The sequence below is a fragment of the Chiloscyllium plagiosum genome, unplaced genomic scaffold (assembly GCF_037043375.1).
Source record: "Chiloscyllium plagiosum isolate Xiang-an unplaced genomic scaffold, Cpla_swu_hap1 HiC_scaffold_53Y, whole genome shotgun sequence".
NCBI lineage: Eukaryota > Metazoa > Chordata > Chondrichthyes > Orectolobiformes > Hemiscylliidae > Chiloscyllium > Chiloscyllium plagiosum.
Window position 1 is genome coordinate 6215929 of NW_028270192.1, and position 69318 is coordinate 6285246.

Here is a 69318-nt window from a genome sequence, read left to right on the forward strand (position 1 = left end):
ACACCACAAAATATATGAGTATATGTGGGTCTTTGTCTGTGTGTGTGTGTGTGTGTGTGTGTGTGTGTGTGTGTGTGTGTGTGTGTGTATGTCTGAGTTGGAGGTTGTGAGTGTGAGAAAGTGTGTGCGTGTGTGTGTGTGTAGTGTAGTGCAGAGTGTCTTACGTCTGTGAGGGGCTGCATGTATGTGAGTGTGGGAGTGTGTGTGTCTGTAAGGGTGTGTGTGGGTGTCTGTGTGCGCATCTATGTGTACCTGTGTCCGTGCGTATGTGAGAGTGTGTGTGTAGGAGTATCTGTGTGTGTGTAGTGGAAGGGTGGTCACCGGTAATGTGACATGAACCCAAGGTCCCGGTTGAGGCCCTCTCTATGGGTAAATGGGGCAGAATGAGGGAGTGTTGCACTGTCAGATGGTCAGTACTGCGGGAGCGCTGAACTATCAGAGAGTCAGTGCTGAGGGAGTTCTGCATTGACAGAGGAGCAGTAATGAGGGAGTGCCGCATGGTCAGGAGTTGAGTACTGAGGGAGGGCCGCACTGACAGGAGTTTAGTTCTGAGGGAGGGCCGCACTGTCAGGAGTTTAGTTCTGAGGGAGGGCCGCACTGTCAGGTGAAAATCACACAACACCAGGTGAAAATCACACAACACCACTGTCAGGAGTTTAGTTCTGAGGGAGGGCCGCACTGTCAGGAGTTTTGTACTGAGGGAGGGCCCAACAGTCAGGAGTTTAGTTCTGAGGGAGGGCCTCACTGACAGGTGTTTAGTTCTGAGGAACGGCCATCATCCGCCGTCACTTCCGCCACCTCCAAACAGACCCCAGCACCAAGGATATATTTCCCTCCCCTCCCCTATCAGCTTTCCGTAGAGACCACTCCCTCCGCGATTCCCTTGTCAGATCCACACCCCCCACCGACCCAACCACCACTCCCGGCACCTTTCCTTGCAACCGCAGGAGGTGCAACACTTGCGCCCACACCTCCCCCCTCACTTCTCTCCAAGGCCTCAAAGGAAACTTCCATATCCGCCACAGATTCACCTGCACCTCCACCCACATCATCTACTGCATCCGCTGCAGCCGGTGTGGCCTCCTCTATATTGGGGAGACAGGCCGCCTACTTGCGGAGCGATTCAGAGAGCACCTCTGGGCCACCCGGACGAACCAACCCAACCAACCTGTGGCACAGCATTTCAACTCCCCCTCCCACTCCACCGAGGATATGCAGGTCATTGGACTCATCCACCGCCAAACCACAACAACCCGACGGTCGGAGGAGGAGCATCTTATCTTCCGACTGGGAACCCTCCAACCGCAGGGGATGAACTTGGACTTCACCAGTTTCTTCATCCTCCCTCCCCCCACCTTGTCTCAGCCGGATCCTTCCAGCCCGGCACCGCCTTCCTGACCTGCAGTCTTCTTCTTGACCTCTCCGCCTCCACCCTACTCCGACCTATCACCCTCACCTTGACCTCTTTCCACCTATCACATTTCCAACTCCCCTCCTCCAAGTCCCTCCTCCGTACCTTTTATCTTCTCCTGCTGAACACTCTCTGCTCATTCCTGAAGAAGGGCCTGTGCCCGAAACGTCGAATCTCCTGTTCCCTGGATGCTGCCTGACCTGCTGTGCTGTTCCAGCAATAAAGTTTCAACTCTGAGGAACGGCCGCCCTGTCAGGAGTTTATTTCTGAGGGAGGGCCGCACTGTCAGGACTTTAGTACTGAGGGAGGGCCGCAATGTCAGGTGTTTAGTTCTGAGCGAGGGACGCACTGTCACGGGTTTAGGAATGAGGGAGGGCGCATTGTCAGGAGTTTAGTACTGAGGCTGGACCGCACTGTCAGGTGTTTAGTACTGAGGGAGGGCCGCACTGTCCGGAGTTTAGTATTGAGGGAGGGCTGCCCTGTAAGGAGTTTAGTTCTGAGGGATGCCTGCACTGTCAGGAGTTTAGTACTAAGGGACGGCTGCACGATCAGGGGTTTAGTTCTGAGGGACGGCCGCACGATCAGGAGTTTAGTACTGAAGGAGGGCCGCAATTTCAGGAGGTTTGTACTGAGGGAGGGTGCAATGTCAGGATTTTAGTTCTGTGGGAGGGCCGCACTGTCAGGATTTTATATCTGATTGAGGGCCACACTATCAGCAGTTTATTACTGAGGAAGGGCCGCCCGGTCAGGAGATTAGTTCTGAGGGAGGGCCGCACTATCAGGAGTTTAGTTCTGAGGGAGGGCGGCACTGTCAGGAGTTTATTTCTGAGGGAGGGCCGCACTGTCAGGACTTTAGTACTGAGGGAGGGCCGCAATGTCAGGTGTTTAGTTCTGAGGGAGGGCCGCATTGTCAGGAGTTTAGTTCTGAGGGAGAGTTGCACTCTCAGGTGTTTAGTACTAAGATTAGATTAGATTACATTACAGTATGGAAACAGGCCCATACAGACTTTAGTACTGAGGGAGGGCGGCACTGTCAGGAGTTTAGTACTGAGGGAGCGCCACATTGTCAGGAGTTTAGTACTAAGGGCCGCCCTGTGAGAAGTTTAGTACTGAGGGAGGGTCTCACTGTCAGGAGTTAAGTACTGAGGGAGGGCGGCACGTTCGGGACTTTAGTAGTGAGGGAGGGCAGCACTGTCACGGGTTTAGGAATGAGGGAAGGCGCACTTTCAAGAGTTTAGTACTGAGGGTGGACCGCACTGTCAGGTGTTTAGTACTAAGATTAGATTAGATTACATTACAGTATGGAAACAGGCCCAACAAGTCCACACCGACCCGCCATAGCGCAACCCCCCATACCCCTACATTTACCCCTATACCTAACACTATGGGCAATTTAGCATGGCCAATTCACCTGACCTGCACATCTTTGGACTGTGGGAGGAAATCGGAGCACCCGGAGGAAACCCACGCAGACACGGGGAGAACGTGCAAACTCCACACAGTCAGTCGCCTGAGTCGGGAATTGAACCCGGGTCTCTGGCGCTGCGAGGCAGCAGTGCTAACCACTGTGCCACCGTGCCGCCCACTGCCACCGTGCCGCCCACATTACTGTGGGAGTGCCACACTGTCAGGAGTTTAGTTCTGAGGGAGGGCTACACTGTTAGGAGTTTAGTTCTGAGGGAGGGCTACACTGTTAGGAGTTTAGTTCTGAGGGAGGGCCGCACTGTCAAGTGTTTAGTTCTACGGGAGCGCCGCACTCTCAGGAGTTTAGTTCTGAGGGAGGGCCGCAATGTCAGGAGTTCAGTTCTGAGGGAGAGGCGCACTATCAGGTTTTCAGTATTGGGGGAGGGCCCCACTGTCAGGTGTTTAGTGCTGAGGGAGGGCCGCACTGTCAGGAGTTTAGTACTGAGCGAGAGCCGCACTGTCAGGAGTTTTGTACTGAGGGAGGGCCGCACTGTCAGGAGTTTTGTACTGAGGGAGGGCCAAACTGTCAGGAGTTTAGTACTGAGGGAGGGCCAAACTGTCAGGAGTTTAGTTCTGAGGGAGGGCCGCACTGACAGGTGTTTAGTTCTGAGGAACGGACGGCCAATCAGGAGTTTATTTCTGAGGGAGGGCCGCACTGTCAGGAGTTTAGTACTGAGGGAGGGCCAAACTGTCAGGAGTTTAGTTCTGAGGGAGGGCCGCACTGACAGGTGTTTAGTTCTGAGGAACGGACGGCCAATCAGGAGTTTATTTCTGAGGGAGGGCCGCACTGTCAGGACTTTAGTACTGAGGGAGGGCCGCAATGTCAGGTGTTTAGTTCTGAGAGAGGGCCGCATTGTCAGGAGTTTAGATCTGAGGAAGGGTTGCACTCTCAGGTTGTTAGTTTTGAGGGAGGGCGGTCAGGAGTTTAGTACTAAGTAAGGGCCGCCCTGTGAGAAGTTTAGTACTGAGGGAGGGTCGCACTGTCAGGAGTTAAGTACTGAGAGAGGACAGCACGATCGGGACTTTAGTAGTGAGGGAGGGCTGCACTGTCAGGAGATTGAAACTGAGGGACGGCCGCCCTGTCAGGAGTTTAGTTCTGAGGGTGGACCGCACTGTCAGGTGTTTAGTACTGTGGGAGCGCCGCACTGTCAGGAGTTTAGTTCTGAGGGAGGGCTGCACTTTCAGGAGTTTAGTACTGAGGGAGGGCCGCACTGTCAGGATTTTAGTTCTGAGGGAGGGCCGCACTGTCAGGAGTTTAGTTCTGAGAGAGGGCCGCACTGTCAGGAGTTTAGTTCTGAGGGAGGGCCGCAATGTCAGGAGTTCAGTTCTGAGGGAGAGCCGCACTGTCAGGTGATCAGTATTAGGGAAGGGCCCCACTGTCAGGTGTTTAGTGCTGAGGGAGGGCCGCACTGTCAGGTAATCAGTATTAGGGAAGGGCCCCACTGTCAGGTGTTTAGTGCTGAGGGAGGGCCGCACTGTCAGGAGTTTAGTACTCAGTGAGAGCCGCACTGTCAGGAGTTTAGTACTGAGGGAGGGCCGCACTGTCAGGAGTTTAGTTATGAGGGTGGGCCCCACTGTCAGGGGTTTAGTGCTGAGGGAGGGCCGCACTGTCAGGAGTTTAGTACTGAGCGAGAGCCGCACTGTCAGGAGTTTAGTACTGTGGGAGGGCCGCACTGTCAGGAGTTTAGTTCTGAGGGAGGGCCGCACAGTCAGGATTTTAGGTCTGAGGGAGGGCTATACTATCAGGAGTTTAATTCTGAAGGAGGGCCACATTGTCAGGAGTTTAGTACTGAGGGAGGGCCACACCGTCAGGTGGTCAGTTCTGAGGGAGGGCCACACTGTCAGAGGTTTGTACTGAGGTAGAGCCTCACTGTCAGGAGTTTAGTATTGAGCGAGGGCCACATTATAAGGAGTGTAGTACTGAGGGAGGGCCGCACTGTCAAGTGTTTCGTACTCAGGGAGGGCCGCACTGTCAGGAGTTTTGTTCTGAGGGAGGGCCAAACTGTCAAGTGTTTAATTCTGAGGGAGGGCCGCACTGTCAGGATTCAGTGCTGAGGGAGGGCTGCACTGAATTTAGATTAGATTAGATTAGATTAGATTACTTACAGTGTGGAAACAGGCCCTTTGGCCCAACAAGTCCACACCGACCCGCCGAAGCGCAACCCACCCATGCCCGTACATTTACCCCTTATTAACGTAACACTACGGGCAATTTAGCATGGCCAATTCACCTAACCCGCACATCTTTGTGACTGTGGGAGGAAACCGGAGCACCCAGAGGAAACCCACGCAAACTCCACACAATCAGTCGCCTGAGTCGAGAATTGAACCTGGGTCTCTGACGCTGTGAGACAGCAGTGCTAACCACTGTGCCACCGTGCCGCCCACAAATTTAGTTCTGAGAAAGGTCCAACTGTCAGGAGTTTAGTTCTGAGGGTGGGCCCCACTGTCAGGGGTTTAGTGCTGAGGGAGGGCTGCACTGTCAGGAGTTTAGTACTGAGCGAGAGCCGCACTGTCAGGAGTTTAGTTCTGAGGGAGGGCCGCAATGTCAGGAGTTCAGTTCTGAGGGAGAGCCGCACTGTCAGGTGATCAGTATTAGGGAAGGGCCCCACTGTCAGGTGTTTAGTGCTGAGGGAGGGCCGCACTGTCAGGTGATCAGTATTAGGGAAGGGCCCCACTGTCAGGTGTTTAGTGCTGAGGGAGGGCCGCACTGTCAGGAGTTTAGTACTGAGCGAGAGCCGCACTGTCAGGAGTTTAGTACTGAGGGAGGGCCGCACTGTCAGGAGTTTAGTTCTGAGGGAGGGCCGCACAGTCAAGATTTTAGGTCTGAGGGAGGGCTATACTATCAGGAGTTTAATTCTGAAGGAGGGCCACATTGTCAGGAGTTTAGTACTGAGGGAGGGCCACACCGTCAGGTGGTCAGTTCTGAGGGAGGGCCACACTGTCAGAGGTTTGTACTGAGGTAGAGCCTCACTGTCAGGAGTTTAGTATTGAGCGAGGGCCACATTATAAGGAGTGTAGTACTGAGGGAGGGCCGCACTGTCAAGTGTTTCGTACTCAGGGAGGGCCGCACTGTCAGGAGTTTTGTTCTGAGGGAGGGCCAAACTGTCAAGTGTTTAATTCTGAGGGAGGGCCACACTGTCAGGATTCAGTGCTGAGGGAGGGCTGCACTGAATTTAGATTAGATTAGATTAGATTAGATTACTTACAGTGTGGAAACAGGCCCTTTGGGCCAACAAGTCCACACCGACCCGCCGAAGCGCAACCCACCCATGCCCGTACATTTACCCCTTATTAACGTAACACTACGGGCAATTTAGCATGGCCAATTCACCTAACCCGCACATCTTTGTGACTGTGGGAGGAAACCGGAGCACCCAGAGGAAACCCACGCAGACACGGGGAGAATGTGCAAACTCCACACAATCAGTCGCCTGAGTCGAGAATTGAACCCGGGTCTCTGACGCTGTGAGGCAGCAGTGCTAACCACTGTGCCACCGTGCCGCCCACAAATTTAGTTCTGAGCAAGGTCCAACTGTCAGGAGTTTAGTTCTGAGGGAAGGCCACACTGTCAGGGGTTTAGTACTGAGGGTGGGCTGCACTGTCAGGCGTTTAATACTGTGGGAGGGCCATCCTGTCAGGAGTTTAATACTGAGGGAGGGCAGCCCTGTCAGGAGTTTAGTACTGAGGGAGTGCCGCACTGACAGGAGTTTAGTTCTGAGGGAGGGCCGCACTTTCAGGAGTTTAGTACTGAGGGAGGGTCACACTGTCAGGAGTTTAGTAATAAGGGAGGTCCACACTGTCAGGAATTTAGCACTGAGGGAGGGTCACATTGTCAGGAGTTTAGTAATAAGGGAGGGCCGCACTGTCAAGTGTTTCGTACTCAGGGAGGGCCGCACTGTCAGGAGTTTTGTTCTGAGGGAGGGCCAAACTGTCAGGATTCAGTGCTGAGGGAGGGCTGCACTGTGAGGAATTTAGTTCTGAGCAAGGTCCGCACTGTCAGGAGTTTAGTTCTGAGGGAAGGCCACACTGTCAGGGGTTTAGTACTGAGGGAGGGCTGCACTGTCAGGCGTCTAATACTGTGGGAGGGCCATCCTGTCAGGAGTTTAATACTGAGAGAGGGCAGCCCTGTCAGGAGTTTAGTACTGAGGGTAGGCCGCACTGACAGGAGTTTAGTTCTGAGGGAGGGCCGCACTTTCAGGAGTTTAGTACTGAGGGAGGGTCACACTGTCAGGTGTTTAGTAATAAGGGAGGGCCGCACTGTCAGGAGTTTAGTTCTGAGGGAGGGCTGCACTGTCAGGAGTTTAGTTCTGAGGGAGGGCCGCACTGTTAGGAGTTTGGTACTGAGGGAGGGCTGCACAGTCAGGAGTTTAGTTCTGAGGGAGGGCCGAAATGCAAGGTGTTCAGTACTGAGGGAGGGACGCACTGTCAGGACATTAGTTCTGAGGGAAGGCTGCCCTGTCAGAAGTGCAGATCTGAGGGAGGGCCGCACTGTCAGCAGTTTAGTACTGAGGGAGGGTAACACTTTTACGAGTTTAGATCTGAGGGAGGGCCGCATTGTCAGGAGTTTAGTAGTGAGGGAGGGCCGCACGGTCAGGAGTTTAGTACTGAGGGAGGGCCGCACTGTCCGGAGTTTAGTACTGAGGGAGGGCCGCCCTGTCAGGAATTTAGTTCTGAGGTTAGGCTGCACTTTCAGGAGTTTAGTACTAAGGGAGGGCTGCACTGTCAGGAGTTTAGGAATGAGGGAGGGCGCACTGTCAGGAGTTTAGTACTGAGGGAGCGCCGCACTGTCAGCAGTTTAGTTCTGAGGGAGGGCCGCACTGTCAGGAATTTAGTACTGAGGGAGGGCCGTACTGTCAGGAATTTAGTTCTGAGGGAGGGCCGCACTGTCAGGTGTTCAGTATTGGGGGAGGGCCGCACTGTCAGGAGTTTAGGACTGAGGGAGGGTCAGTACTGAGAACACGACACTGTCAATGGGTCAGTGCTGAGGGAGCACTGCACTGTCAAAGGGTCAGTATTGAGACAGTGTGACACTGTCAATGGGTGAGTATGATTTGGAGATGCCGGCATTGGACTAGGGTGAACAAAGTTAAAAATCACACAACACCAGGTGAAAGTACAACAGGTTTAATTGGAAGCACACTTGTTAGAATACAGTGATATTTTCACTTCTTTCGTGTGTAAATCACAAAATCCATTTTTTTACAAAGTTAAAAATCACACAACACCAGGTGAAAGTACAACAGGTTTAATTGGAAGCACACTAGCTTTCGGAACGATGCTCCTTCATCAGGTGATGGTGGAGGGTTCAATCGTAACACAGAATTTATAGCAAAAATTTGCAGTGTGATGTAACTGAAATTATACATTGAAGAATTGATTGTCTGTTAAGCCTTTCATCTGTTAGAATACAGTGATAGTTTCACTTCTTTCATGTGTAAATCACAAAACCCTATTTTTACAAGATGCATTCACGGGTTAGCTGTTAACAATGGCGATAGCTAGACGATATGGTGAAGGTGTTAGCCCCTGTGTTCTCTGTCTATGCCATGATGTTTAGATTGATTCTAATCTAAAATGTGAGAGAAGAGAGTGATACATAAATTCATGCAGTTTTTGAGCTCAGAGTTCTACATGACTGCATGCAGTTTTTGAGCAAATTACAATGTCACTCTGCAATACAAATTCACACCACAAAATATATGAGTATATGTGGGTCTTTGTCTGTGTGTGTGTGTGTGTGTGTGTGTGTGTGTGTGTGTGTGTGTGTGTATGTCTGAGTTGGAGGTTGTGAGTGTGAGAAAGTGTGTGCGTGTGTGTGTGTGTAGTGTAGTGCAGAGTGTCTTAAGTCTGTGAGGGGCTGCATGTATGTGAGTGTGGGAGTGTGTGTGTCTGTAAGGGTGTGTGTGGGTGTCTGTGTGCGCATCTATGTGTACCTGTGTCCGTGCGTATGTGAGAGTGTGTGTGTAGGAGTATCTGTGTGTGTGTAGTGGAAGGGTGGTCACCGGTAATGTGACATGAACCCAAGGTCCCGGTTGAGGCCCTCTCTATGGGTAAATGGGGCAGAATGAGGGAGTGTTGCACTGTCAGATGGTCAGTACTGCGGGAGCGCTGAACTATCAGAGAGTCAGTGCTGAGGGAGTTCTGCATTGACAGAGGAGCAGTAATGAGGGAGTGCCGCATGGTCAGGAGTTGAGTACTGAGGGAGGGCCGCACTGACAGGAGTTTAGTTCTGAGGGAGGGCCGCACTGTCAGGAGTTTAGTTCTGAGGGAGGGCCGCACTGTCAGGTGAAAATCACACAACACCAGGTGAAAATCACACAACACCACTGTCAGGAGTTTAGTTCTGAGGGAGGGCCGCACTGTCAGGAGTTTTGTACTGAGGGAGGGCCCAACAGTCAGGAGTTTAGTTCTGAGGGAGGGCCTCACTGACAGGTGTTTAGTTCTGAGGAACGGCCATCATCCGCCGTCACTTCCGCCACCTCCAAACAGACCCCAGCACCAAGGATATATTTCCCTACCCTCCCCTATCAGCTTTCCGTAGAGACCACTCCCTCCGCGATTCCCTTGTCAGATCCACACCCCCCACCGACCCAACCACCACTCCCGGCACCTTCCCTTGCAACCGCAGGAGGTGCAACACTTGCGCCCACACCTCCCCCCTCACTTCTCTCCAAGGCCTCAAAGGAAACTTCCATATCCGCCACAGATTCACCTGCACCTCCACCCACATCATCTACTGCATCCGCTGCAGCCGGTGTGGCCTCCTCTATATTGGGGAGACAGGCCGCCTACTTGCGGAGCGATTCAGAGAGCACCTCTGGGCCACCCGGACGAACCAACCCAACCAACCTGTGGCACAGCATTTCAACTCCCCCTCCCACTCCACCGAGGATATGCAGGTCATTGGACTCATCCACCGCCAAACCACAACAACCCGACGGTCGGAGGAGGAGCATCTTATCTTCCGACTGGGAACCCTCCAACCGCAGGGGATGAACTTGGACTTCACCAGTTTCTTCATCCTCCCTCCCCCCACCTTGTCTCAGCCGGATCCTTCCAGCCCGGCACCGCCTTCCTGACCTGCAGTCTTCTTCTTGACCTCTCCGCCTCCACCCTACTCCGACCTATCACCCTCACCTTGACCTCTTTCCACCTATCACATTTCCAACTCCCCTCCTCCAAGTCCCTCCTCCGTACCTTTTATCTTCTCCTGCTGAACACTCTCTGCTCATTCCTGAAGAAGGGCCTGTGCCCGAAACGTCGAATCTCCTGTTCCCTGGATGCTACCTGACCTGCTGTGCTGTTCCAGCAATAAAGTTTCAACTCTGAGGAACGGCCGCCCTGTCAGGAGTTTATTTCTGAGGGAGGCCGCACTGTCAGGACTTTAGTACTGAGGGAGGGCCGCAATGTCAGGTGTTTAGTTCTGAGCGAGGGACGCACTGTCACGGGTTTAGGAATGAGGGAGGGCGCATTGTCAGGAGTTTAGTACTGAGGGAGGGCCGCACTGTCCGGAGTTTAGTACTGAGGGAGGGCTGCCCTGTAAGGAGTTTAGTTCTGAGGGATGCCTGCACTGTCAGGAGTTTAGTACTAAGGGACGGCTGCACGATCAGGGGTTTAGTTCTGAGGGACGGCCGCACGATCAGGAGTTTAGTACTGAAGGAGGGCCGCAATTTCAGGAGGTTTGTACTGAGGGAGGGTGCAATGTCAGGATTTTAGTTCTGTGGGAGGGCCGCACTGTCAGGATTTTATATCTGATTGAGGGCCACACTATCAGCAGTTTATTACTGAGGAAGGGCCGCCCGGTCAGGAGATTAGTTCTGAGGGAGGGCCGCACTATCAGGAGTTTAGTTCTGAGGGAGGGCGGCACTGTCAGGAGTTTATTTCTGAGGGAGGGCCGCACTGTCAGGACTTTAGTACTGAGGGAGGGCCGCAATGTCAGGTGTTTAGTTCTGAGGGAGAGTTGCACTCTCAGGTGTTTAGTACTAAGATTAGATTAGATTACATTACAGTATGGAAACAGGCCCATACAGACTTTAGTACTGAGGGAGGGCGGCACTGTCAGGAGTTTAGTACTGAGGGAGCGCCACATTGTCAGGAGTTTAGTACTAAGGGCCGCCCTGTGAGAAGTTTAGTACTGAGGGAGGGTCTCACTGTCAGGAGTTAAGTACTGAGGGAGGGCGGCACGTTCGGGACTTTAGTAGTGAGGGAGGGCAGCACTGTCACGGGTTTAGGAATGAGGGAAGGCGCACTTTCAAGAGTTTAGTACTGAGGGTGGACCGCACTGTCAGGTGTTTAGTACTAAGATTAGATTAGATTACATTACAGTATGGAAACAGGCCCAACAAGTCCACACCGACCCGCCATAGCGCAACCCCCCATACCCCTACATTTACCCCTATACCTAACACTATGGGCAATTTAGCATGGCCAATTCACCTGACCTGCACATCTTTGGACTGTGGGAGGAAATCGGAGCACCCGGAGGAAACCCACGCAGACACGGGGAGAACGTGCAAACTCCACACAGTCAGTCGCCTGAGTCGGGAATTGAACCCGGGTCTCTGGCGCTGCGAGGCAGCAGTGCTAACCACTGTGCCACCGTGCCGCCCACTGCCACCGTGCCGCCCACATTACTGTGGGAGTGCCACACTGTCAGGAGTTTAGTTCTGAGGGAGGGCTACACTGTTAGGAGTTTAGTTCTGAGGGAGGGCTACACTGTTAGGAGTTTAGTTCTGAGGGAGGGCTGCACTGTCAAGTGTTTAGTTCTACGGGAGCGCCGCACTCTCAGGAGTTTAGTTCTGAGGGAGGGCCGCAATGTCAGGAGTTCAGTTCTGAGGGAGAGGCGCACTATCAGGTTTTCAGTATTGGGGGAGGGCCCCACTGTCAGGTGTTTAGTGCTGAGGGAGGGCCGCACTGTCAGGAGTTTAGTACTGAGCGAGAGCCGCACTGTCAGGAGTTTTGTACTGAGGGAGGGCCGCACTGTCAGGAGTTTTGTACTGAGGGAGGGCCAAACTGTCAGGAGTTTAGTTCTGAGGGAGGGCCGCACTGACAGGTGTTTAGTTCTGAGGAACGGACGGCCAATCAGGAGTTTATTTCTGAGGGAGGGCCGCACTGTCAGGACTTTAGTACTGAGGGAGGGCCGCAATGTCAGGTGTTTAGTTCTGAGAGAGGGCCGCATTGTCAGGAGTTTAGATCTGAGGAAGGGTTGCACTCTCAGGTTGTTAGTTTTGAGGGAGGGCGGTCAGGAGTTTAGTACTAAGTAAGGGCCGCCCTGTGAGAAGTTTAGTACTGAGGGAGGGTCGCACTGTCAGGAGTTAAGTACTGAGAGAGGACAGCACGATCGGGACTTTAGTAGTGAGGGAGGGCTGCACTGTCAGGAGATTGAAACTGAGGGACGGCCGCCCTGTCAGGAGTTTAGTTCTGAGGGTGGACCGCACTGTCAGGTGTTTAGTACTGTGGGAGCGCCGCACTGTCAGGAGTTTAGTTCTGAGGGAGGGCTGCACTTTCAGGAGTTTAGTACTGAGGGAGGGCCGCACTGTCAGGATTTTAGTTCTGAGGGAGGGCCGCACTGTCAGGAGTTTAGTTCTGAGGGAGGGCCGCACTGTCAGGAGTTTAGTTCTGAGGGAGGGCCGCAATGTCAGGAGTTCAGTTCTGAGGGAGAGCCGCACTGTCAGGTGATCAGTATTAGGGAAGGGCCCCACTGTCAGGTGTTTAGTGCTGAGGGAGGGCCGCACTGTCAGGTAATCAGTATTAGGGAAGGGCCCCACTGTCAGGTGTTTAGTGCTGAGGGAGGGCCGCACTGTCAGGAGTTTAGTACTCAGCGAGAGCCGCACTGTCAGGAGTTTAGTACTGAGGGAGGGCCGCACTGTCAGGAGTTTAGTTATGAGGGTGGGCCCCACTGTCAGGGGTTTAGTGCTGAGGGAGGGCCGCACTGTCAGGAGTTTAGTACTGAGCGAGAGCCGCACTGTCAGGAGTTTAGTACTGTGGGAGGGCCGCACTGTCAGGAGTTTAGTTCTGAGGGAGGGCCGCACAGTCAGGATTTTAGGTCTGAGGGAGGGCTATACTATCAGGAGTTTAATTCTGAAGGAGGGCCACATTGTCAGGAGTTTAGTACTGAGGGAGGGCCACACCGTCAGGTGGTCAGTTCTGAGGGAGGGCCACACTGTCAGAGGTTTGTACTGAGGTAGAGCCTCACTGTCAGGAGTTTAGTATTGAGCGAGGGCCACATTATAAGGAGTGTAGTACTGAGGGAGGGCCGCACTGTCAAGTGTTTCGTACTCAGGGAGGGCCGCACTGTCAGGAGTTTTGTTCTGAGGGAGGGCCAAACTGTCAAGTGTTTAATTCTGAGGGAGGGCCGCACTGTCAGGATTCAGTGCTGAGGGAGGGCTGCACTGAATTTAGATTAGATTAGATTAGATTAGATTACTTACAGTGTGGAAACAGGCCCTTTGGCCCAACAAGTCCACACCGACCCGCCGAAGCGCAACCCACCCATGCCCGTACATTTACCCCTTATTAACGTAACACTACGGGCAATTTAGCATGGCCAATTCACCTAACCCGCACATCTTTGTGACTGTGGGAGGAAACCGGAGCACCCAGAGGAAACCCACGCAGACACGGGGAGAATGTGCAAACTCCACACAATCAGTCGCCTGAGTCGAGAATTGAACCCGGGTCTCTGACGCTGTGAGACAGCAGTGCTAACCACTGTGCCACCGTGCCGCCCACAAATTTAGTTCTGAGAAAGGTCCAACTGTCAGGAGTTTAGTTCTGAGGGTGGGCCCCACTGTCAGGGGTTTAGTGCGGAGGGAGGGCCGCACTGTCAGGAGTTTAGTACTGAGCGAGAGCCGCACTGTCAGGAGTTTAGTTCTGAGGGAGGGCCGCAATGTCAGGAGTTCAGTTCTGAGGGAGAGCCGCACTGTCAGGTGATCAGTATTAGGGAAGGGCCCCACTGTCAGGTGTTTAGTGCTGAGGGAGGGCCGCACTGTCAGGAGTTTAGTTCTGAGGGTGGGCCCCACTGTCAGGGGTTTAGTGCTGAGGGAGGGCCGCACTGTCAGGAGTTTAGTGCTGAGCGAGAGCCGCACTGTCAGGAGTTTAGTACTGAGGGAGGGCCGCACTGTCAGGAGTTTAGTTCTGAGGGAGGGCCGCACAGTCAAGATTTTAGGTCTGAGGGAGGGCTATACTATCAGGAGTTTAATTCTGAAGGAGGGCCACATTGTCAGGAGTTTAGTACTGAGGGAGGGCCACACCGTCAGGTGGTCAGTTCTGAGGGAGGGCCACACTGTCAGAGGTTTGTACTGAGGTAGAGCCTCACTGTCAGGAGTTTAGTATTGAGCGAGGGCCACATTATAAGGAGTGTAGTACTGAGGGAGGGCCGCACTGTCAAGTGTTTCGTACTCAGGGAGGGCCGCACTGTCAGGAGTTTTGTTCTGAGGGAGGGCCAAACTGTCAAGTGTTTAATTCTGAGGGAGGGCCACACTGTCAGGATTCAGTGCTGAGGGAGGGCTGCACTGAATTTAGATTAGATTAGATTAGATTAGATTACTTACAGTGTGGAAACAGGCCCTTTGGCCCAACAAGTCCACACCGACCCGCCGAAGCGCAACCCACCCATGCCCGTACATTTACCCCTTATTAACGTAACACTACGGGCAATTTAGCATGGCCAATTCACCTAACCCGCACATCTTTGTGACTGTGGGAGGAAACCGGAGCACCCAGAGGAAACCCACGCAGACACGGGGAGAATGTGCAAACTCCACACAATCAGTCGCCTGAGTCGAGAATTGAACCCGGGTCTCTGACGCTGTGAGGCAGCAGTGCTAACCACTGTGCCACCGTGCCGCCCACAAATTTAGTTCTGAGCAAGGTCCAACTGTCAGGAGTTTAGTTCTGAGGGAAGGCCACACTGTCAGGGGTTTAGTACTGAGGGTGGGCTGCACTGTCAGGCGTTTAATACTGTGGGAGGGCCATCCTGTCAGGAGTTTAATACTGAGGGAGGGCAGCCCTGTCAGGAGTTTAGTACTGAGGGAGTGCCGCACTGACAGGAGTTTAGTTCTGAGGGAGGGCCGCACTTTCAGGAGTTTAGTACTGAGGGAGGGTCACACTGTCAGGTGTTTAGTAATAAGGGAGGGCCGCACTGTCAGGAGTTTAGTTCTGAGGGAGGGCTGCACTGTCAGGAGTTTAGTTCTGAGGGAGGGCTGCACTGTTAGGAGTTTGGTACTGAGGGAGGGCTGCACAGTCAGGACTTTAGTTCTGAGGGAGGGCCGAAATGTCAGGTGTTCAGTACTGAGGGAGGGCCGCACTGTCAGGACATTAGTTCTGAGGGAAGGCTGCCCTGTCAGAAGTGCAGATCTGAGGGAGGGCCGCACTGTCAGCAGTTTAGTACTGAGGGTGGGCAACACTTTTACGAGTTTAGATCTGAGGGAGGGCCGCATTGTCAGGAGTTTAGTAGTGAGGGAGGGCCGCACAGTCAGGAGTTTAGTACTGAGGGAGGGCCGCACTGTCCGGAGTTTAGTACTGAGGGAGGGCCGCCCTGTCAGGAATTTAGTTCTGAGGTTAGGCTGCACTTTCAGGAGTTTAGTACTAAGGGAGGGCTGCACTGTCAGGAGTTTAGGACTGAGGGAGGGTCAGTACTGAGAACACGACACTGTCAATGGGTCAGTGCTGAGGGAGCACTGCACTGTCAAAGGGTCAGTATTGAGACAGTGTGACACTGTCAATGGGTGAGTATGATTTGGAGATGCCGGCATTGGACTGGGGTGTACAAAGTTAAAAATCACACAACACCAGGTGAAAGTACAACAGGTTTAATTGGAAGCACACTTGTTAGAATACAGTGATAGTTTCACTTCTTTCGTGTGTAAATCACAAAATCCATTTTTTTACAAAGTTAAAAATCACACAACACCAGGTGAAAGTCTAACAGGTTTAATTGGAAGCACGCTAGCTTTCGGAACGATGCTCCTTCATCAGGTGATGGTGGAGGGTTCAATCGTAACACAGAATTTATAGCAAAATTTTGCAGTGTGATGTAACTGAAATTATACATTGAAGAATTGATTGTCTGTTAAGCCTTTCATCTGTTAGAATACAGTGATAGTTTCACTTCTTTCATATGTAAATCACAAAACCCTATTTTTACAAGATGCATTCACGGGTTAGCTGTTAACAATGGCGATAGCTAGACGATATGGTGAAGGTGTTAGCCCCTGTGTTCTCTGTCTATGCCATGATGTTTAGATTGATTCTAATCTAAAATGTGAGAGAACAGAGTGATACATAAATTCATGCAGTTTTTGAGCTCAGAGTTCTACATGACTGCATGCAGTTTTTGAGCAAATTACAATGTCACTCTGCAATACAAATTCACACCACAAAATATATGAGTATATGTGGGTCTTTGTCTGTGTGTGTGTGTGTGTGTGTGTGTGTGTGTGTGTGTGTATGTCTGAGTTGGAGGTTGTGAGTGTGAGAAAGTGTGTGCGTGTGTGTGTGTGTAGTGTAGTGCAGAGTGTCTTAAGTCTGTGAGGGGCTGCATGTATGTGAGTGTGGGAGTGTGTGTGTCTGTAAGGGTGTGTGTGGGTGTCTGTGTGCGCATCTATGTGTACCTGTGTCCGTGCGTATGTGAGAGTGTGTGTGTAGGAGTATCTGTGTGTGTGTAGTGGAAGGGTGGTCACCGGTAATGTGACATGAACCCAAGGTCCCGGTTGAGGCCCTCTCTATGGGTAAATGGGGCAGAATGAGGGAGTGTTGCACTGTCAGATGGTCAGTACTGCGGGAGCGCTGAACTATCAGAGAGTCAGTGCTGAGGGAGTTCTGCATTGACAGAGGAGCAGTAATGAGGGAGTGCCGCATGGTCAGGAGTTGAGTACTGAGGGAGGGCCGCACTGACAGGAGTTTAGTACTGAGAGAGGGCCGCACTGTCAGGAGTTTAGTTCTGAGGGGGGGCCGCACTGTCAGGAGTTTAGTTCTGAGGGAGGGCCGCACTGTCAGGAGTTTAGTTCTGAGGGAGGGCCGCACTGCCAGGTGTTTAGTTCTGAGGGAGGGCCGCACTGTCAGGAGTTTAGTTCTGAGGGCGGGCCGCACTGTTAGGTGTATGGTACTGAGGGAGTACCGCAATGTCAGGAGTTCAGAATTGAGGATGGGCCGCACTGTCAGGTGTTCAGTTCTGAGGGAGGGCCACACTGTCAGGTGTTTAGTGCTGAGGGAGGGCCGCACTGTCAGGAGTTTAGTTCTGCGGAAGGGCCGCAATGTCAGGAGTTCAGTTCTGAGGGAGTGCCGCACTGTCAGGTCTACAGTATTGAGGGAGGGCCGCACTGTTAGGTGTTTAGTGCTGAAAGAGGGCCGCACTGTCAGGTGTTCATTATTGAGGAAGGGCCGCACTGTCAGGTTTTAGTGCTGAGGGAGGGCCGCACTGTCAGGAGTTTAGAACTGAGGGAGGGCCGCACTGTCAGGAGTTTAGATCTGAGGGTGGGCCCCACTGTCAGGGGTTTAGTTCTGAGCGAGGGCCGCACTGGCAGGAGTTTAGTTCAGAGCAAGGTCCGCACTGCCAGGAGTTTAGTACTGAGGAGGGCCGCATTGTCAGGAGTTTAATACTGACGAAGGGCCGCACAATTAGGAGTTTAGTACTGAGGGAGGGCCGCACTGTCTGGAGTTTAGTACTGAGGGAGGGCCGCCCTGTAAGGAGTTTAGTTCTGAGGTTGGGCCGCACTGTCAGGAGTTTAGTACTGAGGGAGGGACGCACTGTCAGGAGTTTAGTTCTGACGGATGGCTGCACTGTTAGGAGTTTAGTACTGAGGGACGGCCGCACGATCAGGGGTTTAGTTCTGAGGGACGGCCGCACAATCAGGAGTTTAGTACTGAAGGAGGGCAGCAATTTCAGAGGTTTGTACTGAGGGAGGGTGCAATTTCAGGATTTTAGTTCTGAGGGAGGGCCGCACTGTCAGGATTTTATATCTGATGGAGGGCCGCACTATCAGCAGTTTATTACTGAGGGAGGGCCTCACTGTCAGGAGTTTAGTTCTGAGGGAGGGCCGCACTATCAGGAGTTTAATTCTGAGGGAGGGCCGCACTGTCAGGAGTTTTGTACTGAGGGAGGACCCAACAGTCAGGAGTTTAGTTCTGAGGGAGGGCCTCACTGACAGGTGTTTAGTTCTGAGGAACGGCCGCCCTGTCAGGAGTTTATTTCTGAGGGAGGGCCGCACTGTCAGGACTTTAGTACTGAGGGAGGGCCGCAATGTCAGGTGTTTAGTTCTGAGCGAGGGCCGCACTGTCACGGGTTTAGGAATGAGGGAGGGCGCATTGTCAGGAGTTTAGTACTGAGGCTGGACCGCACTGTCAGGTGTTTAGTACTGAGGGAGCGCCGCACTGTCAGGAGTTTAGTTCTGCAGCAGCGCCGCACTCTCAGGAGTTTAGTTCTGAGGGAGGGCCGCACTATCAGGAGTTTAGTTATGAGGGAGGGCCGCACTGTCAGGAAATTAGTACCGAGGGAAGGCCGCACTGTCAGGAGTTTAGGAATGAGGGAGGGCGCACTGTCAGGAGTTTAGTACTGAGCGAGGGCCGCACTGTCAGGTGTTCAGTATTGAGGGAGGGCTGCACTGTCAGGTGTTTAGTGCTGAGGGAGGGCCGCACTGTCAGGAGTTTAGGAATGAGGGAGGGCGCACTGTCAGGAGTTTAGTACTGAGGGAGGGCCGCACTGTCAGGTGTTTAGTACTGAGGGAGGGCCGCACTGTTAGGAGTTTAGTTATGAGGGAGGGCCGCACTGTCAGGAAATTAGTACCGAGGGAAGGCCGCACTGTCAGGAGTTTATACTGAGGGAGGGCCGCAATGTCAGGTGTTCAGTATTGAGGGAGGGCTGCACTGTCAGGTGTTTAGTGCTGAGGGAGGGCCGCACTGTCAGGAGTTTAGGAATGAGGGAGGGCGCACTGTCAGGAGTTTAGTACTGAGCGAGGGCCGCACTGTCAGGTGTTTAGTACTGAGGGAGGGCCGCACTGTTAGGAGTTTAGTTCTGAGGGAGTGCCGCACTGTCAGGAGTTTAGTACTGAGGGAGGGCCGCACTGTCAGGTGTTCAGTATTGAGGGAGGGCCGCACTGTCAGGAGTTTAGATCTGAGGGTGGGCCCCACTGTCAGGGGTTTAGTTCTGAGCGAGGGCCGCACTGGCAGGAGTTTAGTTCAGAGCAAGGTCCGCACTTTCAGGAGTTTAGTACTGAGGAGGGCCGCATTGTCAGGAGATTAATACTGACGGAGGGCCGCACAGTCAGGAGTTTAGTACTGAGGGAGGGCCGCACTGTCCGGAGTTTAGTAAGGTGGGAGGGCCGCCCTGTAAGGAGTTTAGTTCTGAGGTTGGGCCGCACTGTCAGGAGTTTAGTACTGAGGGAGGGCCGCACTGTCAGGAGTTTAGTTCTGAGGGATGGCTGCACTGTCAGGAGTTTAGTACTGAGGGACCGTCCACTGCACGATCAGGGGTTTAGTTCTGAGGGACGGCCGCACAATCAGGAGTTTAGTACTGAAGGAGGGCCGCAATTTCAGGTGGTTTGTACTGAGGGAGAGTGCAATGTCAGGATTTTAGTTCTGAGGGAGGGCCGCACTGTCAGGATTTTATATCTGATGGAGGGCCGCACTATCAGCAGTTTATTACTCAGGAAGGGCCGCCCGGTCAGGAGTTTAGTTCTGAGGGAGGGCCGCACTATCAGGAGTTTAGTTCTGAGGGAGGGCCATCCTGTCAGGAGTTTAATACTGAGGGTGGGCAGCCCTGTCAGGAGTTTAGTACTGAGGGAGGGCCGCACTGTCAAGTGTTTAGTTCTGAGGGAGGGCCGCACTGTCAGGATTCAGTGCTGACGGAGGGACGCACTGTCAGGAATTTAGGTCTGAGGGAGGGCTGCACTGTCAGGAGTTTAATACTGTGGGAGGTCAATCCTGTCAGGAGTTTAATACTGAGGGAGGGCCATCCTGTCAGGAGTTTAGTACTGAGGGAGGGCCGCACTGTCAAGTGTTTAGTTCTGAGCGAGGTCCGCGCTGTCAGGAGTTTAATACTGAGGGAGTGCCGCACTGTCAGGAGTTTAGTACTGAGGGAGGGTCACACTGTCAGGAGTTTAGTAATAAGTGAGGGCCGCACTGTCAGGAGTTTAGTTCTGAGGGAGGGCCGCACTGTCAGGAGTTTAGTTCTGAGGGAGGGCCGCACTCTCAGGAGTTTAGTCCTGAGGGAAGGCCGCACTGTTAGGAGTTTAGCACTGAGGGAGGGTCACACTGTCAGGAGTTTAGTAATAAGTGAGGGCCGCACTGTCAGGAGTTTAGTACTGAGGGAGGGCCGCACTGTCAGGAGTTTTGTTCTGAGGCAGGGCCGCATTGTCAGGGGTTTAGTACTGAGGGAGGGCTGCACTGTCAGGAGTTAATATTGTGGGAGGGCCATCCTGTCAGGAGTTTAATACTGAGGGAGGGCAGCCCTGTCAGGAGTTTAGTACTGAGGGTGGGCCGCACTGTCAAGTGTTTAGTTCTGAGGGAGGCCCGCACTGTCAGGATTCAGTGCTGAGGAAGGGCTGCACTGTCAGGAATTTAGGTCTGAGGGAGGGCTGCACTGTCAGGAGTTTAATACTGTGGGAGGGCCATCCTGTCAGGAGTTTAATACTGAGGGAGGGCAGCCCTGTCAGGAGTTTAGTACTGAGGGAGGGCCGCCCTGTCAGAAGTTAAGTACTGAGGGAGGTCCGCGCTGTCAGGAGTTTAGTACTGAGGGAGTACTGCACTGACAGGAGTTGAGTTCTGAGGGAGGGCTGCACTGTCAGGAGTTTAGTACTGAGGGAGGGTCACACTGTCAGGAGTTTAGTAATAAAGGAGGGCCACACTGTCAGGAGTTTAGCACTGAGGGAGGGTCACACTGTCAGGAGTTTAGTAATAAGTGAGGGCCGCACAGTCAGGAGTTTAGTTCTGAGGGAGAGCCGCACTGTCAGTAGTTTAGTGCTGAGGGAGGGCCGCACTGTCAGTTGTTTGCACTGAGGGAGGGCTGCACTGTCAATTATTTAGTACTGAGGGAGGGCCACATTGTCAGGTGATTAGTACTGTGGGAGGACCGCACTGTCAGTAGTTTAGTGTTGAGGGAAGGCCGCACTGTCAGGTGTTTGCACTGAGGGAGGGCCGCACGGTCAGGAGTTTAGTTCTGAGGGAGGGCCGCACCATCAGGAGTTTAGTTCTGAAGGAGGGCCGCACTGTCAGGAGTTTAGTTCTGAGGGAGGGCCATACTGTCAGGAATTTAGTTCTGAGGGAATGCCGCACTTTCAGGAGTTTAGTACTGAGGGAAGGCCGCACTGTCAGGAGTTTAGTTCTGAGGGAGGGCCGCACTGTCAGGAGTTTAGTACTGAGGGAGGGCCGCACTGTCAGGAGTTTAGTACTGAGGGAGGTGGCACTTTCAGGAGTTTAGTTCTGAGGGAGGGCTGCACTGTCAGGAGTTTAGTACTGAGGGAGGCCGCACTGTCAGGTGTTTAGTTCTGAGGGATGGCCGCACTGTCAGGAGTTTAGTACTGAGGGCCAGCCGCACTGTCTGGTGTTTAGTTCTGAGGGAGGGCCTCACTGTCTGGAGTTTAGTTCTGAGGGAGGGCCACACTGTCAGATGTTTAGTACTGAGGGTGGGCCACACTGTCTGAAGTTTAGTATTGAGGGAGGGCCGCACTGTCAGGACTCTATTTCACAGGGAGGGTCGCACCGTCAGGAGTTTAGTACTGAGGGAGGACCGCATTGTCAGGAGTTTAGTACTGAGGGAGGGCCGCACTGTCAGGAGTTTAGTTCTGAGGGGGGGCTGCACTGTCCAGAGTTTAGTTCTGAGGGAGGGCCGCACTTTCAGGATTTTAGATCTGAATAAGTGCCGCACTGTCAGGAGTTTAGTTCAGAGTGAGGGCTGCACGGTCAGGAGTTTAGTACTAAGGGAGGCCGCACTGTCAGGTGTTTAGTTCTGAGGGAGGGCCTCACTGTCTGGAGTTTAGTTCTGAGGGAGGGCCGCACGGTCAGGAGTTTAGTACTAAGGGAGGCCGCACTGTCAGGTGTTTAGTTCTGAGGGAGGGCCTCACTGTCTGGAGTTTAGTTCTGAGGGAGGGCCACACTGTCTGAAGTTTAGTATTGAGGGAGGGCCGCACTGTCAGGACTTTATTTCACAGGGAGGGTCGCACTGTCAGGAGTTTAGTACTGAGGAAGGGCCACACTGTCAGGTGTTTAGTACTGAAGAAGGGCCGCACTGACAAGTGTTTAGTACTGAGGGAGGGTCACACTGTCAGGAGTTTAGTTCTGAGGGAGGGCCGCATTGTCAAGTGTTTAGTTCTGAGGGAGGGTTGCACTGTCAGGATTCAGTGCTGTGGGAGGGTCGCACTGTCAGGAATTTAGTTCTGAGCAAGGTCCGCACTTTCAGGAGTTTAGTTCTGAGGGAAGGCTGCCGTGTCAGGAGTATAGTTCTGAGGGAAGGTCACACTGTCAGGGGTTTAGCACTGAGGGAGGGCCGCACATTCAGGCGTTTAATACTGTGGGAGGGCCGCACGGTCAGGCATTTAGTACTGAGGGAGGGCCGCATTGTCAGGAGTTTAATACTGAGGGAGGGCAGCCCTGTCAGGAGTTTAGTACTGAGGGAGGGCCGCCCTGTCAGGAGTTAAATACTGAGGGAGTTCCCCGCTGTCAGGAGTTTAGTAATGAGGGAGGGCCCACTGTCAGGATTTCAGTTCTGAGGGCCGGCCACACTGTCAGGAGTTTAGTTCTGAGGGAAGGCCGCAAGTCAGGTGTTTGTTCCTGAGGGAGGGCCGCACTGTCAGGAGTTTAGTAATGAGGGAAAGTCAAACTGTCAGGTGTTTAGTACTGAGGGAGGACCGCAGAGTCAGGAGTTTAGTTCCGAGGGAGGGCCACAATGTCAGTTGTTTAGTTTTGTTGGAGGGCCGAACTGTCAGGAGTTTAGTACTGAGGGAATGCCACACTGTCAGGAGTTTAGTACTGAGGCAAGGCCGCACTGTCAGGAGTTTAATTCTGAGGGAAGGCCGCACTGTCAGGAGTTTAGTTCTGAGGGAGGGCCGCACTGTCAGGAGTTTAGTTCTGAGGGAGGGCCAACCTGTCAGGAGATCAGTTCTGAGGGAGGGCCACACTTTCAGGAGTTTAGTACTGAGGGAGGGCCGCACTGTCAGGAGCTTAGTTTTGAGGGAGGGCCGCCCTGTCAGGAGTTCAGTACAGAGGGAGTGCCGCACTGTCAGGAGTTTAGTATTGCGGGCGGGCCGCACTGTCAGGAATTTATTACTGAGGGAGAGCCGCCCTGATAAGGGTGTAGTACTGAGGGATGTCCGCGCTGTCAGGAGTTTAGTACTGAGGGAAGGCCACACTGTCAGATGTTTAGTACTGAGGGTGGGCCACACTGTTAGAAGTTTAGTATTGAGGGAGGGCCGCACTGTCAGGACTTTATTTCACAGGGAGGGTCGCACCGTCAGGAGTTTAGTACTGAGGGAGGACCGCACTGTCAGGAGTTTTGTACTGAGGGAGGGCCTCACTTTCAGGAGTTTAGTTCTGAGGGGGGGCTGCACTGTCCGGAGTTTAGTTCTGAGGGAGGGTCGCACATTCAGGATTTTAGATCTGAATAAGGGCCGCACTGCCAGGTGTTTAGTTCTGAGGGAGGGCCGCACTGTCAGGAGTTTAGTTCAGAGTGAGGGCCGCACTGTCAGGAGTGTAGTAATGTGGGAGCGCCGCAATTTCAGGATTTTAGGTATGAGGGAGGGCCACACTGTCAAGAGTTTAGAAGTGAGGGAAGGCCACACCGTCAGAGTGAGGGCCGCACCGTAAGGAGTTTAGTTCTGAGGGAGGGCCGCACTGTCAGGAGTTTAGTTCTGAGGGTGGGCCGCACTTTCAGGAGTTTAGTACTGAGGGAGGGCCGCACTGTCAGGTGTTTAGTTCTGAGGGAGGGCCGCACTGTCAGGAGTTTAGTTCAGAGTGAGGGCCGCACTGTCAGGAGTGTAGTACTGTGGAAGCGCCGCAATTTCAGGATTTTAGGTATGAGGGAGGGCCACACTGTCAAGAGTTTTGAAGTGAGGGAAGGCCACACCGTCAGGAGTTTAGCACTGAGGGAATTTCACACTGTCAGGAGTTTAGTACTGAGGCAAGGCCGCACTGTCAGGGGTTTAGTACTGAGGGAATGCCGCACTTTCAGGAGATTAGTACTGAGGGAGGGCCGCATTGTCAGGAGTTTAGTTCTGAGTGAGGGCCGCACTGTCAGGAGTTTAGTACTGAGGGAGGGCCGCACTGTCAGGAGTTTAGTACTGAGGGAGGTGGCACTTTCAGGAGTTTAGTTCTAAGGGAGGGCCGCACTGTCAGGAGTTTAGTACTGAGGGAGGGCTGCACTGTCAGGTGTTTAGTTCTGAGGGAGGGCCTCACTTTCAGGAGTTTAGTTCTGAGGAAGGACCGCACTGTCAGGAGTTTAGTACAGAGGGAGGGCCGCCTTGTCAGGAGTTTAGTACTGAGGTAGTCCTGACCTGTCAGGAGTTTAGTACTGAGGGAGTGCCGCACTGTCAGGAGTTTAGTATTGAGGGAAGCCCGCACTGTCAGGAATTTATTACTGAGGGAGGGCCGCCCTGATAAGGGTGTAGTACTGAGGGATGTCCGCGCTGTCAGGAGTTTAGTACTGAGGGAAGGCCACACTGTCAGATGTTTAGTACTGAGGGTGGGCCACACTGTTAGAAGTTTAGTATTGAGGGAGGGCCGCGCTGTCAGGACTTTATTTCACAGGGAGGGTCGCACCGTCAGGAGTTTAGTACTGAGGGAGGACCGCACTGTCAGGAGTTTTGTACTGAGGGAGGGCCTCACTTTGAGGAGTTTAGTTCTGAGGGGGGGCTGCACTGTCCGGAGTTTAGTTCTGAGGGAGGGTCGCACATTCAGGATTTTAGATCTGAATAAGGGCCGCACTGCCAGGTGTTTAGTTCTGAGGGAGGGCCGCACTGTCAGGAGTTTAGTTCAGAGTGAGGGCCGCACTGTCAGGAGTGTAGTACTGTGGGAGCGCCGCAATTTCAGGATTTTAGGTATGAGGGAGGGCCACACTGTCAAGAGTTTAGAAGTGAGGGAAGGCCACACCGTCAGAGTGAGGGCCGCACCGTAAGGAGTTTAGTTCTGAGGGAGGGCCGCACTGTCAGGAGTTTAGTTCTGAGGGTGGGCCGCACTTTCAGGTGTTTAGTACTGAGGGAGGGCCGCACTGTCAGGAGTTTAGTTCTGAGGGAGGGCCGCACTGTCAGGAGTTTAGTTTAGAGTGAGGGCCGCACTGTCAGGAGTGTAGTACTGTGGAAGCGCCGCAATTTCTGGATTTTAGGTATGAGGGAGGGCCACACTGTCAAGAGTTTAGAAGTGAGGGAAGGCCACACCGTCAGGAGTTTAGCACTGAGGGAATTTCACACTGTCAGGAGTTTAGTACTGAGGCAAGGCCGCACTGTCAGGAGTTTAGTACTGAGGGAATACCGCACTTTCAGGAGTTTAGTACTGAGGGAGGGCCGCACTGTCAGGAGTTTAGTTTTGAGTGAGGGCCGCACTGTCAGGAGTTTAGTACTGAGGGAGGGCCGCACTTTCAGGAGTTTAGTTCAGAGTGAGGGCCGCACTGTCAGGAGTGTAGTACTATGGAAGCGCCGCAATTTCTGGATTTTAAGTATGAGGGAGGGCCACACTGTCAAGAGTTTAGAAGTGAGGGAAGGCCACACCGTCAGGAGTTTAGCACTGAGGGAATTTCACACTGTCAGGAGTTTAGTACTGAGGCAAGGCCGCACTGTCAGGAGTTTAGTACTGAGGGAGGACCGCAGAGTCAGGAGTTTAGTTCCGAGGGAGGGCCACAATGTCAGTTGTTTAGTTTTGTTGGAGGGCCAAACTGTCAGGAGTTTAGTACTGAGGGAATGCCACACTGTCAGGAGTTTAGTACTGAGGCAAGGCCGCACTGTCAGGAGTTTAGTTCTGAGGGAAGTCCGCACTGTCAGGAGTTTAGTTCTGAGGGAGGGCCAACCTGTCAGGAGATCAGTTCTGAGGGAGGGCCACACTTTCAGGAGCTTAGTTTTGAGGGAGGGCCGCCCTGTCAGGAGTTCAGTACAGAGGGAGGGCCGCACTGTCAGGAGTTTAGTACTGAGGTAGGGCTGACCTGTCAGGAGTTTAGTACTGAGGGAGTGCCGCACTGTCAGGAGTTTAGTATTGCGGGCGGGCCGCACTGTCAGGAATTTTTTTACTGAGGGAGAGCCGCCCTGATAAGGGTGTAGTACTGAGGGATGTCCGCGCTGTCAGGAGTTTAGTACTGAGGGAAGGCCACACTGTCAGATGTTTAGTACTGAGGGTGGGCCACACTGTTAGAAGTTTAGTATTGAGGGAGGGCCGCACTGTCAGGACTTTATTTCACAGGGAGGGTCGCACCGTCAGGAGTTTAGTACTGAGGGAGGACCGCACTGTCAGGAGTTTTGTACTGAGGGAGGGCCTCACTTTGAGGAGTTTAGTTCTGAGGGGGGGCTGCACTGTCCGGAGTTTAGTTCTGAGGGAGGGTCGCACATTCAGGATTTTAGATCTGAATAAGGGCCGCACTGCCAGGTGTTTAGTTCTGAGGGAGGGCCGCACTGTCAGGAGTTTAGTTCAGAGTGAGGGCCGCACTGTCAGGAGTGTAGTACTGTGGGAGCGCCGCAATTTCAGGATTTTAGGTATGAGGGAGGGCCACACTGTCAAGAGTTTAGAAGTGAGGGAAGGCCACACCGTCAGAGTGAGGGCCGCACCGTAAGGAGTTTAGTTCTGAGGGAGGGCCGCACTGTCAGGAGTTTAGTTCTGAGGGTGGGCCGCACTTTCAGGAGTTTAGTACTGAGGGAGGGCCGCACTGTCAGGAGTTTAGTTCTGAGGGAGGGCCGCACTGTCAGGAGTTTAGTTCAGAGTGAGGGCCGCACTGTCAGGAGTGTAGTACTGTGGAAGCGCCGCAATTTCAGGATTTTAGGTATGAGGGAGGGCCACACTGTCAAGAGTTTAGAAGTGAGGGAAGGCCACACCGTCAGGAGTTTAGCACTGAGGGAATTTCACACTGTCAGGAGTTTAGTACTGAGGCAAGGCCGCACTGTCAGGAGTTTAGTACTGAGGGAATGCCGCACTTTCAGGAGTGTAGTACTGAGGGAGGGCCGCACTGTCAGGAGTTTAGTTTTGAGTGAGGGCCGCACTGTCAGGAGTTTAGTACTGAGGGAGGGCCGCACTGTCAGGAGTTTAGTTCTGAGGGAATGCCGCACTTTCAGGAGTTTAGTACTGAGGGAGGGCCGCACTGTCAGGAGTTTAGTTCTGAGTGAGGGCCGCACTGTCAGGAGTTTAGTACTGAGGGAGGGCCGCACTGTCAGGAGTTTAGTACTGAGGGAGGTGGCACTTTCAGGAGTTTAGTTCTAAGGGAGGGCCGCACTGTCAGGAGTTTAGTACTGAGGGAGGGCCGCACTGTCAGGTGTTTAGTTCTGAGGGAGGGCCTCACTTTCAGGAGTTTAGTTCTGAGGAAGGACCGCACTGTCAGGAGTTTAGTACAGAGGGAGGGCCGCCTTGTCAGGAGTTTAGTACTGAGGTAGTCCTGACCTGTCAGGAGTTTAGTACTGAGGGAGTGCCGCACTGTCAGGAGTTTAGTATTGAGGGAAGCCCGCACTGTCAGGAATTTATTACTGAGGGAGGGCCGCCCTGATAAGGGTGTAGTACTGAGGGATGTCCGCACTGTCAGGAATTTAGTACTGAGGGAGGACCGCACTGTCAGGAGTTTTGTACTGAGGGAGGGCCGCACTGTCAGGCGTTTAGTTCTGAGGGAGGGCCGCACTTTCAGGATTTTAGATCTGAATAAGGGCCGCACTGCCAGGTGTTTAGTTCTGTGGGAGGGCCTCACTGACAGGAGTTTAGTTCAGAGTGAGGGCCGCACTGGCAGGAGTGTAGTACTGTGGGAGCGCCGCAATTTCAGGATTTTAGGTATGAGGGAGGGCCACACTGTCAAGAGTTTAGAAGTGAGGGAAGGCCACACCGTCAGAGTGAGGCCCGCACTGTCAGGAGTTTAGTTCTGAGGGAGGTCCGCACTGTCAGGAGTTTAGTTTTGAGGGAGGGCCGCACTTTCGGGAGTTTAGTACTGAGGGAGGGCCGCACTGACAGGAGTTTAGTTCTGACATGGGCCGCACTGTGAGGAGTTTAGTTTAGAGTGAGGGCCGCACTGTCAGGAGTGTAGTACTGTGGAAGCGCCGCAATTTCTGGATTTTAGGTATGAGGGAGGGCCACACTGTCAAGAGTTTAGAAGTGAGGGAAGGCCACACTGTCAGGAGTTTAGTACTGAGGCAAGGCCGCACTGTCAGGAGTTTAGTACTGAGGGAGGGCCGCACTGTCAGGAGTTTTGTTCTGAGGGAATACCGCACTTTCAGGAGTTTAGTACTGAGGGAGGGCCGCACTGTCAGGAGTTTAGTTTTGAGTGAGGGCCGCACTGTCAGGAGTTTAGTACTGAGAGAGGGCCGCACTTTCAGGAGTTTAGTACTGAGGGAGGTGGCACTTTCAGGAGTTTAGTTCTGAGGGAGGGCCGCACTGTCAGGAGTTTAGTACTGAGGGAGGGCCGCACTGTCAGGTGTTTAGTTCTGAGGGAGGAGAAAGTGAGGTCTGCAGATGCTGGAGATCAAAGTTGAAACTTTATTGCTGGAACAGCACAGCAGGTCAGGCAGCATCCAGAGAACAGGAGATTCGACGTTTCGGGCACAGGCTGAGGGAGGGCCGCAATGACAGGAGTTTAGTTCTGACATGGGCCGCACTGTCAGGAGTTTAGTTCAGAGTGAGGGCCGCACTGTCAGGAGTGTAGTACTGTGGAAGCGCCGCAATTTCTGGATTTTAGGTATGAGGGAGGGCCACACTGTCAAGAGTTTAGAAGTGAGGGAAGGCCACACCGTCAGGAGTTTAGTACTGAGGGAATGCCACACTGTCAGGAGTTTAGTACAGAGGCAAGGCCGCACTGTCAGGAGTTTAGTACTGAGGGAGGGCCGCACTGTCAGGAGTTTAGTTCTGAGGGAACGCCGCACTTTCAGGAGTTTAGTACTGAGGGAGGGCCTCACTTTCAGGAGTTTAGTTCTGAGTGAGGGCCGCACTGTCAGGTGTTTAGTACAGAGGGAGGGCCGCCTTGTCAGGAGTTTAGTACTGAGGTAGTGCTGACCTTTCAGGAGTTTAGTACTGAGGGAGTGCCGCACTGTCAGGAGTTTAGTATTGAGGGAGGGCCGCACCGTCAGGAATTTATTACTGAGGGAGGGCCGCCCTGATAAGGGTGTAGTACTGAGGGATGTCCGCGCTGTCAGGAGTTTAGTACTGAGGGAAGGCCACACTGTCAGATGTTTAGTACTGAGGGTGGGGCCACACTGTTAGATGTTTAGTATTGAGGGAGGGTCGCATCGTCAGGAATTTAGTACTGAGGGAGGACCGCACTGTCAGGAGTTTTGTACTGAGGGAGGGCCGCACTGTCAGGCGTTTAGTTCTGAGGGGGGGCTGCACTATCCGGAGTTTAGTTCTGAGGGTGGGCCGCACTTTCAGGATTTTAGATCTGAATAAGGGCCGCACTGCCAGGTGTTTAGTTCTGAGGGAGGGCCGCACTGACAGGAGTTTAGTTCAGAGTGAGGGCCGCACTGGCAGGAGTGTAGTAATGTGGGAGCGCCGCAATTTCAGTATTTTAGGTATGAGGGAGGGCCACGCTGTCAAGAGTTTAGAAGTGAGGGAAGGCCACACCGTCAGAGTGAGGGCCGCACTGTCAGGAGTTTAGTTCTGAGAGAGGGCCGCACTGTCAGGAGTTTAGTTCTGAGGGAGGGCCGCTCTTTCAGGAGTTTAGTACTGAGGGAGGGCCGCACTGTCAGGAGTTTAGTTCTGAGTGAGGGCCGCACTGTCAGGAGTTTAGTACTGAGGGAGGGTGCACTTTCAGGAGTTTAGTACTGAGGGAGGTGGCACTTTCAGGAGTTTAGTTCTGAGGGAGGGCCGCACTGTCAGGAGTTTAGTACTGAGGGAGGCCGCACTGTCAGGTGTTTAGTTCTGAGGGAGGAGAAAGTGAGGTCTGCAGATGCTGGAGATCAAAGTTGAAACTTTATTGCTGGAACAGCACAGCAGGTCAGGCAGCATCCAGGGAACAGGAGATTCGACGTTTCGGGCACAGGCTGAGGGAGGGCCGCACTGACAGGAGTTTAGTTCTGACATGGGCCGCACTGTCAGGAGTTTAGTTCAGAGTGAGGGCCGCACTGTCAGGAGTGTAGTACTGTGGAAGCGCCACAATTTCAGGATTTTAGGTATGAGGGAGGGCCACACTGTCAAGAGTTTAGAAGTGAGGGAAGGCCACACCGTCAGGAGTTTAGTACTGAGGGAATGCCACACTGTCAGGAGTTTAGTATTGAGGCAAGGCCGCACTGTCAGGAGTTTAGTACTGAGGGAAGGCCGCACTGTCAGGGGTTTAATTCTGAGGGAATGCCGCACTTACAGGAGTTTAGTACTGAGGGAGGGCCGCACAGTCAGGAGTTTAGTTCTGAGTGAGGGCCGCACTGTCAGGAGTTTAGTACTGAGGGAGGTGGCACTTTCAGGAGTTTAGTTCTGAGGGAAGGCCGCACTGTCAGGAGTTTAGTACTGAGGGAGGCCGCACTGTCAGGTGTTTAGTTCTGAGGGAGGAGAAAGTGAGGTCTGCAGATGCTGGAGATCAAAGTTGAAACTTTATTGCTGGAACAGCACAGCAGGTCAGGAAGCATCCAGGGAACAGGAGATTCGACGTTTCGGGCACAGGCTGAGGGAGGGCCGCAATGACAGGGGTTTAGTTCTGACATGGGCCGCACTGTCAGGAGTTTAGTTCAGAGTGAGGGCCGCACTGTCAGGAGTGTAGTACTGTGGAAGCGCCGCAATTTCAGGATTTTAGGTATGAGAGGGCCACACTGTCAAGAGTTTAGAAGTGAGGGAAGGCCACACTGTCAGGAGTTTAGTACTGAGGGAATGCCACACTGTCAGGAGTTTAGTACAGAGGCAAGGCCGCATATTCAGGAGTTTAGTACTGAGGGAAGGCCGCACTGTCAGGAGTTTAGTTTTGAGTGAGGGCCGCACTGTCAGGAGTTTAGTTTTGAGTGAGGGCCGCACTGTCAGGAGTTTAGTACTGAGAGAGGGCCGCACTTTCAGGAGTTTAGTACTGAGGGAGGTGGCACTTTCAGGAGTTTAGTTCTGAGGGAGGGCCGCACTGTCAGGAGTTTAGTACTGAGGGAGGGCCGCACTGTCAGGTGTTTAGTTCTGAGGGAGGAGAAAGTGAGGTCTGCAGATGCTGGAGATCAAAGTTGAAACTTTATTGCTGGAACAGCACAGCAGGTCAGGCAGCATCCAGAGAACAGGAGATTCGACGTTTCGGGCACAGGCTGAGGGAGGGCCGCAATGACAGGAGTTTAGTTCTGACATGGGCCGCACTGTCAGGAGTTTAGTTCAGAGTGAGGGCCGCACTGTCAGGAGTGTAGTACTGTGGAAGCGCCGCAATTTCAGGATTTTAGGTATGAGGGAGGGCCACACTGTCAAGAGTTTAGAAGTGAGGGAAGGCCACACCGTCAGGAGTTTAGTACTGAGGGAATGCCACACTGTCAGGAGTTTAGTACAGAGGCAAGGCCGCACTGTCAGGAGTTTAGTACTGAGGGAGGGCCGCACTGTCAGGAGTTTAGTTCTGAGGGAACGCCGCACTTTCAGGAGTTTAGTACTGAGGGCGGGCCTCACTTTCAGGAGTTTAGTTCTGAGGGAGGGCCGCACTGTCAGGTGTTTAGTACAGAGGGAGGGCCGCCTTGTCAGGAGTTTAGTACTGAGGTAGTGCTGACCTTTCAGGAGTTTAGTACTGAGGGAGTGCCGCACTGTCAGGAGTTTAGTATTGAGGGAGGGCCGCACCGTCAGGAATTTATTACTGAGGGAGGGCCGCCCTGATAAGGGTGTAGTACTGAGGGATGTCCGCGCTGTCAGGAGTTTAGTACTGAGGGAAGGCCACACTGTCAGATGTTTAGTACTGAGGGTGGGGCCACACTGTTAGATGTTTAGTATTGAGGGAGGGTCGCATCGTCAGGAATTTAGTACTGAGGGAGGACCGCACTGTCAGGAGTTTTGTACTGAGGGAGGGCCGCACTGTCAGGCGTTTAGTTCTGAGGGGGGGCTGCACTATCCGGAGTTTAGTTCTGAGGGTGGGCCGCACTTTCAGGATTTTAGATCTGAATAAGGGCCGCACTGCCAGGTGTTTAGTTCTGAGGGAGGGCCGCACTGACAGGAGTTTAGTTCAGAGTGAGGGCCGCACTGGCAGGAGTGTAGTAATGTGGGAGCGCCGCAATTTCAGTATTTTAGGTATGAGGGAGGGCCACGCTGTCAAGAGTTTAGAAGTGAGGGAAGGCCACACCGTCAGAGTGAGGGCCGCACTGTCAGGAGTTTAGTTCTGAGAGAGGGCCGCACTGTCAGGAGTTTAGTTCTGAGGGAGGGCCGCTCTTTCAGGAGTTTAGTACTGAGGGAGGGCCGCACTGTCAGGAGTTTAGTTCTGAGTGAGGGCCGCACTGTCAGGAGTTTAGTACTGAGGGAGGGCTGCACTTTCAGGAGTTTAGTACTGAGGGAGGTGGCACTTTCAGGAGTTTAGTTCTGAGGGAGGGCCGCACTGTCAGGAGTTTAGTACTGAGGGAGGGCTGCACTTTCAGGAGTTTAGTACTGAGGGAGGTGGCACTTTCAGGAGTTTAGTTCTGAGGGAGGGCCGCACTGTCAGGAGTTTAGTACTGAGGGAGGCCGCACTGTCAGGTGTTTAGTTCTGAGGGAGGAGAAAGTGAGGTCTGCAGATGCTGGAGATCAAAGTTGAAACTTTATTGCTGGAACAGCACAGCAGGTCAGGCAGCATCCAGGGAACAGGAGATTCGACGTTTCGGGCACAGGCTGAGGGAGGGCCGCACTGACAGGAGTTTAGTTCTGACATGGGCCGCACTGTCAGGAGTTTAGTTCAGAGTGAGGGCCGCACTGTCAGGAGTGTAGTACTGTGGAAGCGCCACAATTTCAGGATTTTAGGTATGAGGGAGGGCCACACTGTCAAGAGTTTAGAAGTGAGGGAAGTCCACACCGTCAGGAGTTTAGTACTGAGGGAATGCCACACTGTCAGGAGTTTAGTATTGAGGCAAGGCCGCACTGTCAGGAGTTTAGTACTGAGGGAAGGCCGCACTGTCAGGAGTTTAATTCTGAGGGAATGCCGCACTTACAGGAGTTTAGTACTGAGGGAGGGCCTCACTGTCAGGAGTTTAGTTCTGAGTGAGGGCCGCACTGTCAGGAGTTTAGTTCTGAGTGAGGGCCGCACTGTCAGGAGTTTAGTACTGAGGGAGGTGGCACTTTCAGGAGTTTAGTACTGAGGGAAGGCCGCACTGTCAGGAGTTTAGTACTGAGGGAGGCCGCACTGTCAGGTGTTTAGTTCTGAGGGAGGAGAAAGTGAGGTCTGCAGATGCTGGAGATCAAAGTTGAAACTTTATTGCTGGAACAGCACAGCAGGTCAGGAAGCATCCAGGGAACAGGAGATTCGACGTTTCGGGCACAGGCTGAGGGAGGGCCGCAAGGACAGGGGTTTAGTTCTGACATGGGCCGCACTGTCAGGAGTTTAGTTCAGAGTGAGGGCCGCACTGTCAGGAGTGTAGTACTGTGGAAGCGCCGCAATTTCAGGATTTTAGGTATGAGAGGGCCACACTGTCAAGAGTTTAGAAGTGAGGGAAGGCCACACTGTCAGGAGTTTAGTACTGAGGGAATGCCACACTGTCAGGAGTTTAGTACAGAGGCAAGGCCGCATATTCAGGAGTTTAGTACTGAGGGAAGGCCGCACTGTCAGGAGTTTAGTTTTGAGTGAGGGCCGCACTGTCAGGAGTTTAGTACTGAGGGAGGGCCGCACTGTCAGGAGTTTAGTTCTGAGGGAATGCCGCACTTTCAGGAGTTTAGTACTGAGGGAGGGCCGCACTGTCAGGAGTTTAGTACTGAGGGAGGGCCGCACTGTCAGGAGTTTAGTACTGAGGGAGGTGGCACTTTCAGGAGTTTAGTTCTAAGGGAGGGCCGCACTGTCAGGAGTTTAGTACTGAGGGAGGGCCGCACTGTCAGGTGTTTAGTTCTGAGGGAGGGCCTCACTTTCAGGAGTTTAGTTCTGAGGAAGGACCGCACTGTCAGGAGTTTAGTACAGAGGGAGGGCCGCCTTGTCAGGAGTTTAGTACTGAGGTAGTCCTGACCTGTCAGGAGTTTAGTACTGAGGGAGTGCCGCACTGTCAGGAGTTTAGTATTGAGGGAAGCCCGCACTGTCAGGAATTTATTACTGAGGGAGGGCCGCCCTGATAAGGGTGTAGTACTGAGGGATGTCCGCACTGTCAGGAATTTAGTACTGAGGGAGGACCGCACTGTCAGGAGTTTTGTACTGAGGGAGGGCCGCACTGTCAGGCGTTTAGTTCTGAGGGAGGGCCGCACTTTCAGGATTTTAGATCTGAATAAGGGCCGCACTGCCAGGTGTTTAGTTCTGTGGGAGGGCCTCACTGACAGGAGTTTAGTTCAGAGTGAGGGCCGCACTGGCAGGAGTGTAGTACTGTGGGAGCGCCGCAATTTCAGGATTTTAGGTATGAGGGAGGGCCACACTGTCAAGAGTTTAGAAGTGAGGGAAGGCCACACCGTCAGAGTGAGGCCCGCACTGTCAGGAGTTTAGTTCTGAGGGAGGTCCGCACTGTCAGGAGTTTAGTTTTGAGGGAGGGCCGCACTTTCGGGAGTTTAGTACTGAGGGAGGGCCGCACTGACAGGAGTTTAGTTCTGACATGGGCCGCACTGTGAGGAGTTTAGTTTAGAGTGAGGGCCGCACTCTCAGGAGTGTAGTACTGTGGAAGCGCCGCAATTTCTGGATTTTAGGTATGAGGGAGGGCCACACTGTCAAGAGTTTAGAAGTGAGGGAAGGCCACACTGTCAGGAGTTTAGTACTGAGGCAAGGCCGCACTGTCAGGAGTTTAGTACTGAGGGAGGGCCGCACTGTCAGGAGTTTTGTTCTGAGGGAATACCGCACTTTCAGGAGTTTAGTACTGAGGGAGGGCCGCACTGTCAGGAGTTTAGTTCTGAGTGAGGGCCACACTGTCAGGAGTTTAGTACTGAGAGAGGGCCGCACTTTCAGGAGTTTAGTACTGAGGGAGGTGGCACTTTCAGGAGTTTAGTTCTGAGGGAGGGCCGCACTGTCAGGAGTTTAGTACTGAGGGAGGGCCGCACTGTCAGGTGTTTAGTTCTGAGGGAGGAGAAAGTGAGGTCTGCAGATGCTGGAGATCAAAGTTGAAACTTTATTGCTGGAACAGCACAGCAGGTCAGGCAGCATCCAGAGAACAGGAGATTCGACGTTTCGGGCACAGGCTGAGGGAGGGCCGCAATGACAGGAGTTTAGTTCTGACATGGGCCGCACTGTCAGGAGTTTAGTTCAGAGTGAGGGCCGCACTGTCAGGAGTTTAGTACTGTGGAAGCGCCGCAATTTCTGGATTTTAGGTATGAGGGAGGGCCACACTGTCAAGAGTTTAGAAGTGAGGGAAGGCCACACCGTCAGGAGTTTAGTACTGAGGGAATGCCACACTGTCAGGAGTTTAGTACAGAGGCAAGGCCGCACTGTCAGGAGTTTAGTACTGAGGGAGGGCCGCACTGTCAGGAGTTTAGTTTTGAGGGTGGGCCGCACTTTCGGGAGTTTAGTACTGAGGGAGGGCCGCACTGTCAGGAGTTTAGTTCTGAGGGAACGCCGCACTTTCAGGAGTTTAGTACTGAGGGAGGGCCTCACTTTCAGGAGTTTAGTTCTGAGGGAGGGCCGCACTGTCAGGTGTTTAGTACAGAGGGAGGGCCGCCTTGTCAGGAGTTTAGTACTGAGGTAGTGCTGACCTTTCAGGAGTTTAGTACTGAGGGAGTGCCGCACTGTCAGGAGTTTAGTATTGAGGGAGGGCCGCACCGTCAGGAATTTATTACTGAGGGAGGGCCGCCCTGATAAGGGTGTAGTACTGAGGGATGTCCGCGCTGTCAGGAGTTTAGTACTGAGGGAAGGCCACACTGTCAGATGTTTAGTACTGAGGGTGGGGCCACACTGTTAGATGTTTAGTATTGAGGGAGGGTCGCATCGTCAGGAATTTAGTACTGAGGGAGGACCGCACTGTCAGGAGTTTTGTACTGAGGGAGGGCCGCACTGTCAGGCGTTTAGTTCTGAGGGTGGGCCGCACTTTCAGGATTTTAGATCTGAATAAGGGCCGCACTGCCAGGTGTTTAGTTCTGAGGGAGGGCCGCACTGACAGGAGTTTAGTTCAGAGTGAGGGCCGCACTGGCAGGAGTGTAGTAATGTGGGAGCGCCGCAATTTCAGTATTTTAGGTATGAGGGAGGGCCACGCTGTCAAGAGTTTAGAAGTGAGGGAAGGCCACACCGTCAGAGTGAGGGCCGCACTGTCAGGAGTTTAGTTCTGAGAGAGGGCCGCACTGTCAGGAGTTTAGTTCTGAGGGAGGGCCGCTCTTTCAGGAGTTTAGTACTGAGGGAGGGCCGCACTGTCAGGAGTTTAGTTCTGAGTGAGGGCCGCACTGTCAGGAGTTTAGTACTGAGGGAGGGCTGCACTTTCAGGAGTTTAGTACTGAGGGAGGTGGCACTTTCAGGAGTTTAGTTCTGAGGGAGGGCCGCACTGTCAGGAGTTTAGTACTGAGGGAGGCCGCACTGTCAGGTGTTTAGTTCTGAGGGAGGAGAAAGTGAGGTCTGCAGATGCTGGAGATCAAAGTTGAAACTTTATTGCTGGAACAGCACAGCAGGTCAGGCAGCATCCAGGGAACAGGAGATTCGACGTTTCGGGCACAGGCTGAGGGAGGGCCGCACTGACAGGAGTTTAGTTCTGACATGGGCCGCACTGTCAGGAGTTTAGTTCAGAGTGAGGGCCGCACTGTCAGGAGTGTAGTACTGTGGAAGCGCCACAATTTCAGGATTTTAGGTATGAGGGAGGGCCACACTGTCAAGAGTTTAGAAGTGAGGGAAGGCCACACCGTCAGGAGTTTAGTACTGAGGGAATGCCACACTGTCAGGAGTTTAGTATTGAGGCAAGGCCGCACTGTCAGGAGTTTAGTACTGAGGGAAGGCCGCACTGTCAGGAGTTTAATTCTGAGGGAATGCCGCACTTACAGGAGTTTAGTACTGAGGGAGGGCCGCACTGTCAGGAGTTTAGTTCTGAGTGAGGGCCGCACTGTCAGGAGTTTAGTACTGAGGGAGGTGGCACTTTCAGGAGTTTAGTTCTGAGGGAAGGCCGCACTGTCAGGAGTTTAGTACTGAGGGAGGCCGCACTGTCAGGTGTTTAGTTCTGAGGGAGGAGAAAGTGAGGTCTGCAGATGCTGGAGATCAAAGTTGAAACTTTATTGCTGGAACAGCACAGCAGGTCAGGAAGCATCCAGGGAACAGGAGATTCGACGTTTCGGGCACAGGCTGAGGGAGGGCCGCAATGACAGGGGTTTAGTTCTGACATGGGCCGCACTGTCAGGAGTTTAGTTCAGAGTGAGGGCCGCACTGTCAGGAGTGTAGTACTGTGGAAGCGCCGCAATTTCAGGATTTTAGGTATGAGAGGGCCACACTGTCAAGAGTTTAGAAGTGAGGGAAGGCCACACTGTCAGGAGTTTAGTACTGAGGCAAGGCCGCATATTCAGGAGTTTAGTACTGAGGGAAGGCCGCACTGTCAGGAGTTTAGTTCTGAGGGAATGCCGCACTTTCAGGAGTTTAGTACTGAGGGAGGGCCTCACTTTCAGGAGTATAGTTCTGAGGGAGGGCCGCACTGTCAGGAGTTTAGTACAGAGAGAGGGCTGCCTTGTCAGGAGTTTAGTACTGAGGTAGTGATGACCTGTCAGGAGTTTAGTACTGAGGGAGTGCCGCACTGTCAGGAGTTTAGTATTGAGGGAGGGCCGCACCGTCAGGAATTTATTAGTGAGGGAGGGCCGCCCTGATAAGGGTGTAGTACTGAGGGATGTCCGCGCTGTCAGGAGTTTAGTACTGAGGGAAGGCCACACTGTCAGATGTTTAGTAGTGAGGGTGGGCCACACTGTTAGATGTTTAGTATTGAGGGAGGGCCGCATTGTCAGGACTTTATTTCACAGGGAGGGTCGCACCGTCAGGAGTTTAGTACTGAGGGAGGACCGCACTGTCAGGAGATTTGTACTGAGGGAGGGCCGCACTGTCAGGCGTTTAGTTCTGAGGGGGGCTGCACTGTCCGGAGTTTAGTTCTGAGGGAGGGCCGCACTTTCAGGATTTTAGATCCGAATAAGGGCCGCACTGCCAGGTGTTTAGTTCTGTGGGAGGGCTGCACTGACAGGAGTTTAGTTCAGAGTGAGGGCCGCACTGGCAGGAGTGTAGTACTGTGGGAGCGCCGCAATTTCAGGATTTTAGATATGAGGGAGGGTCACACTGTCAAGAGTTTAGAAGTGAGGGAAGGCCACACCGTCAGGAGTTTAGTACTGAGGGAATGCCACACTGTCAGGAGTTTAGTACTGAGGCAAGGCCGCACTGTCAGGAGTTTAGTACTGAGGGAGGGCCGCACCGTCAGGTGTTTAGTTCTAAGGGAGGGCCGCACTGTCAGGAGTTTAGTTCTGAGGGAGGGCCGTACTGTCAGGAATTTGGTTCTGAGGGAATGCCGCACTTTCAAGAGTTTAGTACTGAGGGAGGGCCGCACTGTCAGGAGTTTAGCTCTGAGGGAGGGCCGTACTGTCAGGAATTTAGTTCTGAGGGAATGCCGCACTTTCAAGAGTTTAGTACTGAGGGAGGGCCGCACCGTCCGGAGTTTAGTTCTGAGGGAATGCCGCACTTTCAGGAGTTTACTACTGAGGGAGGGCCGCACTGTCAGGAGTTTAGTTCTGAGGAAGGGCCGCACTGTCAGGAGTTTAGTACTGAGGGAGGGCCGCACTGTCAGGAGTTTAGTACTGAGGGAGGTGGCACTTTCAGGAGTTTTGTTCTGAGGGAGGGCCTGAAAATGAGGTGTTTAGTTCTGAGAGAGGGCCGTACTGTCAGGAGTTTAGTACTGAGGGAGCCCGCACTGTCAGGTGTTTAGTTCTGAGGGAGGGCCACACTGTCAGGACTTTAGTTCTGAGGGAGTTCTGTCAGGTTTTTAGTACTGAGGGAGGGCTGCACTGTCAGGTGTTTAGTTCTGAGCGAGGGCCGCACTGTAAGGAGTTTTGTTCTGAGGTAGGGCCGCACTGTCAGGTGTTTAGTACTGAGGGAGCACCACACTGTCAGGAGTTTCGTTCTGAGGGAGGGCCGCACTGTCAGGAGTTTAGTACTGAGGGAGGGCCGCACTGTCAGGTGTTTGGTACTGAGGGAGGGCCTCACTGTCAGGAGTTTAGTTCTGAGGGAGGACCGCAGAGTCAGGAGATAAGTTCTGAGGGAGGGCCACAATGTCAGTTGTTTAGTTTTGTTGGAGGGCCGAACTGTCAGGAATTTAGTACTGAGGGAATGCCACACTGTCAGGAGTTTAGTACTGAGGCAAGGCCGCACTGTCAGGAGTTTAGTTCTGAGGGAAGGCCGCACTGTCAGGAGTTTAGTTCTGAGCTAGGGCCGTCCTGTCAGGAGTTCAGTACTGAGGGAGGGCCACACTGTCTGAAGTTTAGTATTGAGGGAGGGCTGTACTGTCAGGACTTTATTTCACAGGGAGGGTCGCACCGTCTGGAGTTTAGTTCTGAGGGAGGGCCGCACTGTCAGGAGTTTAGTTCTGATGGAGGGCCGCACCGTCAGGAGTTTAGTTCTGAGGGAAGTCCGCACTGTCAGGAGTTTAGTTCTGATGGAGGGCCGCCCTGTCTGGAGTTCAGTACTGACGGAGGGACACAGTGTCAGGAGTTTAATACGGAGGGAGAACCGCACTTACAGGAGTTTAGATCTGAGGGAGGGCCACACTGTCAGGAGTTTAGCACTGAGGGAGGGCCGCACTGTCAGGAGTTTTGTTTTGAGGGAGGGCCACCCTGTCAGGAGTTTAGTTCTGAGGGAGGGCCGCACCGTCAGGAGTTTAGTTCTGAGGGAATGCCGCACTTTCAGGAGTTTAGTACTGAGGGAGGACCGCACTGTCAGGAGTTTTGTACTGAGGGAGGGCCGCACTGTCAGGCGTTTAGTTCTGAGGGGGGCTGCACTGTCCGGAGTTTAGTTCTGAGGGAGGGCCGCACTTTCAGGATTTTAGATCCGAATAAGGGCCGCACTGCCAGGTGTTTAGTTCAGAGTGAGGGCCGCACTGGCAGGAGTGTAGTACTGTGGGAGCGCCACAATTTCAGGATTTTAGATATGAGGGAGGGTCACACTGTCAAGAGTTTAGAAGTGAGGGAAGGCCACACCGTCAGGAGTTTAGTACTGAGGGAATGCCACACTGTCAGGAGTTTAGTACTGAGGCAAGGCCGCACTGTCAGGAGTTTAGTACTGAGGGAGGGCCGCACCGTCAGGTGTTTAGTTCTAAGGGAGGGCCGCACTGTCAGGAGTTTAGTTCTGAGGGAGGGCCGTACTGTCAGGAATTTGGTTCTGAGGGAATGCCGCACTTTCAGGAGTTTAGTACTGAGGGAGGGCCGCACCGTCAGGAGTTTAGTTCTGAGGGAGGGCCGCACTGTCAGGAGTTTAGTACTGAGGGTGGGCCGCACTGTCAGGAGTTTAGTACTGAGGGAGGTGGCACTTTCAGGAGTTTAGTTCTGAGGGAGGGCCGCACTGTCAGGAGTTTAGTACTGAGGGAGGCTGCACTGTCAGGTGTTTAGTTCTGATGGAGGGCCTCACTGTCAGGAGTTTAGTTCTGAGGGAGGGCCGCACTGTCAGGAGTTTAGTACTGAGGGCCGGCCGCACTGTCTGGTGTTTAGTTCTGAGGGAGGGCCTCACTGTCTGGAGTTTAGTTCTGAGGGAGGGCCACACTGTCAGATGTTTAGTACTGAGGGTGGGCCACACTGTCTGAAGTTTAGTATTGAGGGAGGGCCGCACTGTCAGGACTTTATTTCACAGGGAGGGTCGCAACGTCAGGAGTTTAGTACTGAGGGAGGACCGCATTGTCAGGAGTTTAGTACTGAGGGAGGGCCGCACTGTCAGGAGTTTAGTTCTGAGGGAGGGCCGCACTTTCAGGATTTTAGATCTGAATAAGGCCTGCACTGTCAGGAGTTTAGTTCAGAGTGAGGGCTGCACTGTCAGGAGTGTAGTAATGTGGGAGCGCCGCAATTTCAGGATTTTAGGTATGAGGGAGGGCCACACTGTCAGGAGTTTAGAAGTGAGGGAATGCCACACCGTCGGGAGTTTAATTCTGAGGGAGGTCCGCACTGTCAGAGGTTTGTACTGAGGGAGGGCCGCACTATCGGGAGTATAGTACTGAGGGAGGCTGCACTGTCAGGAGTTTAGTACTGAGGGAGGGCCGCACCGTCCGGAGTTTAGTTCTGAGGGAATGCCGCACTTTCAGGAGTTTACTACTGAGGGAGGGCCGCACTGTCAGGAGTTTAGTTCTGAGGGAGGGCCGCACTGTCAGGAGTTTAGTACTGAGGGAGGTGGCACTTTCAGGAGTTTTGTTCTGAGGGAGGGCCTGAAAATGAGGTGTTTAGTTCTGAGAGAGGGCCGTACTGTCAGGAGTTTAGTACTGAGGGAGGGCCACACTGTCAGGACTTTAGTTCTGAGGGAGGGCTGCACTGTCAGGTGTTTAGTTCTGAGGGAGGGCCGTACTGTAAGGAGTTTAGTTTTGTTAGAGGGCCACACTGTCAGGAGTTTAGTACTGAGCGAGGGCCGCACTGTCAGGACTTTATTTCACAGGGAGGGTCGCAACGTCAGGAGTTTAGTACTGAGGGAGCACCACACTGTCAGGAGTTTAGTTCTGAGGGAAGTCCGCACTGTCAGGAGTTTAGTTCTGAGGGAGGACCGCAGAGTCAGGAGATAAGTTCTGAGGGAGGGCCACAATGTCAGTTGTTTAGTTTTGTTGGAGGGCCGAACTGTCAGGAATTTAGTACTGAGGGAATGCCACACTGTCAGGAGTTTAGTACTGAGGCAAGGCCGCAATATCAGGAGTTTAGTTCTGAGGGAAGGCCGCACTGTCAGGAGTTTAGTTCTGAGGGAAGTCCGCACTGTCAGGAGTTTAGTTCTGAGCTAGGGCCGTCCTGTCAGGAGTTCAGTACTGAGGGAGGGCCACACTGTCTGAAGTTTAGTATTGAGGGAGGGCCGCACTGTCAGGACTTTATTTCACAGGGAGGGTCGCACCGTCTGGAGTTTAGTACTGAGGGAGGGCCGCACTGTCAGGAGTTTAGTTCTGAGGGAGGGCCGTACTGTCAGGAGTTTAGTTTTGTTGGAGTGCCACACCGTCAGGAGTTTAGTTCTGAGGGAAGTCCGCACTGTCAGGAGTTTAGTTCTGATGGAGGGCCGCCCTGTCTGGAGTTCAGTACTGACGGAGGGACACAGTGTCAGGAGTTTAATACGGAGGGAGAACCGCACTTACAGGAGTTTAGATCTGAGGGAGGGCCACACTGTCAGGAGTTTAGCACTGAGGGAGGGCCGCACTGTCAGGAGTTTTGTTTTGAGGGAGGGCCACCCTGTCAGGAGTTTAGTACTGAGGGAGGGCCGCACCGTCAGGAGTTTAGTTCTGAGGGAATGCCGCACTTTCAGGAGTTTAGTACTGAGGGAGGGCCGCACTGTCAGGAGTTTAGTTCTGAGGGAGGGCCGCACTGTCAGGCGTTTAGTACTGAGGGAGGGCTGCACTGTCAGGAGTTTAGTACTGAGGGAGGTGGCACTTTCAGGAGTTTAGTTCTGAGGGAGGGCCGCACTGTCAGGAGTTTAGTACTGAGGGAGGCTGCACTGTCAGGTGTTAAGTTCTGAGGGAGGGCCTCACTTTCACGAGTTTAGTTCTGAGGGAGGGCCGCACTGTCAGGAGTTTAGTACTGAGGGAGGCTGCACTGTCAGGTGTTTAGTTCTGAGGGAGGGCCTCACTTTCAGGAGTTTAGTTCTGAGGGAGGGCCGCACTGTCAGGAGTTTAGTACTGAGGGCCGGCCGCACTGTCTGGTGTTTAGTTCTGAGGGAGGGCCTCACTGTCTGGAGTTTAGTTCTGAGGGAGGGCCGCACTGTCAGATGTTTAGTACTGAGGGTGGGCCACACTGTCTGAAGTTTAGTATTGAAGGAGGGCCGCACTGTCAGGACTTTATTTCACAGGGAGGGTCGCAACGTCAGGAGTTTAGTACTGAGGGAGGACCGCATTGTCAGGAGTTTAGTACTGAGGGAGGGCCGCACTGTCAGGAGTTTAGTTCTGAGGGGGGGGCTGCACTGTCCAGAGTTTAGTTCTGAGGGAGGGCCGCACTTTCAGGATTTTAGATCTGAATAAGGGCTGCACTGTCAGGAGTTTAGTTCAGAGTGAGGGCTGCACTGTCAGGAGTGTAGTAATGTGGGAGCGCCGCAATTTCAGGATTTTAGGTATGAGGGAGGGCCACACTGTCAGGAGTTTAGAAGTGAGGGAATGCCACACCGTCAGGAGTTTAATTCTGAGGGAGGTCCGCACTGTCAGAGGTTTGTACTGAGGGAGGGCCGCACAATCGGGAGTATAGTACTGAGGGAGGCTGCACTGTCAGGAGTTTATTACTGAGGGAGGGCCGCACCGTCAGGAGTTTAGTTCTGAGGGAATGCCGCACTTTCAGGAGTTTACTACTGAGGGAGGGCCGCACTGTCAGGAGTTTAGTTCTGAGGGAGGGCCGCACTGTCAGGAGTTTAGTACTGAGGGAGGGCCGCACTGTCAGGAGTTTAGTACTGAGGGAGGTGGCACTTTCAGGAGTTTTGTTCTGAGGGAGGGCCTGAAAATGAGGTGTTTAGTTCTGAGAGAGGGCTGTACTGTCAGGAGTTTTGTACTGAGGGAGCCCGCACTGTCAGGTATTTAGTTCTGAGGGAGGGCCACACTGTCAGGACTTTAGTTCTGAGGGAGTTCTGTCAGGTTTTTAGTACTGAGGGAGGGCTGCACTGTCAGGAGTTTAGTTCTGAGGGAGGGCCACACAGTCAGGACTTTAGTACTGAGGGAGGGCCGCACTGTAAGGAGTTTTGTTCTGAGGTAGGGCCGCACTGTCTGGTGTTTAGTACTGAGGGAGCACCACACTGTCAGGAGTTTCGTTCTGAGTGCGGGCCGCACTGTCAAGAGTTTAGTACTGAGGGAGGGCCGCACTGTCAGGTGTTTGGTACTGAGGGAGGGCCTCACTGTCAGGAGTTTAGTTCTGAGGGAGGACCGCAGAGTCAGGAGATAAGTTCTGAGGGAGGGCCACAATGTCAGTTGTTTAGTTTTGTTGGAGGGCCGAACTGTCAGGAATTTAGTACTGAGGGAATGCCACACTGTCAGGAGTTTAGTTCTGAGGGAAGTCCGCACTGTCAGGAGTTTAGTTCTGAGGGAGGGCCGTCCTGTCAGGAGTTCAGTACTGAGGGAGGGCTACACTGTCTGAAGTTTAGTATTGAGGGCGGGCCGCACTGTCAGGACTTTATTTCACAGGGAGGGTCGCACTGTCAGGAGTTTAGTACTGAGGGAGGGCCGCACTGTCAGGAGTTTAGTTCTGAGGGAGGGCCGCACTGTCAGGACTTTAGTTCTGAGGGAGGGCCGCACTGTCAGGAGTTTAGTTCTGAGGGAGGGCCGCACTGTCAGGACTTTAGTTCTGAGGGTGGGTCGCACTGACAGGTTTTTAGTACTGAGGGAGGGCCGCACTGTCAGGAGTTTAGTTCTGAGGGAGGGCCGCACTGTCAGGAGTTTAGTTCTGAGGGAGGGCCGCACTGTCAGGAGTTTAGTTCTGAGGGAAGTCCGCACTGTCAGGAGTTTAGTTCTGATGGAGGGCCGCCCTGTCTGGAGTTCAGTACTGACGGAGGGACACAGTGTCAGGAGTTTAATACGGAGGGAGAACCGCACTTTCAGGAGTTTAGTTCTGAGGGAGGGCCACACTGTCAGGAGTTTTGTTTTGAGGGAGGGCCACCCTGTCAGGAGTTTAGTACAGAGGGAGGGCCGCCTTGTCAGGAGTTTAGTACTGAGGTAGGGCTGACCTGTCAGGAGTTTAGTACTGAGGGAATGACGCACTGTCAGGAGTTTAGTTCTGAGGGAGGGCCGCACTGTAAGGAGTTTTGTTCTGAGGTAGGGCCGCACTGTCAGGTGTTTAGTACTGAGGGAGCACCACACTGTCAGGAGTTTCGTTCTGAGGGAGGGCCGCACTGTCAGGAGTTTAGTACTGAGGGAGGGCCGCACTGTCAGGTGTTTGGTACTGAGGGAGGGCCGCACTGTCAGGCGTTTAGTACTGAGGGAGCACCACACTGTCAGGAGTTTAGTTCTGAGGGAGGACCGCAGAGTCAGGAGATAAGTTCTGAGGGAGGGCCACAATGTCAGTTGTTTAGTTTTGTTGGAGGGTCGAACTGTCAGGAATTTAGTACTGAGGGAATGCCACACTGTCAGGAGTTTAGTACTGAGGCAAGGCCGCAATATCAGGAGTTTAGTTCTGAGGGAATGCCACACTGTCAGGAGTTTAGTTCTGAGGGAAGGCCGCACTGTCAGGAGTTTAGTTCTGAGGGAAGTCCACACTGTCAGGAGTTTAGTTCTGAGCTAGGGCCGTCCTGTCAGGAGTTCAGTACTGAGGGAGGGCCACACTGTCTGAAGTTTAGTATTGAGGGAGGGCTGCACTGTCAGGACTTTATTTCACAGGGAGGGTCGCACCGTCTGGAGTTTAGTACTGAGGGAGGGCCGCACTGTCAGGAGTTTAGTTCTGAGGGAGGGCCGTACTGTCAGGAGTTTAGTTTTGTTGGAGTGCCACACCGTCAGGAGTTTAGTTCTGAGGGAAGTCCGCACTGTCAGGAGTTTAGTTCTGATGGAGGGCCGCCCTGTCTGGAGTTCAGTACTGACGGAGGGACACAGTGTCAGGAGTTTAATACGGAGGGAGAACCGCACTTACAGGAGTTTAGATCTGAGGGAGGGCCACACTGTCAGGAGTTTAGTACTGAGGGAGGGCCGCACCGTCAGGAGTTTAGTTCTGAGGGAATGCCGCACTTTCAGGAGTTTAGTACTGAGGGAGGGCCGCACTGTCAGGAGTTTAGTTCTGAGGGAGGGCCGCACTGTCAGGCGTTTAGTACTGAGGGAGGGCTGCACTGTCAGGAGTTTAGTACTGAGGGAGGTGGCACTTTCAGGAGTTTAGTTCTGAGGGAGGGCCGCACTGTCAGGAGTTTAGTACTGAGGGAGGCTGCACTGTCAGGTGTTAAGTTCTGAGGGAGGGCCTCACTTTCACGAGTTTAGTTCTGAGGGAGGGCCGCACTGTCAGGAGTTTAGTACTGAGGGAGGCTGCACTGTCAGGTGTTTAGTTCTGAGGGAGGGCCTCACTTTCAGGAGTTTAGTTCTGAGGGAGGGCCGCACTGTCAGGAGTTTAGTACTGAGGGCCGGCCGCACTGTCTGGTGTTTAGTTCTGAGGGAGGGCCTCACTGTCTGGAGTTTAGTTCTGAGGGAGGGCCGCACTGTCAGATGTTTAGTACTGAGGGTGGGCCACACTGTCTGAAGTTTAGTATTGAAGGAGGGCCGCACTGTCAGGACTTTATTTCACAGGGAGGGTCGCAACGTCAGGAGTTTAGTACTGAGGGAGGACCGCATTGTCAGGAGTTTAGTACTGAGGGAGGGCCGCACTGTCAGGAGTTTAGTTCTGAGGGGGGGCTGCACTGTCCAGAGTTTAGTTCTGAGGGAGGGCCGCACTTTCAGGATTTTAGATCTGAATAAGGGCTGCACTGTCAGGAGTTTAGTTCAGAGTGAGGGCTGCACTGTCAGGAGTGTAGTAATGTGGGAGCGCCGCAATTTCAGGATTTTAGGTATGAGGGAGGGCCACACTGTCAGGAGTTTAGAAGTGAGGGAATGCCACACCGTCAGGAGTTTAATTCTGAGGGAGGTCCGCACTGTCAGAGGTTTGTACTGAGGGAGGGCCGCACAATCGGGAGTATAGTACTGAGGGAGGCTGCACTGTCAGGAGTTTATTACTGAGGGAGGGCCGCACCGTCAGGAGTTTAGTTCTGAGGGAATGCCGCACTTTCAGGAGTTTACTACTGAGGGAGGGCCGCACTGTCAGGAGTTTAGTTCTGAGGGAGGGCCGCACTGTCAGGAGTTTAGTACTGAGGGAGGGCCGCACTGTCAGGAGTTTAGTACTGAGGGAGGTGGCACTTTCAGGAGTTTTGTTCTGAGGGAGGGCCTGAAAATGAGGTGTTTAGTTCTGAGAGAGGGCTGTACTGTCAGGAGTTTTGTACTGAGGGAGCCCGCACTGTCAGGTATTTAGTTCTGAGGGAGGGCCACACTGTCAGGACTTTAGTTCTGAGGGAGTTCTGTCAGGTTTTTAGTACTGAGGGAGGGCTGCACTGTCAGGAGTTTAGTTCTGAGGGAGTGCCGTACTCTAAGGAGTTTAGTTTTGTTGGAGGGCCACACCGTCAGGACTTTAGTTCTGAGGGAGGGCCGCACTGTAAGGAGCTTTGTTCTGAGGTAGGGCCGCACTGTCAGGTGTTTAGTACTGAGGGAGCACCACACTGTCAGGAGTTTCGTTCTGAGTGCGGGCCGCACTGTCAAGAGTTTAGTACTGAGGGAGGGCCGCACTGTCAGGTGTTTGGTACTGAGGGAGGGCCGCACTGTCAGGAGTTTAGTTCTGAGGGAGGGCCTCACTGTCAGGAGTTTAGTTCTGAGGGAGGACCGCAGAGTCAGGAGATAAGTTCTGAGGGAGGGCCACAATGTCAGTTGTTTAGTTTTGTTGGAGGGCCGAACTGTCAGGAATTTAGTACTGAGGGAATGCCACACTGTCAGGAGTTTAGTTCTGAGGGAAGTCCGCACTGTCAGGAGTTTAGTTCTGAGGGAGGGCCGTCCTGTCAGGAGTTCAGTACTGAGGGAGGGCTACACTGTCTGAAGTTTAGTATTGAGGGAGGGCCGCACTGTCAGGACTTTATTTCACAGGGAGGGTCGCACTGTCAGGAGTTTAGTACTGAGGGAGGGCCGCACTGTCAGGAGTTTAGTTCTGAGGGAGGCTGCACTGTCAGGAGTTTAGTTCTGAGGGTGGGTCGCACTGACAGGTTTTTAGTACTGAGGGAGGGCCGCACTGTCAGGAGTTTAGTTCTGAGGGAGGGCAGCACTGTCAGGAGTTTAGTTCTGAGGGAGGGCCATACTGTCAGGAGTTTAGTTTTGTTGGAGTGCCACACTGTCAGGAGTTTAGTTCTGAGGGAAGTCCGCACTGTCAGGAGTTTAGTTCTGATGGAGGGCCGCCCTGTCTGGAGTTCAGTACTGACGGAGGGACACAGTGTCAGGAGTTTAATACGGAGGGAGAACCGCACTTTCAGGAGTTTAGTTCTGAGGGAGGGCCACACTGTCAGGAGTTTTGTTTTGAGGGAGGGCCACCCTGTCAGGAGTTTAGTACAGAGGGAGGGCCGCCTTGTCAGGAGTTTAGTACTGAGGTAGGGCTGACCTGTCAGGAGTTTAGTACTGAGGGAATGCCGCACTGTCAGGAGTTTAGTACTGAGGGAGTGCCGCATTGTCAGGAGTTTAGTACTGAGGGAGGGCCGCCCTGAAAAGGGTGTAGTACTGAGGGATGTCCACGCTGTCAGGAGTTTAGTACTGAGGGAAGGCCACACTGTCAGTTGTTTAGTACTGAGGGTGGGCCACACTATCTGAAGTTTAGTATTGAGGGAGGGCTGCACTGTCAGGACTTTATTTCACAGGGAGGGTCGCACCGTCAGGGGTTTAGTACTGAGGGAGGACCGCACTGTCAGGAGTTTAGTACTGAGGGAGGGCCGCACTGTCAGGAGTTTAGTTCAGAGTGAGGGCCGCACTGTCAGGAGTGTAGTACTGTGGGAGCGCCGCAATTTCAGGATGTTAGGTATGAGGGAGGGCCACACTGTCAGGAGTTTAGAAGTGAGGGAAGGCCACACCATCAGGAGTTTAGTTCTGAGGGAGGGCCGCACTGTCAGAGGTTAGTACTGAGGGAGGGCCGCACTATCGGGAGTTTAGTACTGAGAGAGGCAGCACTGTCAGGAGTTTAGTACTGAGGGAGGGCCGCACTGTCAGGAGTTTAGTTCTGAGGGTGGGCTGCACAGTCCAGAGTTTAGTTCTGAGCGAGTGCCACACTGTCAGGAATTTAGTTCTAAGGGAATGCCGCACTGTCAGGAGTTTAGTACTGAGGGAGGGCCACACTGTCAGGAGTTTAGTTCTGAGGGAGGGCTGCACTGCCAGGAGTTTAGTACTGAGGGAGGGCCGCACTGTCAGGAGCTTAGTACTGAGGGAGTGCCGCACTGTCAGGAGTTTAGTACTGAGGGAGGTGGCACTTTCAGGAGTTTTGTTTTGAGGGAGGGCCTCACAATGAGGAGTTTAGTTCTGAGGGAGGGCCGCACTGTCAGGAGTTTAGTTCTGAGGGAGGCCGCACCTTCAGGTGTTTAGTTCTGAGGGAGGGCCTCACTGCCAGGAGTTTAGTTCTGAGGGAGGGCCGCACTGTCAGGAGTTTAGTACTGAGGGAAGACCGCACTGTCAGGAGTTTAGTACTGAGGGAGAGCCGCACAATCAGGAGTTTAGTTCTGAGGGGGGGCTGCACTGTCAGGAATTTAGTTCTGAGGGAGAGCCGCACTTTCAGGATTTTAGATCTGAATAAGGGCCGCACTGTCAGGAGTTTAGTTCAGAGTGAGGGCCGCACTCTCAGGAGTGTAGTACTGTGGGAGCGCCGCAATTTCAGGATTTTAGGTATGAGGGAGGGCCACACTGTCAGGAGTTTAGAAGTGAGGGAAGGCCACACCGTCAGGAGTTTAATTCTGAGGGAGGGCTGCACTGTCAGAGGTAAGTACTGAGGGAGGCTGCACTGTCAGGAGTTTAGTTCTGAGGGAATGCCGCACTTTCAGGAGTTTAGTACTGAGGGAGAGCCGCACTGTCAGGAGTTTATTTCTGAGCGAGGGCCGCACTGTTAGGCGTTTAGTACTGAGGGAGTTTCGCACTGTCAGGAGTTTAGTACTGAGGGAGGTGGCGCTTTCAGGAGTTTTGTTCTGAGGGAGGGCCTCAAAATGAGGAGTTTAGTTCTGAGGGAGGGCCGTACTGTCAGGAGTTTAGTATTGAGGGAGGCCGCACTGTCAGGTGTTTAGTTCTGAGGGAGGGCCTCAAAATGAGGAGTTTAGTTCTGAGGGAGGGCCGCACTGTCAGGGGTTTAGTACTGAGGGAGGCCGCACTGTCAGGTGTTTAGTTCTGAGGGAGGGCCTCACTGTCTGGAGTTTAGAACTGAGGGAGAGCCACACTCTCAGCAGTTTAGTACTGAGGGAGGGCCACACTCTCTGAAGTTTAGTATTGAGGGAGGTTCGCACCGTCAGGAGTTTAGTTCTGAGGGAGGGCCACACTGTCAGGACTTTAGTTCTGAGGGAGGGCAGCACTGTCAGGTGTTTAGTTCTGAGGGAGGGCCGTACTGTCAGGAGTTTCGTACTGAGCGAGTGCCACACAGTCTGGAGTTTAGTTCTGAGGGAGGGCCGCACTGTGACAGGTTTAGGAATGAGGGAGCGCCGCACTGTCAGGAGTTTTGTTCTGAGGTAGGGCCGCACTGTCAGGTGTTTAGTACTGAGGGAGCACCGCACTGTCAGGAGTTTAGAACTGAGGGAGGGCCGCACTGTCAGGTGTTTAGTACTGAGGGAGCACCGCACTGTCAGGAGTTTAGAACTGAGGGAGGGCCGCACTGTCAGGTGTTTAGTTCTGAGGGAGGACCGCAGAGTCAGGAGTTTAGTTCCGAGGGAGGGCCACAATGTCAGTTGTTTAGTTTTGCTGGAGGGCCGTACTGTCAGGAGTTTAGTACTGAGGGAGGACCGCATTGTCAGGAGTTTTGTACTGAGAGAGGGCCACACTGTCAGGCGTTTAGTTCTGAGGGGGGGCTGCACTGTCCGTAGTTTAGTTCCGAGGGAGGGCCGCACTTTCAGGATTTTAGATCTGAATAAGGGCCGCACTGCCAGGTGTTTAGTTCTGAGTGAGGGCCGCTCTGTCAGGAGTTTAGTTCAGAGTGAGGGCCGCACTGTCAGGAGTGTAGTACTGTGGGAGCGCCGCAATTTCAGGATTTTAGGTATGAGGGAGGGCCACACTGTCAAGAGTTTAGAAGTGAGGGAAGGCCACACCGTCAGGAGTTTAGTACTGAGGGAGTGCCACAATGTCAGGAGTTTAGTACAGAGGGAAGGCCGCACTGTCAGGAGTTTAGTTCTGAGGGAGGGCCACACCGTCAGGAGTTTAGTTCTGAGGGAGGGCCGCACTGTCAGGACTGAGCTGAAACTTTATTGCTGGAACAGCACAGCAGGTCAGGCAGCATCTAGGGAACAGAAGATTCGACGTTTCGGGCACATGCCCTTCTTCAGGAACGAAACGTCGAATCTTCTGTTCCCTAGATGCTGCCTGACCTGCTGTGCTGTTCCAGCAATAAAGTTTCAGCTTTGATCTCCAGCGTCTGCAGACCTCACTTTCTCCGCACTGTCAGGAGTTTAGTTCTGAGGGAGGGCCGTACTGTCAGGAATTTAGTTCTGAGGGAATGCCGCACTTTCAAGAGTTTAGTACTGAGGGAGGGCCGCACTGTCAGGAGTTTAGTTCGGAGGGAGGGCCGCACTGTCAGTAGTTTAGTGCTGAGGGAGGGCCGCACTGTCAGGTGTTTGCACTGAGGGAGGGCTGCACTGTCAATTATTTAGTACTGGGGGAGGGCCACATTGTCAGGTGATTAGTACTGAGGGAGGACCGCACTGTCAGTAGTTTAGTGCTGATGGAGGGCCGCACTGTCAATTATTTAGTACTGAGGGAATGCCACACTGTCAGGAATTTAGTTCTGAGGGAATGCCGCACTTTCAGGAGTTTAGTCATGAGGGAGGGCCGCACTGTCAGGAGTTTAGTTCTGAGGGAGGGCCGCACTGTCAGGAGTTTAGTACTGAGAGAGGGCCACACTGTCAGGAGTTTAGTACTGAGGGAGGTGGCACTTTCAGGAGTTTAGTTCTGAGGGAGGGCCTCACTGTCAGGAGTTTAGTACTGAGGGAGGCCGCACTGTCAGGTGTTTAGTTCTGAGGGAGGGCCTCACTTTCAGGAGTTTTGTTCTGAGGGAGGGCCGCACTGTCAGGAGTTTAGTACTGAGGGCCAGCTGCACTGTCTGGAGGGCCTCACTGTCTGGAGTTTAGTACTGAGGGAGGGCCACACTGTCAGGAGTTTAGTACTGAGGGAGGTGGCACTTTCAGGAGTTTAGTTCTGAGGGAGGGCCTCACTGTCAGGAGTTTAGTACTGAGGGAGGCTGCACTGTCAGGTGTTTAGTTCTGAGGGAGGGCCTCACTTTCAGGAGTTTAGTTCTGAGGGAGGGCCGCACTGTCAGGAGTTTAGTACTGAGGGAGGGCCGCACTGTCAGGTGTTGGTACTGAGGGAGGGCCTCACTGTCAGGAGTTTAGTTCTGAGGGAGGACCGCAGAGTCAGGAGTTTAGTTCCGAGGGAGGGCCACAATGTCAGTTGTTTAGTTTTGCTGGAGGGCCGAACTGTCAGGAGTTTAGTTCTGAGGGAGGGCCGCACTGTCAGGCGTTTAGTACTGAGGGAGGGCTGCACTGTCAGGAGTTTAGTACTGAGGGAGGTGGCACTTTCAGGAGTTTAGTTCTGAGGGAGGGCCGCACTGTCAGGCATTTAGTTCTGAGGGGGGGCTGCACTGTCCGTAGTTTAGTTCCGAGGGAGGGCCGCACTTTCAGCATTTTAGATCTGAATAAGGGCCGCACTGCCAGGTGTTTAGTTCTGAGGGAGGGCCGCTCTGTCAGGAGTTTAGTTCAGAGTGAGGGCCGCTCTGTCAGGAGTTTAGTTCAGAGTGAGGGCCGCTCTGTCAGGAGTTTAGTTCAGAGTGAGGGCCACACTGTAGTACTGTGGGAGCGCCGCAATTTCAGGATTTTAGGTATGAGGGAGGGCCACACTGTCAAGAGTTTAGAAGTGAGGGAAGGCCACACCGTCAGGAGTTTAGTACTGAGGGAGTGCCACACTGTCAGGAGTTTAGTACAGAGGGAAGGCCGCACTGTCAGGACTGAGCTGAAACTTTATTGCTGGAACAGCACAGCAGGTCAGGCAGCATCTAGGGAACAGAAGATTCGACGTTTCGGGCACATGCCCTTCTTCAGGAACGAAACGTCGAATCTTCTGTTCCCTAGATGCTGCCTGACCTGCTGTGCTGTTCCAGCAATAAAGTTTCAGCTTTGATCTCCAGCGTCTGCAGACCTCACTTTCTCCGCACTGTCAGGAGTTTAGTTCTGAGGGAGGGCCGTACTGTCAGGAATTTAGTTCTGAGGGAATGCCGCACTTTCAAGAGTTTAGTACTGAGGGAGGGCCGCACTGTCAGGAGTTTAGTTCGGAGGGAGGGCCGCACTGTCAGTAGTTTAGTGCTGAGGGAGGGCCGCACTGTCAGGTGTTTGCACTGAGGGAGGGCTGCACTGTCAATTATTTAGTACTGGGGGAGGGCCACATTGTCAGGTGATTAGTACTGAGGGAGGACCGCACTGTCAGTAGTTTAGTGCTGATGGAGGGCCGCACTGTCAATTATTTAGTACTGAGGGAATGCCACACTGTCAGGATTTTAGTACTGAGGGAAGGCCGCACAGTCAGGAGTTTAGTTCTGAGGGAGGGCCGCACCGTCAGGAGTTTAGTTCTGAGGGAGGGCCGCACTGTCAGGAGTTTAGTTCTGAGGGAGGGCCGTACTGTCAGGAATTTAGTTCTGAGGGAATGCCGCACTTTCAGGAGTTTAGTCATGAGGGAGGGCCGCACTGTCAGGAGTTTAGTTCTGAGGGAGGGCCGCACTGTCAGGAGTTTAGTACTGAGGGAGGGCCACACTGTCAGGAGTTTAGTACTGAGGGAGGTGGCACTTTCAGGAGTTTAGTTCTGAGGAAGGGCCTCACTGTCCGGAGTTTAGTACTGAGGGAGGCCGCACTGTCAGGTGTTTAGTTCTGAGGGAGGTCCTCACTTTCAGGAGTTTTGTTCTGAGGGAGGGCCGCACTGTCAGGAGTTTAGCACTGAGGGAGCCCGCACTGTCAGGTGTTTAGTTCTGAGGGAGGGCCACACTGTCCGGACGTTAGTTCTGAGGGAGTTCTGTCAGGTTTTTAGTACTGAGGGAGGGCAGCACTGTCAGGAGTTTAGTTCTGAGGGAGGGCCACACTGTCAGGAGTTTAGTTCTGAGGGAGGGCCGCACTGTCAGGCGTTTAGTACTGAGGGAGTGCTGCACTGTCAGGAGTTTAGTACTGAGGGAGATGGCACTTTCAGGAGTTTAGTTCTGAGGGAGGGCCGCACTGTCAGGAGTTTAGTACTGAGGGAGGCTGCACTGTCAGGTGTTTAGTTCTGAGGGAGGGCCTCACTTTCAGGAGTTTAGTTCTGAGGGAAGGCCGCACTGTCAGGAGTTTAGTACTGAGGGAGGCTGCACTGTCAGTTGTTTAGTTCTGAGGGAGGGCCTCACTTTCAGGAGTTTAGTTCTGAGGGAGGGCCACACTGTCAGATGTTTAGTACTGAGGGTGGGCCACACTGTCTGAAGTTTAGTATTGAAGGAGGGCCGCACTGTCAGGACTTTATTTCACAGGGAGGGTCGCACCGTCAGGAGTTTAGTACTGAGGGAGGACCGCATTGTCAGGAGTTTAGTACTGAGGGAGGGCCGCACTGTCAGGAGTTTAGTTCTGAGGGGGGGCTGCACTGTCCGGAGTTTAGTTCTGAGGGAGGGCCGCACTTTCAGGATTTTAGATCTGAATAAGGGCTGCACTGTCAGGAGTTTAGTTCAGAGTGAGGGCTGCACTGTCAGGAGTGTAGTAATGTGGGAGCGCCGCAATTTCAGGATTTTAGGTATGAGGGAGGGCCACACTGTCAGGAGTTTAGAAGTGAGGGAATGCCACACCATCAGGAGTTTAATTCTAGGGAGGTCCGCACTGTCAGAGGTTTGTACTGAGGGAGGGCCGCACTATCGGGAGTATAGTACTGAGGGAGGCTGCACTGTCAGGAGTTTATTACTGAGGGAGGGCCGCACCGTCAGGAGTTTAGTTCTGAGGGAATGCCGCACTTTCAGGAGTTTACTACTGAGGGAGGGCCGCACTGTCAGGAGTTTAGTTGTGAGGGAGGGCCGCACTGTCAGGAGTTTAGTACTGAGGGAGGGCCGCACTGTCAGGAGTTTAGTACTGAGGGAGGTGGCACTTTCAGGAGTTTTGTTCTGAGGGAGGGTCTGAAAATGAGGTGTTTAGTTCTGAGAGAGGGCCGTACTGTCAGGAGTTTAGTACTGAGGGAGCCCGCACTGTCAGGTATTTAGTTCTGAGGGAGGGCCACACTGTCAGGACTTTAGTTCTGAGGGAGTTCTGTCAGGTTTTTAGTACTGAGGGAGGGCAGCACTGTCAGGAGTTTAGTTCTGAGGGAGGGCCGTACTGTAAGGAGTTTAGTTTTGTTGGAGGTCCACACTGTCAGGAGTTTAGTACTGAGCGAGTGCCACACCGTCAGAACTTTAGTTCTGAGGGAGGGCCGCACTGTAAGGAGTTTTGTTCTGAGGTAGGGCCGCACTGTCAGGTGTTTAGTACTGAGGGAGCACCACACTGTCAGGAGTTTCGTTCTGAGGGCGGGCCGCACTGTCAGGAGTTTAGTTCTGAGGGAGGACCGCAGAGTCAGGAGTTTAGTTCCGAGGGAGGGCCACAATGTCAGTTGTTTAGTTTTGCTGGAGGGCCGAACTGTCAGGAGTTTAGTACTGAGGGAATGCCACACTGTCAGGAGTTTAGTACTGAGGCAAGGCCGCAATGTCAGGAGTTTAGTTCTGAGGGAAGGCCGCACTGTCAGGAGTTTAGTTCTGAGGAAAGTCCGCACTGTCAGGAGTTTAGTTCTGAGGGAGGGCCACACTGTCTGAAGTTTAGTATTGATGGAGGGCCGCACTGTCAGGACTTTATTTCACAGGGAGGGTCGCACTGTCAGGAGTTTAGTACTGAGGGAGGGCCGCACTGTCAGGAGTTTAGTTCTGAGGGAGGGCCGCACTGTCTGGAGTTTAGTTCTGAGGGAGGGCCGCACTGTCAGGAGTTTAGTTCTGAGGGAGGGCCATACTGTCAGGACTTTAGTTCTGAGGGTGGGTCGCACTGACAGGTTTTTAGTACTGAGGGAGGGCCGCACTGTCAGGAGTTTAGTTCTGAGGGAGGGCAGCACTGTCAGGAGTTTAGTTCTGAGGGAGGGCCATACTGTCAGGACTTTAGTTCTGAGGGTGGGTCGCACTGACAGGTTTTTAGTACTGAGGGAGGGCCGCACTGTCAGGAGTTTAGTTCTGAGGGAGGGCCATACTGTCAGGAGTTTAATTTTGTTGGAGTGCCACACTGTCAGGACTTTAGTTCTGAGGGTGGGTCGCACTGACAGGTTTTTAGTACTGAGGGAGGGCCGCACTGTCAGGAGTTTAGTTCTGAGGGAGGGCAGCACTGTCAGGAGTTTAGTTCTGAGGGAGGGCCATACTGTCAGGAGTTTAATTTTGTTGGAGTGCCACACTGTCAGGAGTTTAGTTCTGAGGGAAGTCCGCACTGTCAGGAGTTTTGTTCTGATGGAGGGCCGCCCTGTCTGGAGTTCAGTACTGACAGAGGGACACAGTGTCAGGAGTTTAATACGGAGGGAGAACCGCACTTTCAGGAGTTTAGTTCTGAGGGAGGGCCACACTGTCAGGAGTTTTGTTTTGAGGGAGGGCCGCCCTGTCAGGAGTTTAGTACAGAGGGAGGGCCGCCTTGTCAGGAGTTTAGTACTGAGGTAGGGCTGACCTGTCAGGAGTTTAGTACTGAGGGAGTGCCGCACTGTCAGTAGTTTAGTACTGAGGGAGTGCTGCACTGTCAGGAGTTTAGTACTGAGGGAGGGCCGCCCTGAAAAGGGTGTAGTACTGAGGGATGTCCACGCTGTCAGGAGTTTAGTACTGAGGGAAGACCACACTGTCAGTTGTTTAGTACTGAGGGTGGGCCACACTGTCTGAAGTTTAGTATTGAGGGAGGGCCGCACTGTCAGGACTTTATTTCACAGGGAGGGTCGCACCGTCAGGAGTTTAGTACAGAGGGAGGGCCGCACTGTCAGGAGTTTAGTTCAGAGTGAGGGCCGCACTGTCAGGAGTGTAGTACTGTGGGAGCGCCGCAATTTCAGGATGTTAGGTATGAGGGAGGGCCACACTGTCAGGAGTTTAGAAGTGAGGGAAGGCCACACCATCAGGAGTTTAGTTCTGAGGGAGGGCCGCACTGTCAGAGGTTAGTACTGAGGGAGGGCCGCACTATCGGGAGTTTAGTACTGAGAGAGGCAGCACTCTCAGGAGTTTAGTACTGAGGGAGGGCCGCACTGTCAGGAGTTTAGTTCTGAGGGGGGGCGGCACAGTCCAGAGTTTAGTTCTGAGGGAGGGCCGCACTGTAAGGTGTTTTGTTCTGAGGTAGGGCCGCACTGTCAGGTGTTTAGTACTGAGGGAGCACCACACTGTCAGGAGTTTCGTTCTGAGGGCGGGCCGCACTGTCAGGAGTTTGGTACTGAGGGAGGGCCGCACTGTCAGGTGTTTGGTACTGAGGGAGGGCCTCACTGTCAGGAGTTTAGTTCTGAGGGAGGACCGCAGAGTCAGGAGATAAGTTCTGAGGGAGGGCCACAATGTCAGTTGTTTAGTTTTGTTGGAGGGCCGAACTGTCAGGAGTTTAGTACTGAGGGAATGCCACACTGTCAGGAGTTTAGTTCTGAGGGACGGCCGCACTGTCAGGAGTTTTGTTTTGAGGGAGGGCCGCCCTGTCAGGAGTTTAGTACAGAGGGAGGGCCGCATTGTCAGGAGTTTAGTACTGAGGTAGGGCTGACCTGTCAGGAGTTTAGTACTGAGGGAGTGCCGCACTGTCAGGAGTTTAGTACTGAGGGAGTGCTGCACTGTCAGGAGTTTAGTACTGAGGGAGGGCCGCCCTGAAAAGGGTGTAGTACTGAGGGATGTCCACGCAGTCAGGAGTTTAGTACTGAGGGAAGGCCACACTGTCAGTTGTTTAGTACTGAGGGTGGGCCACACTGTCTGAAGTTTAGTATTGAGGGAGGGCCGCACTGTCAGGACTTTATTTCACAGGGAGGGTCGCACCGTCAGGGGTTTAGTACTGAGGGAGGACCGCACTGTCAGGAGTTTAGTACTGAGGGAGGGCCGCACTGTCAGGAGTTTAGTTCAGAGTGAGGGCCGCACTGTCAGGAGTGTAGGACTGTGGGAGCGCTGCAATTTCAGGATGTTAGGTATGAGGGAGGGCCACACTGTCAGGAGTTTAGAAGTGAGGGAAGGCCACACCATCAGGAGTTTAGTTCTGAGGGAGGGCCGCACTGTCAGAGGTTAGTACTGAGGGAAGGCCGCACTATCGGGAGTTTAGTACTGAGAGAGGCTGCACTGTCAGGAGTTTAGTACTGAGGGAGGGCTGCACAGTCCAGAGTTTAGTTCTGAGCGAGTGCCACACTGTCAGGAATTTAGTTCTGAGGGAATGCCGCACTGTCAGGAGTTTAGTACTGAGGGAGGGCCACACTGTCAGGAGTTTAGTTCTGAGGGAGGGCTGCACTGCCAGGAGTTTAGTACTGAGGGAGGGCCGCACTGTCAGGAGCTTAGTACTGAGGGAGTGCCGCACTGTCAGGAGTTTAGTACTGAGGGAGGTGGCATTTTCAGGAGTTTTGTTTTGAGGGAGGGCCTCACAATGAGGAGTTTAGTTCTGAGGGAGGGCCGCACTGTCTGGAGTTTAGTACTGAGGGAGGCCGCACCTTCAGGTGTTTAGTTCTGAGGGAGGGCCTCACTGCCAGGAGTTTAGTTCTGAGGGAGGGCCGCACTGTCAGGAGTTTAGCACTGAGGGAAGACCGCACTGTCAGGAGTTTAGTTCTGAGGGAGAGCCGCACAATCAGGAGTTTAGTTCTGAGGGGGGGCTGCACTGTCAGGAGTTTAGTTCTGAGGGAGAGCCGCACTTTCAGGATTTTAGATCTGAATAAGGGCCGCACTGTCAGGAGTTTAGTTCAGAGTGAGGGCCCCACTGTCAGGAGTGCAGTACTGTGGGAGCGCCGCAATTTCAGGATTTTAGGTATGAGGGAGGGCCACACTGTCAGGAGTTTAGAAGTGAGGGAAGGCCACACCGTCAGGAGTTAAATTCTGAGGGAAGGCTGCACTGTCAGAGGTTAGTACTGAGGGAGGGCTGCACTATTGGGAGTTTAGTACTGAGGGAGGCTTCACTGTCAGGAGTTTAGTTCTGAGGGAATGCCGCACTTTCAGGAGTTTAGTACTGAGGGAGAGCCGCACTGTCAGGAGTTTATTTCTGAGCGAGGGCCGCACTGTTAGGCGTTTAGTACTGAGGGAGGGCCGCACTGTCAGGAGTTTAGTACTGAGGGAGGTGGCGCTTTCAGGAGTTTTGTTCTGAGGGAGGGCCTCAAAATGAGGAGTTTAGTTCTGAGGGAGGGCCGTACTGTCAGGAGTTTAGTATTGAGGGAGGCCGCACTGTCAGGTGTTTAGTTCTGAGGGAGGGCCTCACTGTCAGGAGTTTAGTTCTGAGGGAGGGCCGCACTGTCAGGGGTTTAGTACTGAGGGAGGCCGCACTGTCAGGTGTTTACTTCTGAGGGAGGGCCCCACTGTCTGGAGTTTAGAACTGAGGGAGGGCCACACTGTCAGGAGTTTAGTACTGAGGGAGGGCCACACTGTCAGGCGTTTAGTTCTGAGGGAGGGCCACACTGTCAGGACTTTAGTTCTGAGGGAGGGCAGCACTGTCAGGAGTTTAGTTTTGTTGGAGGGCCACACTGTCAGGACTTTCGTACTGAGCGAGTGCCACACAGTCTGGAGTTTAGTTCTGAGGGAGGGCCGCACTGTGACAGGTTTAGGAATGAGGGAGCGCCGCACTGTCAGGAGTTTTGTTCTGAGGTAGGGCCGCACTGTCAGGTGTTTAGTACTGAGGGAGCAACGCACTTTCAGGAGTTTCGTTCTGAAGGAGCACCGCACTGTCAGGTGTTTAGTACTGAGGGAGCACCGCACTGTCAGGAGTTTAGTACTGAGGGAGGGCCGCACTGTCAGGTGTTTAGTTCTGAGGGAGGACCGCAGAGTCAGGAGTTTAGTTCCGAGGGAGGGCCACAATGTCAGTTGTTTAGTTTTGCTGGAGGGCCGAACTGTCAGGAGTTTAGTACTGAGGGAGGACCACACTGTCAGGAGTTTTGTTCTGAGGGGGGGCTGCACTGTCCGTAGTTTAGTTCCGAGGGAGGGCCGCACTTTCAGGATTTTAGATCTGAATAAGGGCCGCACTGCCAGGATTTTAGATCTGAATAAGGGCTGCACTGTCAGGAGTTTTGTTCAGAGTGAGGGCCGCACTGTCAGGAGTGTAGTACTGTGGGAGCGCCGCAATTTCAGGATTTTAGGTATGAGGGAGGGCCACACTGTCAAGAGTTTAGAAGTGAGGGAAGGCCACACCGTCAGGAGTTTAGTACTGAGGGAGTGCCACACTGTCAGGAGTTTAGTACAGAGGGAAGGCCGCACTGTCAGGAGTTTAGTTCTGAGGGAGTGCCACACTGTCAGGAGTTTAGTTCTGAGGGAGGGCCGCACTGTCAGGACTGAGCTGAAACTTTATTGCTGGAACAGCACAGCAGGTCAGGCAGCATCTAGGGAACAGAAGATTCGACGTTTCGGGCACATGCCCTTCTTCAGGAACGAAACGTCAAATCTTCTGTTCCCTAGATGCTGCCTGACCTGCTGTGCTGTTCCAGCAATAAAGTTTCAGCTTTGATCTCCAGCGTCTGCAGACCTCACTTTCTCCGCACTGTCAGGAGTTTAGTTCTGAGGGAGGGCCGTATGGTGAGGAATTTAGTTCTGAGGGAATGCTGCACTTTCAAGAGTTTAGTACTGAGGGAGGGCCGCACTGTCAGGAGTTTAGTTCGGAGGGAGGGCCGCACTGTCAGTAGTTTAGTGCTGAGGGAGGGCCGCACTGTCAGGTGTTTGCACTGAGGGAGGGCTGCACTGTCAATTATTTAGTACTGGGGGAGGGCCACATTGTCAGGTGATTAGTACTGAGGGAGGACCGCACTGTCAGTAGTTTAGTGCTGATGGAGTGCCGCACTGTCAATTATTTAGTACTGAGGGAATGCCACACTGTCTGGAGTTTAGTACTGAGGGAAGGCCGCACGGTCAGGAGTTTAGTTCTGAGGGAGGGCCGTACTGTCAGGAATTTAGTTCTGAGGGAATGCCGCACTTTCAGGAGTTTAGTCCTGAGGGAGGGCCGCACTGTCAGGAGTTTAGTTCTGAGGGAGGGCCGCACTGTCAGGAGTTTAGTACTGAGGGAGGGCCACACTGTCAGGAGTTTAGTACTGAGGGAGGTGGCACTTTCAGGAGTTTAGTTCTGAGGGAGGGCCTCACTGTCAGGAGTTTAGTTCTGAGGGAGGGCCGCTCTGTCAGGAGTTTAGTACTGAGGGCCAGCTGCACTGTCTGGTGTTTAGTTCTGAGGGAGGGCCTCACTGTCTGGAGTTTAGTTCTGAGGGAGGACCACACTGTCAGATGTTTAGTACTGAGGGAGGCTGCACTGTCAGGTGTTTAGTTCTGAGGGAGGGCCTCACTTTCAGGAGTTTAGTTCTGAGGGAGGGCAGCACTGTCAGGAGTTTAGTACTGAGGGAGGCTGCACTGTCAGGTGTTTAGTTCTGAGGGAGGGCCTCACTTTCAGGAGTTTAGTTCTGAGGGATGGCCGCACTGTCAGGAGTTTAGTACTGAGGGCCGGCCGCACTGTCTGGTGTTTAGTTCTGAGGGAGGGCCGCACTGTCAGGAGTTTTGTTCTGAGGTAGGGCCGCACTGTCAGGTGTTTAGTACTGAGGGAGCACCGCACTGTCAGGAGTTTCGTTCTGAGGGAGCACCGCACTGTCAGGTGTTTAGTACTGAGGGAGCACCGCACTGTCAGGAGTTTAGTACTGAGGGAGGGCCTCACTTTCAGGAGTTTAGTACTGAGGGAGGGCCACACTGTCAGGCGTTTAGTTCTGAGGGAGGGCCACACTGTCAGGACTTTAGTTCTGAGGGAGGGCAGCACTGTCAGGTGTTTAGTTCTGAGGGAGGGCCGTACTGTCAGGAGTTTAGTTTTGTTGGAGGGCCACACTGTCAGGAGTTTAGTACTGAGGGAGGACCGCATTGTCAGGAGTTTTGTACTGAGAGAGGGCCACACTGTCAGGCGTTTAGTTCTGAAGGGGGGCTGCACTGTCCGTAGTTTAGTTCCGAGGGAGGGCCGCACTTTCAGGATTTTAGATCTGAATAAGGGCCGCACTGCCAGGTGTTTAGTTCTGAGGGAGGGCCGCTCTGTCAGGAGTTTAGTTCAGAGTGAGGGCCGCACTGTCAGGAGTGTAGTACTGTGGGAGCGCCGCAATTTCAGGATTTTAGGTATGAGGGAGGGCCACACTGTCAAGAGTTTAGAAGTGAGGGAAGGCCACACCGTCAGGAGTTTAGTACTGAGGGAGTGCCACACTGTCAGGAGTTTAGTACAGAGGGAAGGCCGCACTGTCAGGAGTTTAGTTCTGAGGGAGGGCCACACCGTCAGGAGTTTAGTTCTGAGGGAGGGCCGCACTGTCAGGACTGAGCTGAAACTTTATTGCTGGAACAGCACAGCAGGTCAGGCAGCATCTAGGGAACAGAAGATTCGACGTTTCGGGCACATGCCCTTCTTCAGGAACGAAACGTCGAATCTTCTGTTCCCTAGATGCTGCCTGACCTGCTGTGCTGTTCCAGCAATAAAGTTTCAGCTTTGATCTCCAGCGTCTGCAGACCTCACTTTCTCCGCACTGTCAGGAGTTTAGTTCTGAGGGAGGGCCGTACTGTCAGGAATTTAGTTCTGAGGGAATGCCGCACTTTCAAGAGTTTAGTACTGAGGGAGGGCCGCACTGTCAGGAGTTTAGTTCGGAGGGAGGGCCGCACTGTCAGTAGTTTAGTGCTGAGGGAGGGCCGCACTGTCAGGTGTTTGCACTGAGGGAGGGCTGCACTGTCAATTATTTAGTACTGGGGGAGGGCCACATTGTCAGGTGATTAGTACTGAGGGAGGACCGCACTGTCAGTAGTTTAGTGCTGATGGAGGGCCGCACTGTCAATTATTTAGTACTGAGGGAATGCCACACTGTCAGGAGTTTAGTACTGAGGGAAGGCCGCACGGTCAGGAGTTTAGTTCTGAGGGAGGGCCGCACCGTCAGGAGTTTAGTTCTGAGGGAGGGCCGCACTGTCAGGAGTTTAGTTCTGAGGGAGGGCCGTACTGTCAGGAATTTAGTTCTGAGGGAATGCCGCACTTTCAGGAGTTTAGTCCTGAGGGAGGGCCGCACTGTCAGGAGTTTAGTTCTGAGGGAGGGCCGCACTGTCAGGAGTTTAGTACTGAGGGAGGGCCACACTGTCAGGAGTTTAGTACTGAGGGAGGTGGCACTTTCAGGAGTTTAGTTCTGAGGGAGGGCCTCACTGTCAGGAGTTTAGTACTGAGGGAGTCCGCACTGTCAGGTGTTTAGTTCTGAGGGAGGGTCTCACTTTCAGGAGTTTTGTTCTGAGGGAGGGCCGCACTGTCAGGAGTTTAGTACTGAGGGCCAGCTGCACTGTCTGGTGTTTAGTTCTGAGGGAGGGCCTCACTGTCTGGAGTTTAGTTCTGAGGGAGGACCACACTGTCAGATGTTTAGTACTGAGGGTGGGCCACACTGTCTGAAGTTTAGTATTGAGGGAGGTGGCACTTTCAGGAGTTTAGTTCTGAGGGAGGGCCTCACTGTCAGGAGTTTGGTACTGAGGGAGGCCGCACTGTCTGGTGTTTAGTTCTGAGGGAGGGCCTCACTGTCTGGAGTTTAGTTCTGAGGGAGGACCACACTGTCAGATGTTTAGTACTGAGGGAGGCTGCACTGTCAGGTGTTTAGTTCTGAGGGAGGGCCTCACTTTCAGGAGTTTAGTTCTGAGGGAGGGCAGCACTGTCAGGAGTTTAGTACAGAGGGAGGGCCTCACTGTCTGGAGTTTAGTTCTGAGGGAGGACCACACTGTCAGATGTTTAGTACTGAGGGAGGCTGCCCTGTAAGGTGTTTAGTTCTGAGGGAGGGCCTCACTTTCAGGAGTTTGTTCTGAGGGAGGGCCGCACTGTCAGGAGTTTAGTACTGAAGGCCGGCCGCACAGTCTGGTGTTTAGTTCTGAGGGAGGGCCTCACTGTCTGGAATTTAGTTCTGAGGGAGGGCCACACTGTCAGATGTTTAGTACTGAGGGTGGGCCACACTGTCTGAAGTTTAGTATTGAAGGAGGGCCGCACTGTCAGGACTTTATTTCACAGGGAGGTTCGCACCGTCAGGAGTTTAGTACTGAGGGAGGACCGCATTGTCAGGAGTTTAGTACTGAGGGAGGGCCGCACTGTCAGGAGTTTAGTTCTGAGGGGGGGCTGCACTGTCCGGAGTTTAGTTCTGAGGGAGGGCCGCACTTTCAGGATTTTAAATCTGAATAAGGGCTGCACTGTCAGGAGTTTAGTTCAGAGTGAGGGCTGCACTGTCAGGAGTGTAGTAATGTGGGAGCGCCGCACAGTCAGGAGTTTAGTACTGAGGGAGGTGGCGCTTTCAGGAGTTTTGTTCTGAGGGAGGGCCTCACTTTCAGGAGTTTAGTTCTGAGGGAGGGCCGCACCGTCAGGAGTTTAGTACTGAGGGAGGGCCGCACTGTCAGGCGTTTAGTTCTGAGGGAGGGCCACACTGTCAGGACTTTAGTTCTGAGGGAGGGCAGCACTGTCAGGTGTTTAGTTCTGAGGGAGGGCCGTACTGTCAGGAGTTTAGTTTTGTTGGAGGGCCACACTGTCAGGAGTTTCGTACTGAGCGAGTGCCACACAGTCTGGAGTTTAGTTTTGAGGGAGGGCCGCACTGTCAGGAGTTTTGTTCTGAGTTAGGGCCGCACTGTCAGGTGTTTAGTACTGAGGGAGGGCCGCACTGTCAGGTGTTTGGTACTGAGGGAGGGCCGCACTGTCAGGTGTTTGGTACTGAGGGAGGGCCGCACTGTCAGGAGTTTAGTTCTGAGGGAGGACCGCAGAGTCAGGAGTTTAGTTCCGAGGGAGGGCCGCACTGTCAGGTGTTTGGTACTGAGGGAGGGCCGCACTGTCAGGAGTTTAGTACTGAGGGAGGGCCGCACTGTCAGGTGTTTGGTACTGAGGGAGGGCCGCACTGTCAGGAGTTTAGTTCTGAGGGAGGACCGCAGAGTCAGGAGTTTAGTTCCGAGGGAGGGCCGCACTGTCAGGTGTTTGGTACTGAGGGAGGGCCGCACTGTCAGGAGTTTAGTACTGAGGGAGGGCCGCACTGTCAGGTGTTTGGTACTGAGGGAGGGCCTCACTGTCAGGAGTTTAGTTCTGAGGGAGGACCGCAGAGTCAGGAGTTTAGTTCCGAGGGAGGGCCACAATGTCAGTTGTTTAGTTTTGCTGGAGGGCCGAACTGTCAGGAGTTTAGTTCTGAGGGAGGGCCGCACTGTCAGGAGTTTAGTACTGAGGGAGGGCTGCACTGTCAGGAGTTTAGTACTGAGGGAGGTGGCACTTTCAGGAGTTTAGTACTGAGGGAGAGCCGCACTGTCAGGAGTTTATTTCTGAGGGAGGGCCGCACTGTTAGGCGTTTAGTACTGAGGGAGTGCCGCACTGTCAGGAGTTTAGTACTGAGGGAGGTGGCGCTTTCAGGAGTTTTGTTCTGAGGGAGGGCCTCAAAATGAGGAGTTTAGTTCTGAGGGAGAGCCGTACTGTCAGGAGTTTAGTATTGAGGGAGGCCGCACTGTCAGGTGTTTAGTTCTGAGGGAGGGCCTCACTGTCAGGAGTTTAGTTCTGAGGGAGGGCCTCACTGTCAGGAGTTTAGTACTGAGGGAGGGCCGCACTGTCAGGAGTTTAGTACTGAGGGAGGCCGCACTGTCAGGGGTTTAGTACTGAGGGAGGCCGCACTGTCAGGTGTTTAGTTCTGAGGGAGGGCCTCACTGTCTGGAGTTTAGAAATGAGGGAGGGCCACACTGTCAGGATTTTTGTAATGAGGGAGGGCCACACTGTCTGAAGTTTAGTATTGAGGGAGGGCCGCACTGTCAGGACTTTAGTTCTGAGGGAGGTTCGCACCGTCAGGAGTTTAGTACTGAGGGAGGGCCGCACTGTCAGGCGTTTAGTTCTGAGGGAGGGCCACACTGTCAGGACTTTAGTTCTGAGGGAGGGCAGCACTGTCAGGTGTTTAGTTCTGAGGGAGGGCCACACTGTCAGGAGTTTAGTTTTGTTGGAGGGCCACACTGTCAGCAGTTTCGTACTGAGCGAGTGCCACACAGTCTGGAGTTTAGTTCTGAGGGAGGGCCGCACTGTGACAGGTTTAGGAATGAGGGAGCGCCGCACTGTCAGGAGTTTTGTTCTGAGGTAGGGCCGCACTGTCAGGTGTTTAGTACTGAGGGAGCACCGCACTTTCAGGAGTTTCGTTCTGAGGGAGCACCGCACTGTCAGGAGTTTAGTACTGAGGGAGGGCCGCACTGTCAGGTGTTTGGTACTAAGGGAGGGCTTCACTGTCAGGAGTTTAGTTCTGAGGGAGGACCGCAGAGTCAGGAGATAAGTTCTGAGGGAGGGCCACAATGTCAGTTGTTTAGTTTTGCTGGAGGGCCGAACTGTCAGGAGTTTAGTTCTGAGGGAGCACCGCACTGTCAGGTGTTTAGTACTGAGGGAGCACCGCACTGTCAGGAGTTTAGTACTGAGGGAGGGCCGCACTGTCAGGTGTTTGGTACTAAGGGAGGGCTTCACTGTCAGGAGTTTAGTTCTGAGGGAGGACCGCAGAGTCAGGAGTTTAGTTCCGAGGGAGGGCCACAATGTCAGTTGTTTAGTTTTGCTGGAGGGCCGAACTGTCAGAAGTTTAGTTCTGAGGGAGGGCCGCACTGTCAGGCGTTTAGTACTGAGGGAGAGCTGCACTGTCAGGAGTTTAGTACTGAGGGAGGTGGCACTTTCTGGAGTTTAGTTCTGAGGGAGTGCCGCACTGTCAGGAGTTTAGTACTGAGGGAGGCTGCACTGTCAGGTGTTTAGTTCTGAGGGAGGGCCTCACTTTCAGGAGTTTAGTTCTGAGGGAGGGCCGCACTGTCAGGAGTTTAGTTCTGAGGGAGGGCCACACTGTCAGATGTTTAGTACTGAGGGTGGTCCACACTGTCTGAAGTTTAGTATTGAAGGAGGGCCGCACTGTCAGGACTTTATTTCACAGGGAGGGTCGCACCGTCAGGAGTTTAGTACTGAGGGAGGACCACATTGTCAGGAGTTTAGTACTGAGGGAGGGCCGCACTGTCAGGAGTTTAGTTCTGAGGGGGGGCTGCAGTGTCCGGAGTTTAGTTCTGAGGGAGGGCCGCACTTTCAGGATTTTAGATCTGAATAAGGGCTGCACTGTCAGGAGTTTAGTTCAGAGTGAGGGCTGCACTGTCAGGAGTGTAGTAATGTGGGAGCGCCGCAATTTCAGGATTTTAGGTATGAGGGAGTGCCACACTGTCAGGAGTTTAGAAGTGAGGGAATGCCACACCATCAGGAGTTTAATTCTGAGGGAGGTCCGCACTGTCAGAGGTTTGTACTGAGGGAGGGCCGCACTATCGGGAGTATAGTACTGAGGGAGGCTGCACTGTCAGGAGTTTATTACTGAGGGAGGGCCGCACCGTCAGGAGTTTAGTTCTGAGGGAATGCCGCACTTTCAGGAGTTTACTACTGAGGGAGGGCCGCACTGTTAGGAGTTTAGTTCTGAGGGAATGCCGCACTGTCTGGAGTTTAGTACTGAGGGAGGTGGCACTTTCAGGAGTTTTGTTCTGAGGGAGGGCCTGAAAATGAGGTGTTTAGTTCTGAGAGAGGGCCGTACTGTCAGGAGTTTAGTACTGAGGGAGGGCCACACTGTCAGGACTTTAGTTCTGAGGGAGTTCTGTCAGGTTTTTAGTACTGAGGGAGGGCAGCACTGTCAGGAGTTTAGCTCTGAGGGAGGGCCGTACTCTAAGGAGTTTAGTTTTGTTAGTACTGAGGGAGGGCCACACTGTCAGGAGTTTAGTACTGAGGGAGGCTGCACTGTCAGCAGTTTAGTACTGAGGGAGTGCCACACTGTCAGGAGTTTAGTACTGAGGGAGGGCCGCACTGTCAGGTGTTTAGTACTGAGGGAGGGCCGCAATGTCAGGAGTTTAGTTCTGAGGGAGGACCGCAGAGTCAGGAGATAAGTTCTGAGTGAGGGCCACAATGTCAGTTGTTTAGTTTTGTTGGAGGGTCGAACTGTCAGGAATTTAGTACTGAGGGAATGCCACACTGTCAGGAGTTTAGTACTGAGGCAAGGCCGCAATGTCAGGAGTTTAGTTCTGAGGGAGGGCCGTCCTGTCAGGAGTTCAGTTCTGAGGGAGGGCCACACTGTCTGAAGTTTAGTATTCAGGGAGGGCCGCACTGTCAGGACTTTATTTCACAGGGAGGGTCGCACTGTCAGGAGTTTAGTACTGAGGGAGGGCCGCACTGTCAGGAGTTTAGTACTGAGGGAGGCTGCACTGTCAGGAGTTTAGTTCTGAGGGAGGGCCGCACTGTCAGGACTTTAGTTCTGATGGTGGGTCGCACTGACAGGTTTTTAGTACTGAGGGAGGGCCGCACTGTCAGGAGTTTAGTTCTGAGGGAGGGCAGCACTGTCAGGAGTTTAGTTCTGAGGGAGGGCCATACTGTCTGGAGTTTAGTTCTGATGGAGGGCCGCCCTGTCTGGAGTTCAGTACTGACGGAGGGACACAGTGTCAGGAGTTTAATACGGAGGGAGAACCGCACTTTCAGGAGTTTAGTTCTGAGGGAGGGCCACACTGTCAGGAGTTTTGTTTTGAGGGAGGGCCGCCCTGTCAGGAGTTTAGTACAGAGGGAGGGCCGCCTTGTCAGGAGTTTAGTACTGAGGGAGTGCCGCACTGTCAGGAGTTTAGTACTGAGGGAGTGCTGCACTGTCAGGAGTTTAGTACTGAGGGAGGGCCGCCCTGAAAAGGGTGTAGTACTGAGGGATGTCCACGCTGTCAGGAGTTTAGTACTGAGGGAAGGCCACACTGTCAGTTTTTTTGTACTGAGAGTGGGCCACACTGTCTGAAGTTTAGTATTGAGGGAGGGCCGCACTGTCAGGACTTTATTTCACAGGGAGGGTCGCACCGTCAGGGGTTTAGTACTGAGGGAGGACCGCACTGTCAGGAGTTTAGTACTGAGGGAAGGCCGCACTGTCAGGAGTTTAGTTCAGAGTGAGGGCCGCACTGTCAGGAGTGTAGTACTGTGGGAGCGCCGCAATTTCAGGATGTTAGGTATGAGGGAGGGCCACACTGTCAGGAGTTTAGAAGTGAGGGAAGGCCACACCATCAGGAGTTTAGTTCTGAGGGAGGGCCGCACTGTCAGAGGTTAGTACTGAGGGAGGGCCGCACTATCGGGAGTTTAGTACTGAGAGAGGCTGCACTGTCAGGAGTTTAGTACTGAGGGAGGGCCGCACTGTCAGGAGTTTAGTTCTGAGGGGGGGCTGCACAGTCCAGAGTTTAGTTCTGAGCGAGTGCCACACTGTCAGGAATTTAGTTCTGAGGGAATGCCGCACTGTCAGGAGTTTATTTCTGAGGGAGGG